Genomic DNA, 72,089 nt, shown 5'->3' on the forward strand with positions numbered 1-72,089 from the left:
ATGCATGGCACAGACTTAAACCATTCCCCGTTAAAGAAATCACGCCTGTAAGTGCAGTTACTGTGGTGTGTATATGAAAAAGAAAACTGGAAATGGAAGAGATTAAAGACTTTATGTATAATTACATGCAAAATTTATTGTCAAAATTATTTTTTATGCAGTTAAAAATTTCGATTGACAAGAATATCCCCCGTCCTTAACTATCTCTTCATTCGCACTGAACTTGTCGCCCTCTCCTACAAATTGCGCAATGCGATCTGACTAAATATTGACAAAAGGAATGTCGTCGAGCTATAGCAAGAAAAGTGATAAACTCCCAAATGAATCTGACAGCTTTTGAACACAGCACAATGGAACTCAACCCATTTATTGAATTAAGGCCCTATATTTTGCCAAGTTGTGGTATTATCATATCCAAAACGACAGTAAAAGCGACTGCATCTGACTGTCTGATTGCGGCTTCCGCATTGTCAAAAAATATTCAAATGTGTGTGAATTCCTAAAGGACCAAATTGCTGAGGTCATCGGTCCTTAGACTTACACACTACTTACACTAACTTACCGTACTGTCCGTAGACGCTCGCTGCAGCTCTGAAACCTGCCAACTCATTTGCACTAATATTATCCGTAATACTCCTCTCTGTGAACTGCTCTGGTACTGTACCGTCTGCGAGTGAGATCAGTTGCTTGCCCACTGGCCAGATAAAGACAGTCTTACTACAGGCACGCGAGAACAACAAGCACTTCTAATGTTCAACTGCTCTTAGAGCTTCTTAATTTTCCCACTCTGTTTACAGAGTGACAAATATACAGCTCGCAGATTCGCGCTGGTACACCTGCTCGATAGTCAGTCGGAGCCTAAGTGCCTCTCTATTGAGCACAAGATGGCGCATACAAAAACCCATCCTCTTCACTCACCGAGAAGGCTGAGACCCTTGCTCTTTATACAAAAACAAACAGCTCCACTATTAGAAAAGAACAGCAGACGGATCGCAATTTCCTGTCCAGCCACAGGGCTCGTCTCTAAACCCCCTTCCGACTTAGAGTCATACAGCCTTCCACCAACCCGTACTAGTCCACGTAGAAGCTCAGTGGAAATTTTCAGCAAAACTCCCACTCCTCCGTAATTTTTCAAAAGAGACAATGGCTGTTGGCTTTTTCATATGTAAGGTTTGGCTGTTGGACTGCGGCTGGGCTGGAGCCATTTCGCCACAACAGGCTTCGCTTCCCACTCCACCTTCCACAAACTCGCAACAGCCCGAGCCCGTACAAACGTGTACTGCTAAGAGATGGCTTTCAGGCGGCAGGCCTGCGTCTCCCACTGTGCCATTGACTCCGGAACATGGGTGCCCCAAACGACACCACCCTGAGGCAGCCATGCAGAAACGTTGTTCCGTCACTGCCACGCATCGCGGAGTGAGCCACTAGTTTACAATGCTCCATCCTCGATTCCTATGGTTTCCCAGCAAAAACATTGTGCTGTATTCTGACTGCCAACTATCCACTGAGTGTGCTGTACAGGTGACGTCATCCTCGTTGACTGTATATATCAGTGTTCTAAATAACTTGTACTCGATCTTTTACCACAATTAAAACACAAGTGTTGTCCTAATTACATCATGTAAGACGTCCATAAAATCCGACGCCTTACAATAGATACATATTGGAATTCGAGAACATAGCTTATTTGTAGCTGTGAAATTACTGGCTGTAGTAAGAATTAGAATTTTCCAATGTGCATTTAAATTATAAGTTAAAAATTATGGTGGATGTACTTAAAATTACATCAAACAAAAATAAATAGTTGTTTGCTGTGTGTAAATGTGTATAAAATGGTAAAGATTTTGTACAAGAATATTTTTTTTCGTATTATCTACCCCACCAAAATTATAAGTTTCCTATTTATGATGATCTTCGTTCATGGAAAGTGGGTAGTTGGATGACACTGAAAAACAGTTGAAAGTAGGTAGATGAGATCATGGCAACCCTCGTTTCACACCTGTAGGGAAGAATGGAGTATGTCCTTTCTCGCTTAGCTATCCAACTGCTTATCAGTTAATGCGTTATCATATTGCTACCTGGTATTGGTAACTCGAATGTGGGCTATCGAGATCCTGTCACATTTCTCGATAAATACCATGGTGTTTTGAAAAGGGTGCTGACCAAAAATGATGATTTTGAGATGTTTACTGGTACTGCCCTCATACTACACGGTGAAGTTGACTGATGAGTGTACCTTGCTCAAAGATATGGAGGTAAGTACACCCACACAACTTTATGCCTCCCCACAACATAACACCTAAACCATCAAAACAATCATGTCCAAAATGTTCTTGGGGGCATTACTTGTTCCTGCCGGCCGGAGTGGCCGAGCGGTTCTAGGCGCTCCAGCCCGGAACCGCACTGCTGCTACGGTCGCAGGTTCGAATCCCGCCTCGGGCATGGATGTGTGTGAAGTCCTTCGGTTTAAGTAGTTCTCAGTCTAGGGGACTGATGATCTCAGATGTTGAGTCCCATAGTGCTCAGGGCCATTTGAACAATTACTTGTTCCCACCTTTCGCCATATGAGGATAGTCCAGCGCTGTTGAACATGATCGTTTCTTTTGGTGGACGAGGTGTTATGGTGCGGGAAGCATAATGTTTCATGGGTGTACTGACCTCCAGATCTTTGAACACGGCACACTCAGCAGTCACCACTACTGTGAAACTGTACTGCTTCCCCATGTGCGTCTTTTCAGGGGTCCTTTCGGCCTTGACTTCATTTTTCTAGATGACAATGCCACAAGAAACTATGCAGGCGCAGGAGCTATGAGAACGAGAGGGTATTCGGTGAATGGACTGACCTGCCCGTTCTCCCGACAGGAACCTCATCAAGCACTTGTGTCATTCGTTGGAGAGACGTATTGCAAATCGTCCACACTTGCCAACGACCGTCCAGAATTTCTCATACGCGTTGGTGGAAGAATGGAATGCCCTACCACACGATCTCTTTACCAACCTTGTGGTCCCATGCTGACGGGAGTACGTTGCAAAGCATGCATTGCCGTCTGTGATGATCATACACCACATTAAGAACCATGTTCCGCCTTTTGTAATGTCCAGAGGACCATAAAAAATCTTAGTTGAATTATCATAGGCAAATTATCATATTGCTACCTGGTACTGGCAACTCGACTGTGGGCTATCGAGATCCTGATACTTTTATCGATTGTTAATTATTGTCTTTGAATGCCTATTTCTTTCAGTTACCTTCTGTACTATACTGTAACAATTCTTTCTAAGTATAGTCCAAGTTTCATGGAGCTATGTATTTTGGCAGAGACCCAGCCTCATGTAAAAGAAAGATATCAGCCAGTTCATGCGTTGACTACGAGGGTGGGCCGGAACCCTGTGCACCGCAACCAAAAAATTTTTAGTTTGATAAAAATATAATAAAATAAATTGTTCTCACTTGTTGTGATCGAGAAGTAATGAACTATTAAAACACGGAGATGGAAGTCAAAATTTCTGACCTCTAAAACATATCTGTTCGTTTCAGATGCCTTTGTGCAAAGGCATCCAAGCAACACACGCCCCCATTCTTTGCCTTTCTTTGGCCAAGTCCAAGGCACTCCTGAGAATAACAGTCACACTATGTACTTTGAATGGAATCCGTCTTTTCTGCTTGCTTTCATGTTTCCTTACAAGTGACACGCTATAATCCACCCACTCCATTCGTCAACAATTGTTTTAAAATATCTGCTTGCCAACATTCAGCAATAATAAAGAATAATACGAGATACAAGGAAGCCGATGGTTACAGACTACTTCAATAGTTATGTTTTTAAACATAACAGAGGTGTGGTTTAAGATTTCAGTGAAATTATTTTCGCGTAATCTGGATTATTATCGATTTGTCTGCTGAGGCAATGGCTTTGAAGAATAGAGGACTTAATTTATAAACAGAAGGGGTGTTACCGCATTAATAGCTAGTACAAAGAAGAGCACCTACTGAATGGATGCGTGAAACAAAAGCTCTTTGCCGGGGAAATTTTCTCAGTTTGCAAACGGACACGTGTAGAAAGTTTAAACACAATAGTGAATATTGCTTCTATACATACTTTGGAATTCGAATAGTCTCCTAGTCGCTATGGATAACTTCGTCATGCGTTTGTCATCATTACTGGTGGATATTACAAACACCGACAACAGTGAAAAGCATGGTCAGCCGTAAAATAAGGAACCTAAGAATGTGTCTTCTGAGATAGGGAAGTCTCAATGTATGCTTACAATACCGATACATTTTACTTTATCACAGCACAAATCATTATGATACAGACAGTGTTCATAAAAGATTGTAAATGAAAGGGAATCATTTCAAAAAAAAATATGGAGACCCCCAGAAAACATATACTACATTCAGCCATAGAAATTTTGGAAAGTCGGTGCCCATGACCCAGATATGGAGGAGCAAGCGAAATAAAACTTCACTTGGTGAGAGGGTATGTGGTTTTATTGGAGTGGGTCAAATTTAAAGGGAACTTGGTAACAAAAGCCTACTTAGCAGTAAGATTTTGACTCTCACTGGCCTTGATGCTTGCCATGATTTGGTTGGAAAGAGAAAAAGCCGTTTTATAGTCTTCTGAGACAAGCTGATCATTGATGTCCTGGATACTGGCATGGGGATACAATTGATATCCGAGGTGGTCTCCCACGTGTGGTACAGATCTAGGGATCCTGCTGCCCACGTGAGTAGCTCTACGTCACGTTGACAGTTTATAAAGGAAGTGCCGTGTGCGAACGAGCATCTTTCTGTTGAAAACTGTCACCACGACGCTGTCATAAAGCGATAACACATTAGGACGCAGGATATCTGTGATGTACCGACGTACCGTCAGAGTTACCTCAGTCACTACCAGCGGTGACCTGACGTCATACCCAATGACTGTCTCCACCCCAGCATCAGGAGTAACACTGCTGTTCCTCTGTAAAACATTGGAAGAATGGCACCTCTCCCCAGACATCCTCCGTACTCACCGACGACGATCAACTGGGGTATCACAGAACTGCGATTCATCGCTGAACACAATGCGACGCCATTCGTTAGCAGTCCATGCTTACCAGTAACAGCACCACTCCAAAGGCAGCCATTTAATTTGTGGTGTTAACGGTAGCCTTCACATGGGGCAGTAAGTCCCTAGTACGACTGTTGTTATTCTCTGACCAATAGTGCGGGTTGAATGTTGCAGGTAGTCCACTGTCTGTTCTTACCTGGCAGGTGCAGATCTGGAAGGGTTACGACGACGTTGGTGCACAGTATCCGTGTGGTGGGCACTCTTCGTCGACTGGAACCTCGACTATGAATATGCCTATTCTCACTTCCAATGGCCGGCCGCGGTGGTCTCGCGGTTCTAGGCGCGCAGTCCGGAACCGCGTGACCGCTACGGTCGCAGGTTCGAATCCTGCCTCGGGCATGGATGTGTGTCATGTCCTTATGTTAGTTAGGTTTAAGTAGTTCTAAGTTCTAGGGGTTTGATGACCACAGCTGTTAAGTCCCATAGTGCTCAGAGCCAACCACTTCCAATGCAGTCCAATGTCGTACCACTGTCACATCAGATCCCCCACAAATCTGGTCACTGCACGTTTCTAGAAGGCGGCCAACTGGAGAAGCATATTGGCGTGCCTTTCACACTCTGTTAGGTGCTAGCAACGCTCCCTCACAGGTGTATGTGGAATCTAAGCGTCCCTCACAGTGATCGTTCAGCACCTGACGTTGTTCACGTACCTTATGTACACTACTAGGGCTGATAATAACACTAAATGCGAATGACACTAATGCGCTATGGTGACAGTTCTAACCGTCACAGAGAACTGCAACTATAATCATTTACTTACCCACCGACGCTGTGTACTTGCACAAAGTTACATTGACATCCGATCATGTCTTCTGAGTGCTTCACTTTTTTGTCAGACACTATATCATATTTTACGGACTATAAGAAGCACTTTTTTCTTCGAAAAATTGCTTTCAAAATTCAGGTGCATCTTATAAACGAAATTAACACACAAATGTGCAGTGTTTGATTTAAAATTCCCGCCAGTCTTAAAAATGCCCATATATTGGATGTCGCAGGAAGCCTGTCTCTAGCTGGCAAATTTGGATTCAACTGAGAGCACCAGTGCACCGATGCAACGAACATGATTGTGAGGATTTACAATCATGTTAATACTGTCGCCTCCCGCCCCGCCACCACAAACTCAGAACACTGTCTAGCCTCTGAAGTGTCATTGCAGTCAACGATGCCAGTGAACTTGAACTGAAAGTGATTTGTGTTATAGGTAACTATAACATTTTTGTTAGTAGCTGGTTTCGTAACGGAAAAAAGAAAGGTATTCATATGATGCGGGCTATAAATTGAAAGTAATAGCATATGCAGAAGAACATGGAAACACAGCATTTGAGTGGCATTTCGGCTCTCCACGAACAGAAATAACCATTCGCTATTGGCGAGCTTGTAAAGAAGGACTGAAAAAAATGAGGAAGACTCAATGTGCAGAGTACCGCATGCAAAATAGCCAGAACTAGAAGATGACAATGTTCAGGAATTTTAAAGGTCGATTCGGTCTTATTAGCTAAGAACTTTTTTGACATGGCTTTGCAATCTAATAATAAAAATGGTAAAAATGTTATTTTTTTAAATTTCTTAAAACTTAAGGTGCATCCTATAGTCGGTAGCGTCGTATAGTCCGTAAAATACTTTGTATGAAAGTGAATGTCTGTGTGTGTTTTCCACATCTCCTCCTAAACCACTGAACCGCTTTCAACCAAACTTCATGCACATGTTCCTTGCTGTCAGGCAAGAATCGTTGTGGGGATAAGAACCACCTACCTATTGTTGTGACTTGGCAAGACAGCCAAGCCACTATGACAGGAAGCCGAAAGGCACGCGTTTAAGCTCACGCAGGCTGGCGTGAGGTCTGGAACAGTTAAAGGAGTTGAGTCTAGTAAAAAAAGTACGGAGCTTCTGGAATACTTAACTTAAATCTATAATTGGTGAACATCGCTCTTGTCGGTACTGTTTTATAGCATCAATAGTGACTGGTAATGGCGCCTTGCTAGGTCGTAGCAAATGACGTAGCTGAAGGCTATGCTAACTATCGTCTCGGCAAATGAGAGCGTAATTTGTCAGTGAACCATCGCTAGCAAAGTCGGCTGTACAACTGAGGCGAGTGCTAGGAAGTCTCTCTAGACCTGCCGTGTGGCGGCGCTCGGTCTGCAATCACTGATAGTGGCGACACGCGGGTCCGACGTATACTACCGGACCGCGGCCGATTTAAAGGCTACCACCTAGCAAGTGTGGTGTCTGGCGGTGACACCACACCTATCATAGTTTATGTTGTGTTGGCAGAAGAGCCAACACCGTGTTACTAGTGGAGGCCGAAATGCACACGTTTTAGCTCACACAAGCGGGCGTGAGGAGGGAAGGACTATACTGACGTGAGGTCTGGAACACGACAAGGAATTAGAATTCAGAAAGCGGACGTGATTACTTTGATACTTAACTTTAATCCATTAATGATGAACGTCGCCCTTGACGGTACATGATTCACAATATTATCTGTTCAGAATACATTATTGAGGAATGTGGCGCCTTTCTAGGTCGTAGCAAATGACGTAGCTGAAGGCTATGCTAAACTGTCGCCTCTGCAAATGAGAGCGTATGTAGACAGTGAACCATCGCAGGCAAAGTCGGCTGTACAACTGGGGCGAGTGCTAGGGAGTCTCTCTAGACTAGACCTGCCGTATGGCGGCGCTCGGTCTGCAATCACTGATAGTGGCGACACGCGGGTCCGACGTATACTAGCGGACCGCGGCCGATTTAAAGGCTACCACCTAGCAAGTGTGGTGTCTGGCGGTGAAACCACAGTTTAGCAGATATGACATAATAAGTGAGATGCGTGATAAACTGCCGCAGCTTTCATGAAGCTTAAATTTATTACTTCTTTGCTTCTAATTCTGCTCGCAACATACTTCGCAAACAATATCCAGATACGCCGCTGAATGTAACTACACTAATATATCAATGTACGACAGATAGTTCAAGAGATAAGATGTCAAACACTGAGATGCATGAAAAAATGCCTCATAATGCATGGAACTTTAATACATTTATACTTCACTACTAACACACTCTTGTAGTCGGGTGAGCTTACAGAAATCACTGACATCTGGCAGGGCTTTTGACAGATTCAACTGCGAAGCGCAAACTACTGTTGGCGAAAACAATAGCCGTCTACAGATCTATGAAGAGACGTTGCCATAGACACATTTATAAACTCGCGTTGTGGACACGCAAAGAAGCTGCACCCAGTGTACAGAAACTGTGCAAGATAGGTACTCATGCGTTTGTGCGTTATTCATATTTCTTTCTACGACTGTTTCATAATCTCAAATCTGTTTTCATAATCTGTTTCAAAAAGAATAAAAAGAATATACGTATTACAAAATATTATTTTGTCCAAACTTTCGATCGTTGCGCCTCGGCTCGGCTACTGGAGAAACGAATACATAGTCTAGTTTATATTAACAGCCGCTAGATGTAAGTTGTCTTGTGTTTTGCTTGGTAACCGTCATATGTTTAAAATGGCTACTCCGCAGCAGAAATCATTTTGTGTTCTCGAGTTTGCTAAGTGCAATTCCGTGATTACAGTGCAAACACGTTTCAGGTTGAGGTACCAAATTGATCCTCCGAATGGGTGGAACATTCGCAGATGTTATCGACAGTTTCTAGATACAGGATGTGTACCTAAAGGAAAGAGTCCTGGTGTAGTGGGACGAAATTAAACGTCACCCATCCACCAAGTCAGCCCAGTTTGCAGGTGACTATAAGTTTAATTTAGTTTTTGTTTATGTGTTTTCTTATTATTTGTAATAAATGTGAATTATCTAAAAGTTTTGTATTTTTTTTATGTGTTTCATGTACGGAGAGATCGGCGCAACGAACGGGGACAGCATCTTCGTTGCCGCGACCAGAGAGGAAATTGCTGGCCGCTATACGTCGCGGGTCGACAGCCAAGGAGCAACAGAAGATCCTGGAACCGAGTTGTTGCGTCGTGTTTCTAAAAAAAATTAAAAATGAATTTTTATACTCTTTTTGTACAACAATGACGTCATAATGATCTTAACCTTATTGAAAAGTTAGTCACTGTCTGTCAACGCTCAAGTTCACATCTGTATGTGTAGGAAGCTAATAAAATAGTGTATGCTACTAAAGTTTAAACACGTCTCTTGAAGATTTATTTATGAAGAGTTATGTGAACGGATTAATAATATATCTGACAAGATTATTGATTCAGACAGCGTTGGCCGAAACTTTGAATCTAAAAAGTTTATTTAATGTGTGATTCTGATATCGATTAGATCAAGATAACGTGTGTCAATATAATTTTCTGAGGAGAAACAAACGAAATTTAAATTCGAAAAAGTTACGAAAACCAATTGGCCCAAGTGATGTAATTCTCTGCACACGACTCAACTGATGTTTTACAGTTTCGTTCAAGAACCATTCTATGACAATTTAAAAAGAATATGAATCATTTTTGAAGTGGGTTGTAACTGACGTAGGTGACGAAGTCTGCACATGGTCATATATCAAACGCAAACCTTAATACGTCGTTACACCGCACTGGCCGCCCTCGTGATCCTGAAGAAAATGTTCCACGAATTCAAACTGCTTTCCAACGTAGTTCTTCGAAATGAATTCGTGCCAGTCAGGAGTTACAACTGCCTTCAACAATTTGGCGTGTTTTGAGACGTCAGTTCGTTATGAAGGCGTACAAGTTACAGCTGTTACAAGCTCTGTGTCCTGTTGACAAACGGAAACGTGTGGCATTTTGTAACGAGAGTCTTGTTGCTATTGACAATGATAACACTTTCGTACAAGGCATCGTGTTCAGTTCGAAAATGGCTCTGAGCACTATGGGACTTAACTTCTGAGGCCATCAGTCTCCTAGAACTTAGAACTATTTAAACCTAACTAACCTAAGGACATCACACACACCCATGCCCGAGACAGGATTCGAACCTGTGACCGTAGCGGTCGCGCTGTTCCAAACTGAAGCGCCTAGAACCGCTCGACCACACCGGCCGGCCATCGTGTTCAGTGATGAAGCGACTTTCCATGTTAGTGGTCAGGTAAACAAACACAATGTTCGAATTTGTGGCCTACAGAACCCACATGTAGCCACTGAAGCCGACCGAGCGGTTCTAGGCGCTTCAGTCTGGAACCGCGTGACCGATGCTGTCGCAGGTTCGAATCCTGCCTCAGGCATACATGTGTGTGATGTCCTTAGGTTAGTTAGGTTTAAGTAGTAGTAAGTACTAAGGCACTGATGACCTCAGATGTTAAATCCCATAGTGCTCAGAGCCATTTAAACCATTTAGCCATTGAACATGTACGAGATTCGCCCGAAGTCAATGTATTTTGTGCGATATCCCAATCATCTGACACTTCCTGGCAGATTAAAACTGTGTGCCGGACCGACACTCGAACTCGGGACCTTTGCCTTCCACGAGAAAGTGCTCTACCAACTGAGCTACCCAAGCACGACTCACGCCCCGTCCTCACAGCTTTACTTCTGCCAGTGCCTCCCGAATTAGAGTCTCGGTCCGGCACACAGTTTTAATCTGCCACGAAGTTTCATATCAGCGCACACTCCACTGCAGAGTGAATATCTCATTCTGGAAACATCCCCCAGGGTGTGGCTAAGCCATGTCTCCGCAATATTCTTTCTGTCAGGAGTGCTAGTTCTACAAGGTTCGCAGGAGAGCTTCTGTAAAGTTTGGAAGGTAGGAGACGAGGTACTGGCAGAAGTAAAGCTGAAAGGACGGGGTGGAAACATCCCAATCACCTGTTTACGGCCCATTTTTGATGGGAACACGGTTAACAGACAGCAGTATCTCGCTATGTTACAAAACTGGTTTTTTTCCGAGGCTGCATGAAGACAACTTCATTTTTCAACAAGACGGGGCACCCCCTCGGTGGAATCGCCAAGCGCGTGAATATCTGAAAGAAACACTACCGAACCGTTGGATTGGTCGTCAAGGAGCTGGTGACTTAGCATGTCTCAGCTGGGCTCCACGGTCACCGGATTTGACACCCTCTGACTTCCTCCTATGGGGTTTCGTTAAAGACAACGTTTATGTGCCACGACTCCCACAGAACCCGGAAGAGAAAATGTCCAAATTTGGTTGAAATCTTATGGGCCTTAACTGCTAAGGTCATGAGTCCCTTCCGGCCGGGGTGGCCAAGCGGTTCTAGGCGCTACAGTCTGGAACCGCGCGACCGCTACGGTAGCAGGTTCGAATCCTGCCTCGGGCATGGATGTGTGTGATGTCCTTAGGTTAGTTGGGTTTAAGTAGTTCTAAGTTCTAGGGGACTGATGACCTCAGAAGTTAAGTCCCATAGTGCTCAGAGCCATTTGAACCATCAGTCCCTAAGCTTACACACTTCTTAAGCTAAATTATCCTAAGGACAAACACACACACCCATGCCCGAGGGAGAACTCGAACCTCCGCCGGGACCAGCCGCACAGTCCACGACTACAGCGCCTGAGACCGCTCGGCTAATCCCGCGCGGCACCTGGAAGAGTTAAAGAACCGAATCCGTACTGCCAGAACATCAGTGACGAAGGACATGCTTCCCCAAGTTGGGAGGAATTCGAGTATCGATGTGACATTGGTCGTGTCGCTGACAGAGGACATGTTGAACATCTGTAATCTGACCCTGAGAGGTTCGTAAATGTGTGTGTTAAGTTTCATATTCGTGTGTCTTAAAGTTTAATAAATATATGCATTCGAAATACATATATTCTTTTTGAAACACCCTGTGTATTAAAATGAAATTTTTTCGATATTATACTACAAACACAACACATTTTTTGTTTTGCTTTCTAATAGAAAACTGTCAAAATGAATACATGGGCAATGCCACGTCTGTCAGTTAATATATGCCAAGCAGCAGATGATAACGATGCTACTGACGGTGCTGATGATAATGATGATTTGTAATTATTATGGGAAAAAAGAAAGCATCGTCTCTCTTAACATCGGGTTTCGCACAGCGTCTCATATTTATCGTCTTGTTCAGAAAGAACTGCACGTGGCTCCCACGCGCGGGAGATTTGCATGTTGCTGTCAGCTCATAACTCTGAGGCAGCCTTATTTGTTATTTAGGGGTACGCTGTTCGCAGCGTTTACCCTAGGTCGCTTGTCTCGTTTCTCTTCATTGTGCAGGGCTGCCGTACTGTCGCTTTCCATTATGCTGATGGCAGGAAAGTGGCCGATAAAGCAGAGGCGAACTTAACGAGAAACAACTGTGTTCACGCTACGAAAAGCAGACTAATGTTTGTTTCTGCTCGATTACACCTCAGTTTCCGCGTGTTACGGTCACATTGTTGCTGTATAGCTGATGGAAAACTCGTGTCTTCAAAGCGACTTGTCATGATTTACTTCTCACAGATGAAGCCCACGTCGCGATTAGTAAGTTTATTACTTATTTATCTCGAAGCTTCTCTACGCAGAGCGACATGCGGATAGCGATTTGCGGTAGTATAGCGTACTCAAGGTATAAAAGGACACTGCATTGACCGAGCTGTCGTGTGTTCTCAGGTGATTCATGTGAAACGGATTTCGAAGTTAGTATAGCGGTACGATGGGATTAACATACTTTGAACGCTGAATCGTAATTGGAAGTAGACGCATGGGGCATTCCATTTCGTTGGGGAGTTCGAAATTCCGAGATCCACAGTGTCAGGAGTGCGCCGAGAGGGCCGGCCTCGGTGGCCGAGCGGTTCTAGGCGCTACAGTCTGGAACCGCGCGACCGCTACGGTCGCAGGTTCGAATCCTGCCTCGGGCATGGATGTTTGTGATGTCCTTAGGTTAGTTAGGTTTAAGTAGTTCTAAGTTCTAGGGGACTAATGTCCACAGCAGTTAAGTCCCATAGTGCTCAGAGCCATTTTTTGTGCCGAGAGTACCACGTTTTAGGCATTACCTCTCACCACGAACAATGCAGTGGCCAACGGCCTTCATTTAGTGACCTAGAGTAGCGACGAATGCGTAGAGTTGTCAGTGCTAACAGACAAGCAACACTGCGTGGAATAACCGCAGAAATCAATGTGGACGTACGATGAACTATTCGTTAGGACAGTGCGGCAAAATTTAGCGTTAATGGGCTGTAGCAGGAAACGACCGATGTATGCCTGCAACGCCTCTCCTGTGATCGTGACCACTTAGATTGGACCGTAGCCGACTGGAGATCCATCATGAGCTGGTCAGTTGGCAAGATCTGACGGTATGGTTCGACTGTGGCGCAATCCCCACAAAGCCATGGATCCACGTTGTCAACAACGCACTGTGCAGGCTGGTGATGGCTCCATAATGGTGTGGTCTGTGTGTACGCAGAATGGACTGGGTCCTCTGGTCCAGCTGAATATCTTGGAGGCCACTTGCAGCAATTCATGGACTTCATGTCCCAGACAACGATGGAATTCTTATGGATGACAATGCGCCATGTCGCTGGGTCCCAGTTGTTCGCCATTGGTTTGGAGAACATTCTAGACAGTTCGAGAGAATGATTTGGCCACACAGATCGCCCGACATGAGTCTCATCGAACATATATTGGACGTAGAGAGATCAGTTCGTGCACAAAATCCTGCATTGGTGACACTTTGGCAGTTATAGACGGCTGTAGAGGCAGCATGGCTCAGTACTCCTGCATGGGACTTCCAACGACTTGTTGAGTCCATGCAACGTCGAGTTGCATCACTTTTGTAACCTGAGTGTATACTGCCCATGCGCCTGCAGTCACTTCGAATCCTGGACGAGGAAGAAATTTTTATCTCTAGCCTTCAGTCGGCAATGGGAGGAAAAATGATAGGATATAGTTCTCATCACCAGATTCTGAGGCAGTGTCCTATGTTGAGCTCGAAACTCCTCTACAATCTATCATTGTGATATTTCGATCCCAAGGCATTTGCAGACATTATGCTCGGCGGGTCCCTTGTAAGGTGTCCGTTCGATTCCTCTCACAATTTTCAATTAAGATAGCAAGGTTGCATAGATCCTTAAATGAAGAGAGAACAGAATCAAGATGAGAAAGAGAAATGTGATTTATGAATCACCTGGATATATTGGGTTTTCTGGAGAAACTGTAAATATTTTTAGAAGTGGTAGTATAGAATAATTCGAACAAAAAATTCCACATAATATGTTTTCCAATTATTATTGAGTACAGAGATACAGCTGATAAATATAATCCAAATTAATACTCACAGCAAATGTTAAACAAAGGCAAATATTTATGTGCAAAGTTGATCTTCATTACCTTCCGCCTCCGACTTCCATGCACTTTTTCGAGGAGCCTTCTCTGTAAATTAGTAATGTGGCACGACAGGCAATTAGCTGATCTTCATCTACACACATCAAAAAAAGTTTTGCATCACCTCGATTCCGAGAGTTCTTGAACCTGTACAGAAAATTGGAATAGAGATAAACATAAACGTCATTTCCGCCCTTTTTATTGCTCATGAAAACTACACATTGCATGCTTTACCACCATACAGCGAGACCTTCAGAGGTTGTGGTCCAGATGCCTGTACACACTGGTACCTCTAATACCCAGTAGCACGTCCTCTTGCATTGATGCATGCCTGTATTCTTCATGGCATACTATCCACAAGTTCATGAAGGCACTGTTGGTTCAGGTTGTCCCACTCCTCAACGGCGATTCGGCTTAGATCCCTCAGAGTGGTTGGAGGATCACGTTCTCCATAAACAGCCATTTTCAATCTATCCCAGGCATGTTTGGTGGGGTTCATGTCTGGAGAACATGCTGGCCGCTCTAGTCGAGCGATGTCGTTATCCTGAAAGAAGTCATTCATAAGATGTGCACGATGGAAGCGCCAATTGTCGTCCATGAAGACGAATGCCTCGCCAATATACTGCCGATGTTGTTGCACTATCGGTTGGAGGATGGCATTCACGTATCGTACAGCCGTTACGGTGCATTCCATCTGTACTGCGCTGCATGGTGTCGTTGTCGCAAAGGTGGATCTCGCCATGGGGGTCGGGAGTGGAGTTGCGCATCATGCAGCCTATGAAAACAATTTGAGTCGTAACACGACGTTCTGTGGCTGCACGAATAGCATTATTCAACATGGTGGTGTTGCTGTCAGGGTTCCTCCCTCGTCCGCAGCTCGTGCGGTAGCGTTCTCGCTTCCCACGCCCGGGGTCCCGGGTGCGATTCCCGGCGGGGTCACGGATTTTCTCTGCCTCGTGATGACTGGGTGTTGTGTGATGTCCTTAGGTTAGTTAGGTTTAAGTAGTTCTAAGTTCTAGGGGACTGATGACCATAGATGTTAAGTCCCATAGTGCTCAGAGCCATTTGAACCATTTTTGGTTCCTCCGAGCCATAATTCGTTGGTAGCGGTCATCCACCGCATCCCTTGGGCTGCCTGAGCGAGGCATGTCATCGTCAGTTCCTGTCTCTGCATCTCCTCCATGTCCGAACAACATCGCTTTGGTTCACACCGAGACGCTTGGACATTTCCCTTGTTGAGAGCCCTTCCTGGCACAAAATAACAATGCGGACGCGATCGAACCGCGGTATTGATCGTCTAGGTGTGGTTGAACTACAGACAACACGAGCCATGTACCCATGCCGGCTAGAATGACTGGAACGGATCGGCTGTCAGACCCCCTCCGTCTAATAGGCACCGGTCATGCATGGTTGTTTACATATTTGGGCGGGTTTAGTGACGTCCCTGAACAGTCAAATTGACTGTGTCTGTGATACAATATCCACAGTCAAAGTCTACCTTCGGGAGTTTTGAGAACTGGGGTGATGAAAAACTTTTTTTGATGTCTGTACATATACATTCAGCAAGTCACAATGCGGTGCGTGGCGGAGGGTACCTTCTATCACCATTAGTCATTTCCTTTCCTGTTCCACTCGCAAATGTAGCGAGAGAAAACCGACTGTCTATATGCCTCCATATGAGGCCTAATTTCTAGTATCGTATCTTCGTGGTCCTTACGCCCAATGTATGTTGGCAGCAGTAGTATCGTTCTGCAGTCAGCTCCAGATGCTGGTTCTCTAAATTTTCTGAATAGTATTCCTCAAAACGAATGTCACCTTCCCTCGAGGGACACCCATTTGAATTCCCAAGGCACCTGCATAACACTTGCGTGTTGTCTGAACCTACCAGTAACAAATCTAGCAGCCCGCTTCTGAATCTCTCCAATGTCTTCCTTTAATCTGTCCTGATACGGATCCAAAACACTCAAGCAATACTCAAGAACAGATCGCCCAAGTGTACAACATGCGGTCTTCTTCTCCCAGTAAACCGAAGTCGACCATTCGCCTTCTCTATCACAATCCTCATATGCTCGCACCATTTCACATCGCTTCGTAACCTTTCGCCTAGTTATCTAAACGACTCGACTGCGTCATCAGGCCACTACTAATGCTGTATCCGAACATAATAGGCTGTTGTTCCTACACATGTGCTGTGATTGAGACATACACCTTACTGAAAACGAGTTTCCAGCGCTACTGAAAGAGTTTCCTTTGGCTCCGAGGATGGATATGTTCTTTCAGTATGATGTGGCCCCTGCACATTTGAATCAGGTGAAAAGTGCCCTCAGTTTGCGAAGTAGTCTCTTAGACCACAACATTTTGAGCGATCGATGGAATCATCTCTGAACTGCGATTCTGCGTGGTCTGATAAAGACGAAAAAAGTGTTCTGGCCGACATTTTCTCAGCAGTGGCAATAGGTGTAAGGGTGTCAAATCTGGAGGACAAGATAATTAAGTGTTCCTGTTGCCAAAGAGTCTCGTAGGCGACTGGATTGTCCTGGTCTTCGGTGTTCTTACTCTTCTTTTCATGTATTAATTCATGAAACTAGTGTATTCTTCATAGATTACTGCTACAGTGCTGCAAGGTAATCAACAAGAAAAATGCCTTTTCTTAACCGGAAATTGTTTTCCCAGCGGATTACATGGATCCCATCCTTTTCCAGTACTAGGCTAGAGGCTCCTTCCTCCAGCTATGATCGCTATTCAGCTTGTGTTATGAAGTGGTGGATCCTCGAGTCACCCAGAGTAAGAAATCGGGGAACAAAAAAATAAGTTCGAGTGTGTATAAAACGGTAGTGCTGAGAAGTATCTTCATATTTTCGCGGCATATTGACTGATCCAGTAGCCAGACTGGCGGCGTCGCCGTGGGTACTCTCTCGTCTCCCCTAGTGACAGCTTAGTTAATGAATGCCTTCGAGAAGAAAACACTGGAATCTGCTTGTTTAAACCTGCAGTATTTTGGAGATATACGTTGTTGCCCCATGATGAATATAAATTACATGAATTTTTAATCCATTTAAATTCCATTCAAGGAAATATTCAATTTACGGTGAAAATCTATCAGGAAGGCAACATTACTGGACATGGTGGTTCGTCGCAAAAATTGTGGTATCTTGCAATGCGCAGTTTCTCGTAAACCGACCCATACGGAATTGTATTTACACGCAACCGCCCTTCCCAGACAACGGGTGTTCTTAGAACTTTGGTTCACAAGGCACATATCATTGCTGACAAGACCGGTCTGCAGGGTAGCTTTTACCCTTAAAAGTTTTTGAAGCAGAAAGGGTACTCACCACAATCGATACGCTGGGGGCTATCGATAAAATCGGAGATGGACTTAAAAATTATGAAAATGAAGTTGGAGCCTTAATCCCATGACTTTTCTGCCATATGCGAGAAGCCTGTCGTCAAAAATTGGTCGGATCCACACCAAGCATAAAACTGAAATGACCTTTCGCCTTCCACAAATGACAACAGCACTTCTGACTTCCGTCAGGAACGACCTTACACTCCTCAAGACTGGAGTTTACAGGATTCCCTGGAAATAAATGTCGTGTGGCCAGGGCCTCCCCTCGGGTACACCGTTCGCCGGGTGCAAGTCGTTCGATCTGACGCCACTTTGGCGACTTGTGCGTCGATAGGGACGAAATGGTGATGATTAGGACACCACAACGCCCATTCCCTGAGCGGAGAAAATCTCCGACCCAGCCGGGAATCGAACCCGGGCCCTTATGATTGATATTCCGTTGCGCTAACCACTTTCTTTTTTTTTTCGTTATGGTCCGTTGTATTTCGCCGTAGCGGACGTCACAGGACAGCCGTTGTAGTTAGTTGTTGATCTTTTCACTCAGTTTTTTTTTATTACGGAGGCCAGCCAGCTCTCTAACCAAACACGCTGAGCTACAGTGCCGGCATCCACTCAGCTACCGGGAGCGGACAGGATTCCCTGTGATGCGACATTACATACATCGAGCAGACGGCGTGTATAGTCCATGAGAGACGCACGGAACTCCGAAAATACAAGCGGTTCTGACAGCCAGATAAATCAGCTTATATCGAAACTGGCCAGATTATGTTGTACAACTTTGACGAAGTTTTCTAACATCGACTTCATCATTCTGGGCGGTGAAAGAAGTGTAGGAAATGCGCTTGGTATATGACTTAACAGAGATAGCGGTTTCAACCTGGTCTAATCATGGAATCCGGCGTTTTCTTTGATCAGCTCACAAAGATGTCACTACACTGCAGCTCTTACCCAGCACGGATCTGGCGTCTAATCACAGATTCTTTCCCTCTGAACAACATCTCTGGCCACTGAAATTTTTTGACAGTATGCGCAATGGTGCGGCTATCTCTTTAAAAGAACGACTCGCTCAGGAGATGACAAGTGGTGTACGGCCGAAATATCATCTGAAGAAATGTATGTGTGTCAGTAGGCTCGAAGCCTAATAGATCAGTGCTGATAAATTTGTTTTTCTGCTTGTTTTTAGCAGGCATCCAACAAATTTGGAATCCGTCTTGGACAAAGCATTCACACAGTTAAATCTTCATGTAACACGAATCACTGTGTCTCGTGTGATACGCCTGTGGTGTTGTACACATTTCGTGGGTGGTCACGCAAATCCCGTATAGCGCACTTTCTCTGTGTTTTCATCTGTGAACGATGATCTTCATGATCAAGTACGGCCCCGATTGAATTTATCCGATAGTTTCCCAACTGTAGGAAAAATAAATAGACCTCTAATAAATCTTCATCAATTTGAATAAATTTGTGTTAACTAATAAATGCCTAAAAACAAATAATTTTATAACAATATGATATTCCATGTCGCAAACTGAACTAGACAACACAACACGATTATTTCAAAATGTAGTGTAGATAAAATTATTCTGCAGATAAAGCTCACATTGGACTCACTCGTGCCAAAATAACAAAAACAAAATTTTATTGATATGAACGTCACCTTTAAAATCATCACCATATCCAACAATATAAAGATGTATGTAAATGCAGGCTTCCGCGACCATTGTCACAGTCAACAAAATTCTTCTGGGTCTGTGACCGCAGTGTCAATGTGTAAAACTTCCGGCGTTTCAGCCACTATTGCAAGTGCGCTAGCTCAGGGTGATTTTTTTGCTGAACGAGAAAAGTTTGGTTTTTATATACTGGTGGAAGAGCTGTCATCAAACTCTTAATAGGCTGCTGAGGATAGGAGGAGGTGTGTTAGACGTCCTTTATTAGTGTTTTCTTTATTTCTTACCTTCGTGATTAAGATGAGAGAGGCAACACATGTAGCCAAGCGACCCGCCAACATGAACAGAGGGGACAGGTACAGACTTTCAGCGTCCAGGTTTCCTGCTGTAACAGCACTAACGCTATGGAACGGCAACTCACGTGAAGCAACACACACAGGGAGCGGGAGACCACAGCGGCCGCAGGTACAGAGTACTGGCACGCTTCAGCCGGTAAACAGTAAAGCTCTACGTCGCAACTGCCGCCCGCTTCCCATTCGCCAGTTTCCACCAGTGGCAAGCAAGTAAGCAAACGCCGATGAAGAACGTCTGTTCCATCAATGAAAAGAAATAATGATAACACCAAAAAGGACGTCTAAAACCCCTCCTCCTCATGAAAATTTGTCCGGAATGGGACTCGATCCCGCATTTACAGCCTGACAAGAGCGGTCGCATTAACTGCACCGGCCATCCGAGCATGCTTGCCATCCGACCCAAATTCCCAGCCTATTTACACCATTGAAGTAGCGCCAGCTAACTGCAAACCCCTTACTCGCAGTTCAAAAATGGTTCAAATGGCTCTGAGCACTATGCGACTTAACTTCTGAGGTCATCAGTCGCCTAGAACTTAGAACTATTTAAACCTAACTAACCTAAGGACATCACACACATCCATGCCCGAGGCAGGATTCGAACCTGCGACCGTAGCGGTCGCTCGGTTCCAGACTGTAGCGCCTAGAACCGCACGGCCACTCCGGCCGGCTACTCGCAGTTCCTGATTCCCGTAAGAGATCAGGAGTAATGTGCAGCCCAACACACATACGCACATATATGATGTGAATTTTGAAAAATAAGCTTCACACGAAAAAATGTGTAGAATTCAAATTTGGTTATTTTCGAGGGGGACATCTGCTTGTGCTAAAATTAGCCCGCCACCCCAGCCAGCCCCTGGGGGTGGGGTGGGAGGCAACTTTAGTTTCAAATGGGAACCCCAATTTTTTATTGCAGAATCAGATTCTACATAAAATACTATGTACTTTTTGTCTTAAACGTTTGCTTTGACTCTTGGTAGGTGGCGCTGTAATTCAAGAAAATCCATGTTCTCATTTTTGCGTGGAAAATTAGGTTCACGAGTCTGCTTTTTTTAGTTAATGAGTTCACTCGTTAGTAACTAGGATGTTTGGTTAATTAGTTAGCTAGTCAAATGATTTGTTTGATAATTAAAAGTTGTGTGGCCTCATGACCACGAAACGAACAAAACTTATCCGAATCTGCGGAAAAAATTAATATTTGGGTCAACATGTGTAAAATTCTATTTCCCCTCTCTCAAACCCTACCCTATGGGGTGAGAGCGACCGTTTTAGTTTCAGCGAATCAAAACTTACGAAGTAAATAAGTATTTTTTATTTATCCGTAACCATTTTCCACGCAAAATGAGAACATGCATTTTCTTGAATTACAGCGCCACCTACCAAGAATCAAAACAAATGTTATAGACAAAATATACGTAGTTTTTTATGTAGAATGTGATTCTGCAATAAAAAAGGAGGGTTCCCATTTGAAATTTTAAAGTTGCCTCCCGCCCCGCCCCCAGGGGGCTGCCTGGAGTGGCGGGTAATTTTAGCACCCGCAGATGTCCCCCAAGAAAATAATCAACTTTGGTGGATTCTACACATTTTTTCATGTGAAGCTTATTTTTCGAGTTATTCTGGTTTGTCAGCTTATATATATATAAAGTGCAAATATTTCTGTTGTTGACTGAGGACGGCGTACGTCAGTACGCTAGATTTCCACACTCCTAAACATCCCTAGGTCCATTGTTTGCGATGTGATAGTGAAATGGAAACGTGAAGGGACACGTACAGCACAAAAGCGTACAGGCCGACCTCGTCTCTTGAATGACAGAGACCGCAGACAGTTGAAGAGGGTCGTAATGTGTAATAGGCAGACATCTATCCAGACCATCACACAGGAATTCCAAACTACATCAGGATCCACTGCAAGTACTCTGACAGTTAAACGGGAGATGAGAAAACTTGGATTTCATGGTCGAGCGGCTGCTCAAAGCCACACATCACGCCGGTAAATGCCAAACGACGCCTCTCTTGGTGTAAGAAGCATACACACTGGACGACTGAACAGTGGAAAAACGTCGTGTGGAGTGACGAATCACGGTACACAATGTGGCGATCCGATGGTAGGGTGAGGGTATGGTGAATACCCGGTGAATGTCATCTGTCAGCGTGTGTAGTGCCAACAGTAAAATTCAGAGGCAGTGGTGTTATGTTGTGGTCGTGTTTTTCATGGATGGAGTTTGCACCCCTAGTTGTTTTGCGTGGTACTATCACAGCACAGGCCTACATTGATGTTTGAAGCACCTTCTTGTTTCCCCCTGTTGAAGAGCAATTCGGGAATGGAGATTACATCTTTCAACACTATCGAGCACCTGTTCATAATACACGGCCTGTGGCGGAGTGGTTACACTACAGTAACATCCCTGTAATGGACTGCCCTGCATAGAGTCTTGACCTGAATCCTATAGATCACCTTTGGGATGTTTTGGAACGCCGACTTCGGCCAGGTCTCACCTATCAACAACGGTACCTATCCTCAGCGCGGCAGTCCGTGAAGAATGGACCGCCATTCCCTAAGAAACCTTCCAGCTCCTGATTGAACGTATGCCTGCGAGAGTGGAAGCTGTAATCAAGGCTAAGGTTGGGCCAACACCATATTGAATTGCAGCATTACTGATGGAGGGCGCCACGAACTTATTTGTCGTTTTCATCCAGGTGTCCGGATACTTTTTGATCACATAGTGTATATTCAGCAAGTCTAATGCGATGTATTTATTTATAATACTTAAAATGTTTTTTATTCATAAATGTTTTATCCATAATGCGCTATATTTGTTTCTATTGCACTTTCTTTAAGCCAATTAAATAAACTGGTTGTCACAGCATTATTGGAAGCCTTTTATTATTCAACTACCTTTAATATCTGCCTCTATAAACTGGTATTTTACAAGCTCTTGTTCTTTTTCCTTTACTACGTGTTGTTGATCTCCTATATGTTGGTTAATCTAGTGTTTTAATCTTTATCGGTAATTTTTAGTAGTATTTTTGAAACACGAGATAGTTATGTCGAACGTAAATTGAACAATTATTAACTTTTCTGAAAATTGTTTTACTTTGTCATTTAAGCTGATAACAATCCATTATCATTGCAGATACATTAGCTAGGTCATTTGTTATTTCACTCCATCTCCTGTATTCTAGATTATTTTTCCAGTAATATTCTAGTCCCTTGTTGTTGTGCATATTGAGTTCAACAGTATTGACGAAAGATAGAAAAGACACCAGCTTTGTGCAAATTTATCTAGGAATCGGTATTAACTCGTTAGCCAAATTGAGATGTGATACCTTTTGTTCGGAAGAAAACGCCCAAGCTTGGATTAGCTGGGTATTCCGAGATCCACAGCGTGCTGACTGTTTGCTAGCAAACGAGAGCGCACAAAAGCTCACCATTCAGCCCTCTAGACCATTCATACTTCGCACACACAAGCGCGTCAGTGGCACGTGATGAATAATCCGCCCCTGCGACCACTTTTTATTCTTGATACACGTTTCAGATGGTTCAATCTCTGTTAAATAATGCCCACAATGGATGCCCGTCGATGCAAACTGAAGGCTGTTTCGAATATCGAGATAGCAGCCACAACTGCCCACAGAGCTTTACAATGGTGCTCTACAGTGCCATATACAAATATCCATTTCTTTTCGTTTCTAATGATCTCACATTGGGCACATGAGACTGTAATGAAAAAATGAAAGTCAGTGAGAAGCCACATTGTATCTTGGCGCAATGATCAGCGAGATGTAGGAGCAAAGACAATGACAGTAAGTTAGTTTTGTCTTCTTTTTAAAAAAAATATCTAACGGAGTCAAGTATTTGCATGTCCTGAGCCACAGTATGAGAAAAGCAAGTCTTGCCTTATTTCCACCAGTATCTTAACATTATTATTCATTTATTTTCATCTCACACTATATACTGAACAGGATCATATCTAGTACGAAGGGAGATAAAACAAAGGCGGCTGCATAGTTTACAATATGATCTTGTCGTAGTGCTCAGCTGGAAGACTAGTCTGCTTCAGCTCTGCATTATAACAACCCCAGTCCCTCCGCTCAATAACCACAATGATAATAAAATGAACACAATTAGTTTCAACATTTCTGTCAGCATCAGCTAACATAACATGTATAATGTTCTAAGTAGGAAAACGGAGTTGTAGATAGTCCGTTCCTAAACTGATTGTAGCAGTATTTAGGATTCGATAATTATACTCATCTTAATTTCTTGTAAATATTGTTGGCTTCGCTTATTGTCCTGTAAAATTCGGAGTATGATTCCTTCAGAGGCCCTAGTTTTGAGACGTTTACGACAAGAAAATAAACCAGTTATAGTGTCAAATGATTATAGTTAATCTGACGGTGTTCAGAGAGCTGCAGTTCAGGCCATATACACTGCAGGACGCTGAAACATAGTAAATGTTTTTTAATGGGTGCACTCGCGAAGTATTTTGCAAAAATAATAGTTCCACTTTCTGCCGCCAGATGTAAATATGGAAGTGTAAGCAGTCAGAATATGAAATGTTTCCTATTTTGGCGTCAGTTTGCTGTTCGTCGCTTGGAGACGCGCGTTGATTTCCTTTCCTAAAGGGTTAAGAAGTATGAAGTTTTCCAAACTGGACGCAATGGCTACTGAGAAGAAAGATGTGCTTCCTTCTCAGAATTTCTGTAACGCTGTCTTATAAACTCTTTGGACCGACGAGGTGTGCTATCTTTGTATTATTATGCCTTCCAGAAAAGTCTCTGTTCTGGGTTGGAGGAGGACGGGCGTGGGAGGTCAAGTCTGACTGGCTTCCATGTTAAATAATGTGAAATTTTGTACTGTGCAACGTGTACAGTAAACTCAGGCTATATCAAAAATGTCAATGTTTGTATTACATCAGTGAGAGCATTATTTGATTGGAAAAATCTTCATTTTTAACTAGTTTCATTTATTACACAAATGAAGACGACCATGTTATTGTCCAAGTTTAATTGGTGAATGTACTAGGTGTTTATAATTAAACTGAAGGTATTCCGGGTGCTGCAGTGCCTGCTGTATGCATCGCTGGACGGTGAAACATCGTAGTTGTGGTCATTAATCGGTGCGCTCGCGGAGTATGCTGAAAAGTAATAGTTCCTCTTTTTGCCACCAGGTGAAAATATTGCGCTGCAAGCAGTCAGAATGTGGTGTTGGTGCACGAAAAGGGGAGGCTCAATCAGTTACATGATGACGGTGGTTCTGGCACGTTTGTTTCGGATACCGGCTCTAGTTACAAGACATGTCCAGCATGGTCTCCCGTCTTAATGCATGCCGCTTCCGCGACACAAACGGTCGACAGTTGCTCGCAGCATATCCGGTGTAATCAGAGGAATATGTCATCTTATGCCATTCTTCAGATCAGGAAGGACCCAGATACATCCCTGAAAACGATCTTTCAGTTATCCCCACCACCAGAAGTCACATGGATTTAGGTCGGTGAATCTGGAAGGCTACACATCTTGAAATTGCCTTGAGATGATGCTGTCGTTACTAAACGCAAATCCATACCTGGCAAGCGCCATATGATGTCGCCCCATCTTGCATGAAAACAGTGGCGTGGACACAGGTGCGTTCTTGCAAAGCTAGACTTACATGTTGCTCAAGGAGGTCCTTATAACGTGCAGATGCCCTTGTACTCCTAACAGGTCCACGAGGAGTCATCCACTCGCAGAAAAACGGACCGAGAGTGAAGGAGCTTGTGAAACCACACCACGTAGTCACAAAAGCTGGGTGCAGTGGATGTCCCTGCACAACATGTGACGAAGTAGAACCCCATATGCGGCAGTCTTCTGCATTCGCGACACCTTGCGAAGTTAAATGTGCCTCATCCATCCAAAGAATATTCCCCGGCCACATGGCACTCATTCTCATGTGTGCAAAACGAAAGGCCAAGTCACGGGGTTGTAGTCTATCGTGGGTCTTCATTTGGTGCAGATTATGAATCTTGTAGGTATACCAGTACAACATGCTCCGTAAAAGCTTTTGACCTGTTGAACAGGGGACAGACTATTCCCGTGACACAGTTCGAGAACTTGCTGCAGAATTTGAGTCATGTGCTGCACAGCCGGCTATAGCTACAGCATAAACAACTGCCATGGGAATGAGCCACCTCCCTCTCTCTGCTGCACGACCTAATTCACCTATTTCTTCAAATTTCTTGATCATATTCTTTATCCCATTTACTGACATGGGGCCTCTTCGCAGCCGTTTCTGTCGGCGACCGAGCGAGGTGGCGCAGTGGTTAGCACACTGGACTTGCATTCGGGAGGACGACGGTTCAATCCCGTCTCCAGCCATCCTGATGTAGGTTTTCCGTGATTTCCCTAAATCGTTTCAGGCAAATGCCGGGATGGTTCCTTTGAAAGGGCATGGCCGATTTCCTTCCCCATTCTTCCCTAACTCGAGCTTGCGCTCTGTCTCTAATGACCTCGTTGTCGACGGGACGTTAAACACTAACCTCCTCCTCCTCCTCTGTCGGCGATATGACCGCAACACAGCGCTGTCGTTCTGAGAATAAAGCAATAATCAGAATGCAAACATATACTATGTCGAAAAGAAAACTAAATATTTCGTAATTTTTGGTAAAGAAAATTTGTGATTTTAGTAATGTTCAATATACAGGGTGGTTCATTGATAGTGACTGAGCCAAATATCTCACGAAATAAGCACCAAACGAAAAAACTACAAAGCACTAAACTCGTCTAGCTTGAAGGGGGAAATCATATGGCGCTATGGTTGGCCCGCTAGATGGCGTTGCCATAGGTCAAACGGATATCAACTGCGTTTTTTAAAATAGGAACCCCCATTTTTATTACATATCCGTGTAGTACGTAAAGAAATATGAATGTTTTAGTTGGACCACTTTTTTCGCTTTGTGATGGACGACGCTGTAATAGCCACAACCGTATAAGTACGTGGTATCACGTAACATTCCGCCAGTGCGGACGGTATTTGCTTCGTGATACATTACCAGTGTTAAAATGGACCGTTTACCAATTGCGGAAAAGGTCGATATCTTGTTGATGTATGGCTATTGTGATCAAAATGCCCAACGGGCGTGTATTATGTATGCTGCTCTGTATCCTGGACGACATCATCCAAATGTCCGGACCGTTCGCCGGATAGTTACGTTATTTAAGGAAACAGGAAGTGTTCAGACACATGTGAAACGTCAACCACGACCTGCAACAAATGATGATGCCCAAGTAGGTGTTTTAGTTGCTGTCGCGGCTAATCCGCACATCAGTAGCAGAAAAATTGCGCGAGAATCGGGAAGCTCAAAAATGTTGGTGTTGAGAATGCTACATCAACATCGATTGCACCTGTACCATATTTCTATGCACCAGGAATTGCATGGCGACGAATTCGAACGTCATGTACAGTTCTGCCACTGGGCGCAAGAGAAATTACGGGACGATGACATTTTTTGCACGCGTTCTATTTAGCGACGAAGCGTCATTCACCAACAGCGGTAATGTAAACCGGCATAATATGCACTATTGGGCAACGGAAAATCCACGATGGCTGCGACAAGTGGAACATCAGCGACCTTGTCGGGTTAATGTATGGTGCGGCATTCTGGGAGGAAGGATAATTGGCCCCTATTTTATCGATGGCAGTCTAAAAAAAATGGTTCAAATGGCTCTGAGCACTATGGGACTTAGCTTCTGAGGTTATCAGTCCCCTAGTGCTTAGAACTACTTAAACCTAACTAACCAAAGGACATCACACACATCCATGCCCGAGGCAGGATTCGAACCTGCGACCGTAGAGGTCGCGCGGTTCCAGACTGTAGCGCCTAGAACCGCTCGGCCACTCTGACGGACGATGGTAGTCTAAATGGTGCAATGTATGCTCATTTCCTACGCAATGTTCTACCGATGTTACTACAAGATGTTTCACTGCATGACAGAATGGCGATGTGCCTCCAGCATGATGGATGTCCGGCACATAGCTCGCGTGCGGTTGAAGCGGTATTGAACAGCATATTTCATGACAGGTGGATTGGTCGTCGAAGCACCATACCATGGCCCGCACGGTCACCGGATCTGACGTCCCCGGATTTCTTTCTGTGGGGAAGGTTGAAGGATATTTGCTATCGTGACCCACCGACAACGCCTGACAACATGTGTCAGCGCATTGTCAATGCATGTGCGAACATTACGATAGGCGAACTACTTGCTGTTGAGAGAAATGTCATTACACGTATTGCCAAATGCATTGAGGTTGACGGACATTATTTTGAGCATTTATTGCATAAATGTGATATTTACAGGTAATCACGCTGTAACAGCATACGTTCTCAGAAATGATCAGTTCACAAAGGTATCTCATTGGAACAACCGAAATAAAATGTTCAAACGTACCTTTTCTGTATTTTAATTTAAAAAACCTACCTGTTACCAACTGTTCGTCTAAAATTGTGAGCCATATGTTTGTGACTATTACAGCGCCATCTATCACAAAGCGAAAAAAGTGGTCCAACTAAAACATTCATATTTCTTTACTTACTACACGAATATGTAATAAAAAATGGGGGTTCCTATTTAAAAAACGCAGTTGATATCCGTTTGACCTATGGCAGCGCCATCTAGCGGGCCAACCATAGCGTCATCTGGTTTCCCCCTTCAAGCTAGACGAGTTTCGTTCTTTGTAGTTTTTTTGTTTGACGCTTATTTCGTGAGATATTAGGCCCGGTCACGATCAGTGGACCACCCTTTATAATTATCTTTCAGTCACTGACGAAAGAAGCCAACCCAATTTCATAGGATAATTAATGTTTACAGAAGTGACATAAAAATGAAGTAAATGGCTTTTCAAAATATAAAAGAAAAAATAGAAGAGGATAATTGATATTTCAAATAATAGTCGCCAAACAATATAAGAATCCCGAAAACTTCCACAACGAAAATAAGATAGGCAATTTTCAAAGAAATGACATCAAAATATGAATGGTATCAATCGGTTCGTTAAACACAGAAGTGTCGTCGACTATGGTTGATCAGGTGGCACAATGGTACAGATTAGTTTCAATATGCTACTCAATCCTGAACATGTGCCGGTATTTCCGCACAGCCACTGCAACCTATATTTACTTAAACCTGTTTACTGTAGTCAAATCTTGATCCCCGTCAACAATCCCCTCCCCCAACATACACAAGTACATACTTTCCTCCATTCCCAGTTTAACTATTTCTTGATGTATGCGCCATGTCAACCAGTCTCTTCATTTAGTCAATGTGTACCATAAATTTCTGTTTTCCTTGATTTACCTGTATAACTATATTTCAAGCGTTTCTGTGCATTTCTTGTCTATGCCGTTTATTGTCCTCATTTCACTTCTACACTAGGCTACTTTTAGAAGAGATTTTCTAACACTTAAACTTATAATATAGTCGATGTTAACACATTTATCTTTTCATAAATGCTTTTCTTGTTACTGCCGGCCGGTATTTTATATCCTCTCTACTTCGCGGATCGACAGCTAATTTGCTGTCCAAGTAGCAAAGCAGCACGTCGATTACTATTACTGTCCCATTTCATAACTTAATTCCCTTAGTACCACCTGATTTAATTCAACTGCTTTCCATTACCCTGGTTTTCTTTTGTCGGTGTTCATATTATAATCTCTTTTCGGTACCCCATCCATTTCGTTATTACCTTCATATCACGAAACCATCCCTCCCGCCGGAGGATCGAGTCCTCACTTGGGCATGGGTGTGTGTGTTGTTCTTAGCATAAGTTAGTTTAACTATTGTGTAAGTCTAGGGACCGATGACCTCGGCAGTTTGGTCCCTTAGGATTTCACACACATTTGAACATTTTTGAAGCCATACTGACACTACGATAAACAGATTTCTTCTTCGGGGGCTTGCAGAAACAAAAACAAGTGACGCAAAGAAAGCACAGGGTATAAAGTATACACTACAACGAGGCTCGGCAAGTTTAGTTAATTACCTGAGCTACAAAAGCTAAAAGTTAGATGTAGCATACAGGCTACGTTAGGAATGAGGCGGTTAACAACGAGACGTTTCTCATGTCAGTATCAAATTTTAATTTTTTTCATGCGACCAATAAATAAAAAATAATGTTATTTTTTAACAAACAATATGGCTCAGTTTATGTTACTTAACATTTCCAATTGACAACAAATATGGAAGTGAAATAAGGGTATAACACCCTAGTTGCACGATTACAAATCTTTAGAGCCATGTACTCTGCATGACCACCGACCTTCTATCGATATAAACCCGTCCAGGAGATAGCAGCGTCACCTAGCGAGGAGACTCCTAGTCAGACACATGCACGGTGCACGTAGTGTGAATGAGCGCGCTGTCCGTGTGCAGAATGGGGAAGGCATGCGAGTTTGACCACGGCAGATTGTGCTATTCTAGAGGCTCGCCACGAGCATTTCAGAAACTGCACGATTTGTCGGGTGTTCAAGGAGTGCTTTGATGAGTGTCTTCAGCACGTGGCGAAACCAAGGTGAAACCATGTCCAGACGTCGTGGAGTTGGGCAGTCACCCCTCATTACAGATGACAGACGTCATAGGCTGAGCGGACTGGAAAACAGGACAGGTGGCAAATTGTTGCGGAACTGACATCAGATTAATGCTCCGGAGAGTAAAAGTGTGGCTGAAATCACAATGTACCGAAATGCATGTGCCAATTCTAACATTCTGCGTGGTGTCTGTTTGTTCTGTATCGTGTCTCCCTACCACTTTCGCGCAACGACGCTCTGAGCGTGTTTTTTAGGGAATTGACTAGTTTGAACCTGGGACCTGTTGCTGGTAAGGAGACGTCAGACCACACATGACATGTAGAATTCAGAACAGTTCAGTGAGACTAGCGATGATATAACCAAATACTTAATGATTTCAGCGTCAGCTCCATTGCACTCCCTGTAAAAGAATCTTAATACTAACTAAATTTAGTGGAAGGGGTTCAAGGCTTTTCTATTTTTAGTTAGCTGGTAAAATAACGTCGAAAAAGCAGTTAAGTTTACCATTGGAAATTTTATTCTACTCACAAAACATCGTTTATAAATTACACTATTGATAAAAGGAAATGTTTTAATACAGAATGGTAAAAACCAACTGCGTTCAACAAAAATGTGAACGAATATTCCCTGAGTGGGTTTCCAAGTTATACAATGGATCGAAGAATGACCTATGCCATATCACACCTATAATCTAGGTTTAAATTAAGTTTCACAAAAGAGAAAACTATCAAAATGGTCTACAGTGACCCTCAATTATCTTTAATTACTTATCTAATTTGTCGTAAATTACAGTGGCTGATGTGGCTTCTCAATAACTATTTATAACAGAAAAATCATCGCGTTTCAGATTTTTACTTCAAGTGCCAAATGTAAACACCATGAGCTTTAATTGACGATCGACACTAGTATTACGCAAAAAGGGGGTGTAACAGATGAGACTTCTGCAGTTCTCAGTGAAGCTTTATGCGCTGTTATGCGGCATCACGTGCGTTCATTACCTTGTCGGTGTTCGTCAGGGGGCGGCGGGCAGCACAGCTCCGCTCACCTCGCCGTATCTGAAACAACTCTCTCCTAACTTCTCCTTTCTACAATTTACAGAAGTTGGTTTCAAAAAAGTATCTGGTTGTGTTTTCATCTGACCAATCAGGGTCTCAATGTTAACCTTAAGCTACGCCTACAAAAATTCTGTCTATCCAATGAGAAACGTTATATTTTTACGTGGTGGAGCAATGTCTTTTAAAGTTTGCAACGTAACAGAGACGCGAAAAACTCTCACGCTAAAACTTGCAGCAGGTGTGGTCCTTTTAGCGTTATCGTAAGATCTATACTATTCTTCTGGAGGGCTCTATCTTTTAACATGGACTGGGGGTTGGTCCTAACGTAACAGAGACGCGAAAAAGTCTCACGCTAAAACATGCGGCTGGGGTGGCCCTTTTTGTGTTATCGTAAGATCTATACTGTTCTTCTGGAAGACTCTAACTTTTAACATGGGCTGGGGGGTGGTCCTGACGTAACAGAGACGCGAAAAAGTCTCACGCTAAAACTTGCGGGTGGTGTGGTCCTAGCGGTTAGCTGGCGACGTGGGTGTCCGTCCGTCCCTTATCGTAGGGCCTTCCAGCTTAACACGGTTCTGCTCTCGGCTTCTGTTCTCGTTTCTCCCCTCGGAACTGCGTCTGTCACACGGTGGGAAGGTATGACATGCATTAGGCATTCTTGTGTTAGTCTGTGGTATTCCATTTGCTCACTCGTTACTCGTATTACTTTGTTTAATTTAATGTCACGATTTATTCTGAGCTATGTGACATACTACTGGATTTGCTTATCATGTCAGGGTTTTCATGGAAGGTGTTGGATTTGCCTGACACCTTACACAATGTTAGCATCACGAGATCGGCAACTACGACTGAAATGGATACATGAGCAGCCACTGGACGTTGGGGCAGTGACAGAGCGATGAGTGGTCTGATGATCCCGGTACTTTCTTCATCATACCGATGAATGGCGCGAATCTGTCGCTTTCCAAGGGAACAGCTAAAAAGCTTCTTGACAACTGTACTGCGGAACGGGGACAAACTGGCGGCGGCTCCATTACGCTCTGGAAACATTCACGTGGGTATCCATAGCTCCAGCGGAGGTCGTGCAAGGCACCATGACGGTCAAGGAGTATCGTATACTATTTACAAACCACGTACACCACTTCATGATGACCATGTTTCCCGACGCCAGTGACGCTTTTCAACAAAATAATGCGCCAAGTCACAAAGCCATGAGTGTGGTGGAGTGGAACGCAGTGGCGAGTTCCAATTGATGTGCTGGCTCTCCAACCCACCAGATCTGAACACGATCAAACATATCTGGAACGGGATTGAACGTGGCGTCACAGCTCATCACCCCCCTCCCAGGAATTTACGGGAATTAGGTGACTTGTGTGTGCAGATGTGGTTCCAGCTCCCTCCAGCGATCTACCAAAACCTCATTACTTCCATACCACGACGCGTCGCCGCTGTTATCCGCGCCAGAGGTGGACATACCGACTATTAGGTACGTGGTCATAATGTTCCGGCTGATCACTGCATATTAGTTGACAGTGCCAAAGTACGTTACCTCTATGAAACAAATGTTTTCGGAAAACTAGAAAAAATCGTCACTCAGTTGTTATTTTGTTTTTGTGGTTATTCTTTATTTACTCCAATTTTCTTTTATATTCTGGATTCATATTTATACTTCCCATAAACCCCACCTCAACATTTTTATATAAAATAAATATTTTATATTAAAAAGGAAAAATCCTTCCAAATGTTCTGCAAAATTATATTTTTTTCTCACGAATCGGCTTTCTGGTTCTCAGACTGTCTTCAGCTGACAACTGAATGTCGCAACACCGACCGAAAATTCAGTAAATGTTATAAATATATTACTTTGAACATAACGACTTTCAGAACTGTAACCTGGCCACAATGGTTTCTGTAAATGTTTTGGTGTTAAAATGGGGGCACAATTGAATAATGACGTGGTATTTCATAATATTTATTCCTGTTACAAAATTATTAGTGACCAGTAGAAAGAGACATACTGATTAGTTTTTTTAACGTTACCGTCAACTTTATATTAAAAAAGCATATCTTTATGAGATCACTACTTTTTACGTCAAATACTGATCTGCTCTTCAGCCTCATCAGGTAGCTCTCCGACAGTTCAGCTCCAGACTGCTATTAGAAGACATTCTTGGAGAATAAAACGTTTTTAATGTCGATTCAGCCAGATCCATAGTAGCCATATAAAATGACTATTACATCTTTCATTTTTTTCTGGTTTTACCATATGTATCTCTGCTGGTTTTACTCCCACCCAGGACACATCCTTCTTGCAAATACTTTTACCAAGTCCTATATCAGTGTTACTGCTTCGTTCCACTTGAACAGTAATAGTGATCTTACCTTTCGTTAATATCCTTTTTGAAGGCCTGAACTGAAAATGCCTGCAGAGCGTGGTTTCATGGTATGTTTAAGAGACGTCTTCCAGTCAGCAACATGTACATCTGATCCAAGTTTGCAGCTAGTTCCAAAGTTTCAAATAATGTCATAATAATCACTGAGGTTGTAGATAGTACATTTGAACATATTTTCTTTTCAATACGGCCAACCAGCTGTTACTCAATTATGTTTATTTGCGCCAGAATCAAACTTGATAGATATACCAGTATGAAAAATACGAAATACAAAACGTTAAACAAAATAAAGTCGCATTTACCTCACAAGAGAAATCAATACAATGTTTAAAATGCATTATAAATACAACTGGACAAGTGTTCTGAAATAAAGGGTTTTGGTAATATGTCTTTTTCAGAGCATTAAATATTCACTGAATATAACGGTTGCATGTCACGTATTCTTGTCGGAATTTAACGTCTACTGGAACTGCTGCCATCTGATATAACGGAGTGTGAAACTCAAACTTCGGAGTTATTTTTATAACAGAAATAGCAGCTACTGGAACTTGTATTATATTCTGCACTGTACAGCTCGAAGCGCGCTCTTTCGTCGTATGACAAAGTCAATTTTGGAAAAAATGGTTGCAGTAGGTTTTGGAAATGGGCGGTTCATATGTTTTTGTTGTGATCTTCACTCCAGATGCTGATTTGATAGATCTCGCCATGCTAGTCTATTCTGTGCAAACCTCTTCATCTCTGAATAACTACTGTAACTTACATCAATTCAAATTTGCTTATTGTATTGGTGTCTAAGCCTCCCTCTATAATTTTTATCCCCCACGTTTGACTCCTTTACCAAATTAACTATTGATACTTCAGGATGTGTCCTATAAATCAAGTTCTCCTTCTAATCAACTTATGACATGAATTTATTTTTTCTCCAATTCTATTCATAACCTCATCATTAATTATTTATGTATCCATCTATCATTCAGCATTCTTTTATAACACCGCATTTCAAAAGCTTCTGTTCACTTCTCACCTGAACTGCTTATCGTCAAAGTTTCATTTCTTTACATGGCTACACTCCATACAAATACTTTCAGAAAAGACTTCCTAACACTTAAATTATATTGCATGATAACAAATTCTGTTTTTTTTTCAGAAGTGTTTGTCTTGATATTGCCAGTCTGTCTTTTACATACGCTCTGCTTCGGCCACCAGCAAATACCCAAACGCATCTACTACTTTTAGTGCCTCATTTCCTAATCCAGTTACCTCAGCATCGTCTGATTAAATTCGAACACATTGTATTACCCTTGTTTTACTTTTGTTCATGTTCATCTTATAATTTCTTTTTGAGACACTACGTATTCCTTTCAACTACTCTTCCAAGTTCTTTGATGTTTCTGATAGAACTCCAGTGTCATCGGCAAGCCATAAAGTTTTGTCTCTTCTCCCTGAACTTTTATTCCACAATCATACTTCCGCACGGTTATCTCTTCTAAGGATCTGAATTATTCTGATAGTATGTTGCCTATTCCAGAGGCATTGTTTCCACTTAGATCTTTCAAATCTCTTTCTTCTCGTTGTATCATATCTCCCATATCATCTTCATTTGCTGTCTCTTCTCTTTCTACAATGTTGCCCATGTTTTCTTTGTATGGACCCTCATATACTTCCTTCCACCTTTCAGATTTCTTGCTTTCTTAGCACTGGCTTTCTGTCTCAGCTCTTGATATTCCTACAGCTGTTTCCCTTTCCTCTAAAGGTCCACTTAATTTTCCTATTTTTGATCTAGCCCTGCACGTTTGTACATGCCTTACATTTGTCCTGTAGCCATTCCTGCTTAGGCATTTCTGAGTATCTCATTTTATTTTTTAGAAGTCTGTTTTCTCTTTCTCTTGCTCTATTTTTATATTTTATCGTTTCGTCAACCAAATTCAGTATCTCCTGTGTTATCCAAGGATTTCTACTACGCCTTTTTTTTACCTGTGTGATCGTCTGCTGCCTTCCCTATTTCATCTCTCAAACTCATGGGTTAGTCTTCCGTTTTACTTATTTCCTGTGTTTCATTCAATAGTTACCTACATTTAATTAACTCTTAATAACTTCTGCTTCCTTCAAAGAATCCAGGTCCGCTGCTGGCCGCTGTGGACGAGCGGTTCTAAGCGCTTCAGTCCGGAACCGCGCTGCTGCTACGGTCACAGGTTCGAATCCTGCCTTGGGCATGGATGTGTGTGATGCCCTTAGGTTAGTTAGGTTTAAGTAGTTCTAACTCTAGAGGACTGATGACCTCAGATGTTAAGTCCCATAGTGCTCAGAGTCATTTGAACCATTTGAACCAGGTCCGCTCTCCTGAATTTCCTGTCTTTCTGCTATTTCTTCTGCATTTCATAACCAATAAATTGTAGTCAGAGTCCACATCTGCTACTGAAAATGACTTACAGTTTAAAAACTGTCTGGAACTTGCCAGTGTCCCCAGGTCTCTTTTACATATATGATCTTCTTTCATTATTCTTAAACCAAGAGGCAGCGATGATTAAATTATGGACTGGGTAAAATTTTACCCGGCAACTTTAACTTTCATTTTTTTCAATTTCAGCTTCATCCGCAGAGCTAGTCAGTATACAGACTTGTACTACTGCGGTGGGAGTTGGCTTCGTGTCTTTATGACTATGGTAACGTGTTCGTTGTAGCTTACCCTCATTCCAGCTTTCTTATTCATTACTGGGCCTACTCCTGCATTACCCCTACTGGATTCCGTGTTGATAAAGATGTACCGACCGGACCTGAAGTCTTGTTCTTCCTGCTACTGCGCTTCGCTAATTTCCACTATATCTAATTTCAACCTAACCATCTCTCTTTCTAAATTCTCTAACCTACCTACCCGATTAAGGGATCTGATATTTCATGCCCCAATCCGCAGAATGTCAATTTTGTTTTTCCTGCAGATGACTTCCTCCCGAGTGATCCCCAAATGGAGTTCCGAAGGAGGACTATTTTCCCTTCTGAATATGTTATCCAAGAGGATTATCATTAACCCATAAAGTAGACCTGTATGCTCTAGGGAAATAAACAACTACTGTAATTTCCCCTTGCTATCAGCCATTCACAGTACCAGCTGAGCTAAGCCACGTTGGCTTACAAGGCCAGATCAGTCAGTCACCCAGGGCGTTGTCCCTGCAGCTACAGAAAAGGCTGCTGCCCGTCTTCAGGAACCACGATTTAGTATGTCTTCTCCAAAGATACCCCTCTGCCGTGGTTGCTCATACGACCCGTATCGTTGAGGCTTGCAAGCCATATTACCTCAGCCAATCCATGTTTCATTGGGGAAAATGGAACAAAACCGTCTATTTCTTCAACAATTCAAATTTTTATTTTTATTTTTAAAATTTGTTAATTATCAATCGAATTGCAAGTGAGCGAAATTGTCTCAGCTTTTTAACAACTAGCAGGACGAAATGGCCGAGCTGTTCTAGGCGCTACAGTCTGGAGCCGCGCGATCGCTACGGTCGCAGGTTCGAATCCTGCCTCGGACATGGATGTGTGTGATGTCCTTATGTTAGTTCTAAGTTCTAGGGAACTGATGACCTCAGAAGTTAAGTCCCATAGTGCTCAGAGCCATTTGAACCATTTTTTTCAGTAATTAATTTTTTTAAATTCTTCTTATTTGTCAGTTGACTGTTAAATGAAGGAGATCATCTGTCTTTAACAGTTCAATGTATCAATTTGTTATGATTTTATCAATGTCAACTAAATGAAAATTTAACAAAATCATCTGTCACTTTAATATTTTAAAAGTAATGAAACAAAAAAAAAACAAAATTGTCTGACTGATTTTCCATCTGAGTTCAGATTTTTTTTCTTTTTTACACTGCATCTTGTTTTTGTTGTTACAAACTCCCAACAGTATTTCTGTTTTCCTCTCTTAATCCAACCAATCATTCCTCCGAGTTAAATGCGTTATTCTTCTGCGATCATGTCGTCGATGAAAATAAAACAAGTAAATTTTTCTATCTGTTCTGGAATTTTAAGTTTCCTCCCTTCGGGCAGTCGGTATTTGGCTTTAGGAACTGACTGATTTTGTTTTGCAGTGCTGTTTCCAGAGTTCTACTGAGACCATAAAGGCTACCATAGTGGCCGTAGGGCCTTCGAAGTGCGCACCGTTCTCAGCCTCAGCAGTGATTTCCCACTTCAGTCTGTGTCTTCCTTACTTCCGCAGAACTATTTCGTGTTACCCTATCCATTGCTTCTTAAATAAAATGTTAAACATAGTTTTGAAATTCTTTTTGTGTTCTTTGTTTCTACATATTACCAAATATTCCTCTTCTTCACGTGTTTGTAGTCCTCCAGTTGGTTCTTCCGCATTTTATTTACGACTTGGTGAAAACAAGCAAACACAAAACGAAATTATTCACCTGAGCAGGAAACAAAACCTCCTCAGGGAAGATTAGATTGTTAATACCGATTTTCTTGCCATCATTCCTTTTCATAAAAGCAACCCCATGGATATTATTCTATATTTACTGATACCCTGCGCATATAAATCGATGACCTAGTGTGTCGATAAGGTTACATTTTGTACACTTATTGTTATCGCTTAGACTAATTGAATGTATTTTATAACGGTGGCTGAAACGTTTTCGAAACTGACAGAAAATACTTTTCTACTGCAAGGACTGCGTACAGCAATCCGAAAAATAGTGCCAGGACGGGCCTTTCAAACGAAGGAGATGGTATGACCAGAGCTCAGATAATCCTTGCACTGCAAAAATTGCTACAAAATGTTTATATGTTTCACATAACAGGATTGACGAGTGAAGTAATATGAAAAGCAGAGATTAAGATTGCATTGGTGAGACCGACAGTCACCTTTTATAACAAATAATAACCATTCGTAAAGATCGGGCTATTACGAAACATTAAATACTGCATCACATCATTCCGTGCGAGGCACAGTGTGAAACGTCTAGTTTGGTTCGATTCCCAGATAAAGATAGAGAGCGTGTACGGCATAGTTGGCTGCGAAACCCCCTTTCCCTAGGGTGAGTGGCAGTTGTGTGTTAAGTGTATCTGTTGAGCCTTGCTGAAATTATGGTCGTGTGAACGGCGTGATATGTTTCCGTTTTATGATGAAGATAGAAGAGAGAGGTTGGTACACTAAGCCGGCACGTAGTCTAGTTGAATAGCTCTAAAGGAGTCACATAGTTTAATGTAGTCATCCCATGGAAAGATCACCATCAATAGTGTCACACGCTTTCACTTCACGAGACACTGCGGAGAGGTTCGAAATTCATTCCAGGACATTCGCGCGAAGTCGGGTGCTGGGGAACTTAACGCCACAGTCTCTCCTTCCTTTATCGGCCAAATTCTGGAGGTTAAAATTGCAATCAGAAGTCCATAGGAGGAGAGAGGCGTCGCCCCAGATCGATTCTCTAGTATAGGTGATGGCGATGACATGCAGACACGACCGAAAGGCTAGTCTGAAGTTATACGGGCTATATGGTCCCATTTACACTAGATGCTACACTTAGTACTATGTCCGTCTGACTTCTGACTGTGCTATGAATGATCACACAAATGAGAACATATAACGCTTATATCGTCTCTCTCTCTCTCTCTCTCTCTCTCTCTCTCTCTCTATCTCTCTCTCTCTCTCTATCTCTCACTCACTCACTCTCTCTCGGCATCACGTATCGGTTTTTTTACGTTTAGAATCGTGTGGTTAAAATATCTGTAAGTCGTGACGTCATGTATATTTCGCACACTCGTAGTAGAAGCTAAAATATACACTAACTATCATCAGTTTTGCTACGTAGACAAATAGTTCTGAGTAAAGTTGCTAAGTTCGGTTGTAACAATTTACTTATGCTGTCAACGAACACGGCTAGCTCAGAAAGACTGTAGTAGTTAATGCGTGATAAATAAATATTGTTACATAGAGAGACGTGATATAATCACCAACGTAGTTTCACTATTATTCTCAATGTTACGTTAATTCTTTGTTAAACACTGACCTTTTATATTGTTAGTTATTATTTGAATAATATTTACGGCAGTGAAAACAAGATTTTTACCAGCCATCTATTTACTCATAAGCAAGCCTGAGCCTCAAATTGTTAATTTATTGTCTTTGCGTTAGTCATGAATATTTAACGAAAACTTTTATGCAAAAAGATATTTAAAGCATTTTTTCCTGTTTACTTGTGGGTGAAGCACGAAAATCATGTGATTATTTATATTTCACGTAATGGTTGCCAATGCGCCATTACGACAATGAATGGCAGATGGCCAATGATACAACTTGAATTCTAGCAACAATTAATTACTTCCACTTAATTATATTCACTTGGTAGGAGATATGTGAAATGAGAGTAAATGAACAAATGCTTCTTATATATGTATTGTGAAAAAACTTGTATACAGCTAACAAAATCATGCGTTCAGAAGAAACCTCGTTAAAAAGCGTCTAATATGGTCGAGAGCTAACACCGGAGTGATCAGTTTATTGGCCCAAGTGTTTGTACCATAATTATAAAAATTCCATAACGTAATATATCTTTGTTATTCTTAGTATTTGTTACACGGAAATATATTTATTATTAATTTTCATGTTCAAAACACATAATGGAATAACGTTTTCTCATTCCAAAGTAATATTGCAACACTGTTGGCACATTTACATACATAAAGATGCATATTTCTATTCGTTATTGACGTAATTCGCTTATGATTATCATAATATTTTACTATGGTTTGTAGAAGACTTTCCAGGAAACGGTACACTCTGTATAGTTTCACTGTTTGTGTAGTCTATAAATGTGTGCTAGTCACTAAAGTGTGGAGTGTGGGTTATTTTAGGTTTTTTATGAAGCGAATTTGGGAGTTCTTGGTCTACTGAATTTATAAGATTATATGGCGGAAAATTTGAACTGCTAAATGCTGTGCAACACGGATATAGGCAGTTGGTGTCTGGTGGCTGTTGCCTGGAACACGTAGCGCCGCTCTCATGATGGAATTGTCGATACTTACACGGCATCATTATCGATGTATACGCTGGATACGGTGCTTCATCAGTCAGCTTAATAACTCACAATGCACAAGTTAAAAATTTCAGAACCCGAACTAAACACGCCAATACATCACGTGAAATTACAAAAATCTGCAGAACAGGCAAGGACAAAACAATACTTTCAAAGCTGTTGGAATAACATCAGTAATTCTTTCTATGAAACACTGCGGAACGCCAAATATTTTGTGTCACTTTTTTATAAAATTATGAATAAAATGCGTTATGGATTAGAATTAAATAAAGTATTTGCGGCGAGCATTCGCTTCACAACTACTTGAATGGAGTGCACTTGAAAAACTGCACTACGGCTATGATATCGCAGGAAATGCTTCTGACGTGCCTATGATGGGCTTCTTATCTCTTGTCGTTGTTGTGGCCTTCAGTCCAGAGACTGGTTTGATGCAGCTCTCCGTGCTACTCTATCCTGTGCAAGCTGCTTCTTCTCCCAGTACGTACTGCAGCCTACGGCCTTTTGAATCTGCTTAGTGTATTCATCTCTTGGTCTCCCTCTACAATTTTTACCCTGCATGTTGCCCTCCAATACTAAATTGGTGGTCCCTTGATGACTCAGAACATGTCCTACCAACCCGATCCCTTCTTCTAGTCGAGTTGTGCCACAAACTCCTCTTCATCCCAATTCTACTCAATACCTCCTCATTAGTTATGTGAACTACCCATCTAATCTTCAGCATTCTTCTGTAGCACCACATTTCGAAAGCTTCTATTCTCTTCTTGTCCAAACTATTTATCGCCCATGTTTCACTTCCATACATGGCCACACTCCACACAAATACTTTCAGAAACGACTTCCTGATACTTAAATCTACACTCGATGTTAACAAATTTCTCTTCTTCAGGAACGCTTTCCTTGCCATTGCCAGTTTACATTTTATATCCTCTCTACTTCGACCATCATCAGTTATTTTGCTCCCCAAATAGCAAAACTCCTTTACTACTGAAGTGTCTCATTTCCTAATCTAATTCCCTCAGCATCACCCGACCTAATTCGACTACATTCCATTATCCTCGTTTTGCTTTTGTTGATGTTCATCTTATATCCTCCTTTCAAGACACTGTCCATTCCTTTCAACTGCTCTTCCAAGTCCTTTGCTGTCTCTGACAGGATTACAATGTCATCGGCGAATCTTAAAGTTTTAATTTCTTCTCCATGGATTTTAATTCCTACTACGAATTTATCTTTTGTTTCCTTTACTGCTTGCTCAATATACAGATTGAATAACATCGGGGAGAGGCTACAACCCTGTCTCATCCCCTTCCCAACCACTGCTTCCCTTTCATGCCCCTCGACTCTTATAACTGCCATCTGGTTTCTGCACAAATTGTAAATAGCCTTTCGCTCCCTGTGTGTTACCCCTGACACCTTCAGAATTTGAAAGAGAGTATTCGAGTCAACATTGTCAAAAGCTTTCTCTAAGTCTACAATTGCTAGAAATGTAGGTTAGCTTTTTCTTAATCTAGCTTCTAAGATAAGCCAGTATTGCCTCACGTGTTCCAATATTTTTACGGAATCCAAACTGATCCCCCCCCCCCCCCCCCCAAAGTTGGCCTCTACCAGTTTTTCCATTCGTCTGTAAAGAGTTCGTGTTATTATTTTGCAGCCGTGACTTATTAAACTGATAGTCAGGTAATTTTCACTACTGTGAACACCTGCTTCCTTTAGGATTGAAATTATTATATTCTTCTTGAAGTCTAAGGGTATTTCGCCTGCCTCATACATCTTGCTCACCAGATGGTAGAGTTTTGTCAGGACTGCCTCTCCTAAGGCTGTCAGTAGTTCTAATGGAATGTTGTCTAATCCCGGGCCTTGTTTCGACTTAGGTCTTTCAATGCTCTGTCAAACTCTTCATGCAGTATCATATCTCCCATTTCATCTTCATCTACATCCTCTTCCATTTCCATAATATTGTTCTCATCACCCTTGTATAGACCCTCTATATACTCCTTCCACCTTTCTGCTTTCCCTTCTTTGCATAGAACTGGGTTTGCATCTGAGCTCTTGATATTCATACAAGTGGTTCTCTTTCCTCCAAAGATCTGTTTAATTTTCCTGTAGGCAGTATCTATCTTACCCCTAGTGAGATAAGCCTCTACATCCTTTCATTTGTCCTCTAGCCATCCCTGCTTAGCCATTTTTCACTTCCTGTCGATCTCATTATTTAAACGTTTGTATTCCTTTTTGCCTGCTTCATTTACTGCATTTTTATATTTTCTCCTTTCATCAATTAAATTCAATATCTCTTCTGTTACCCAAGGTTTTCTATTAGCCCTCGTCTATTTACCTACTTGATCCTCTGCTGCCTTCACTACTTCACCCCTCAGAGCTACCCATTCTTCTTCTATTGTATTTCTTTCCCCCATTCTTGTCAATTGTTCCCTTATGGTCTCCCTGAAACTCTGTATAACCTCTGGTTTAGTCATTTTATCCAGGTCCCATCTCCTTAAATTCCCACCTTTTTGCAGGTTTTTTCAGTTTTAATCTACAGTTCATAACCAATAGACTGTGGTCAGAGTCCACATCTGCCCTGGAAATGTCTTACAATTTAAAACCTGGTACCTAAATCTCTGTCTTACCGTTATATAATCTATCTGATAACTTCTAGTATCTCCAGGCTTCTTCCATGTATACCACCTTCTTTCATGATTCTTGAACCAAGTGTTAGCTATGATTAAGTTATGTTCTGTGCAAAATTCTACCAGGCGGCTTCCTCTTTCATATCTTCCCCCCAATCCATATTCACCTACTACGTTTCTTCTCTCCCTTTTCCTACTATCGAATTTCAGTCACGCATGACTATTAAATTTTCGCCTCCCTTCACTACCTGAATAATTTCTTTTATCTCATGATACATTTCATCAATATCTTCGTCATCTACGGAGCTAGTTGGCGTATGAACTTGTACTACTGTGGTAGGCGTGGGCTTCGTATCTATCTTGGCCACAATAATGCGTTCACTTTGCTGTTTGTAGTAGCTTACCCGCATTCCTATGTTCCTATTCATTATTAACCCTACTGCTGCATTACCCCTATGTGATTTTGTATTTATAACCCTGTATTCACCTGACCAGAAGTCTTGTTCCTCCTGCCACCGAACTTCACTAATTCCCACAATAACTAACTTTAACCTATCCATTTCCATTTTTAAATTTTCTAACCTACCTTCCCGATTAATGGATCTGACATTCCACGCTCCGATCCGTAGAACGCCAGTTTTCTTATTCCTGATAACAACGATCTCCTGAGTAGTCCCCGCCCGGAGATCCGAATGGGGGACTATTTTACTTCCGGAATATTTTACCCAAGAGGACGCCATCCTCATTTAACCATACAGTAAAACTGCATGCCCTGTAGTTTCGCCTTGCTTTCAGCCGTTCCCAGTACCAGCACAGCAAGGCTGTTTTGGTTAGTGTTACAAGGCCAGCCGACCAGAGTGGCCGAGCGGTTGTAGGCGCTACAGTCTGGAGCCGCGCGACCGCTACGGTCGCAGGTTCGAATCCTGCCTTGGGCATGGATATGTGTGATGTCCTTCGGTTAGTTAAGTTTAAGTAGTTCTAAGTTCTAGGGGATTGATGACCTCAGAAGTTAAGTCCCATAGTGCTCAGAGCCATTTGAACCTTTTTTTACAAGGCCAGATCAGTCAATCATCCAGACTGTTGCCCCTGCAACTACTGAAAAGGCTGCTGCCCCTCTTCAGGAACCACACGTTTGTCTGGCCTCTCAACAGATACCCCTCCGTTGTGGTTGCACCTACGGTACGGCTATCTGTATCGCTGAGGCGCACAAGCCTCCCCACCAGCGGCAAGGTCCATGGTTCGTGTATCTCGCAAAATTACCATGACGAGAAAAATGAAATTCGAGCTCACACGGTGACTCACCGACAGTCGTTCTTTCATTCTACATCCACGACTATGGTCGCCACCTTACAATCTGTATTATACGGTACTTTGTGTCGGTCTCGTAAACTGACATACGGCCGGGAGAGCGGTGAGCTGACCACATGCTCCACCATATACGCATCCAGTGTCGTCTATGGGTTAGGATGACACGGCGGCCGTTCGGTACCGTTGGGTCTCCATGGCCTGTTCGGGGGGAGTTTAGTTTTTAGTATGGTACTTCGTGTACCACTATCACTATCACTCCCACCCCTCCCCCTCCCCCCTCGCCATTTTTTTCTATACCAATCGCGTATGGCACACAGGCACATCGACTATAGGTAAGCTTTCATGTAGGGAGAAGCATTATGTTGGTTGACTCTTCTATGAACATACACTCTAACGGTAAATTACACTGTGATTCACTACGGCTCTCCTGTACCGTCTGCCAATAGCGATGGATGAGCGTATCTGCCACGTTTTCGTGTCTGCTAAGCTAACCAGTAAGTAGACGCGCTCTTCTTTGTGTCTTCCCTATTTCGACTATCCTCTCTTTTAAGAATGCCCGACTGGGAAGAAATTCCCAGTTATCAGTCGGTGTTCTTGTAAATCTACAGGGAGTGGACAAAAATATGCAAACACTATAAACACACCAAATTACCATGCCTAATACGGTGTAGGAAAACTGTTGGCTTTCAGAACGAACTACATTCGTCTCGGAATGAATAAATAGAGATTCTGTATGGTTTTCAAGGGAATCGTATACAATACTTCCTGCAAAGCACAGGCAAGTTCAAGTAACAAAGATAGAGATGGATAGAGATCTCACACCCTTCTCTCCAAAGCAGACCAATGTTCGGTAATGTTGAGATCTGGTGACTGTGGTGGCCAGGAGAGATACAACAATTCATCCTCGTGGTCACGAGACCAGTCCTGGACGATTGAAACTGTATGAACAGGGGCCTTGTCTTCCTGGAACACGGCATCGCCTTTGGGGAACAAACATTGTGTTATGGGATGTACCTGGGCATCCAAAATGGTCGCATATCGCCTGCCAGTAATGCGATCTTGCAGACGTACCATGGGGCCCATGGAATACCACAATGTGGCCGCCCATATCATCACCGAACCTCCGCCACGTTATGGAGCTCCATCGCGTCAGGGTTCGCGAGGGCGACATTCAGTACTGTAGTGACTTTTGGAGCTGTCGTCCTGTTCTTTTTCGTCACAATCCTCTTCAATGATCTTCTGCCACGTCAAAAAGTGCACTGCGACTGGTGAGGTGTATGAGACTATGAATCACGATGACTGATTACGGCACCTGATGGCCATAGATGGAACTGGACAGTGGCGCTGTGACCCATGGAAATCATGTGGTGTCACCGCCAGACACCACACTTGCTAGGTGGTAGCCTTTAAATCGGCCGCGGTCCGTTAGTATAAGTCGGACCCGCGTGTAGCCACTATTAGTGATTGCAGACCGAGCGCCGCCACACGGCAGGTCTAGTCTAGAGAGACTCCCTAGCACTCGCCCCAGTTGTACAGCCGACTTTGCTAACGATGGTACACTGACTACAGACGCTCTCATTTGCAGAGACGACAGTTTAGCATAGCCTTCAGCTACGTCATTTGCTACGACCTAGTAAGGCGCCATATTCAGTTACTATGTCTTCTGAACAGATAATATTGTGACTCATGTACCGTCAAGAGCAACGTTCATCATTAATGGATTAAAGTTAAGTATCAAACTAATTACGTCCACTTTCTGAATACTAATTCCTTGTCATGTTCCAGATCTCACGTCAGTATAGTCCTTCCCTCCTCACGCCAGCTTGCGTGAGCTAAAACGCGTGCATTTCGGCCTCCACTAGTAACACGGTGTTGGCTATTCTGCCAACACAACAAATCATACACTGGACAGTAACGCTACCAAGTTTGGTACACGTACGGTAATTAGTTTCCGTGTTATAACGTGTTAAATAGGGAAAGTCTAATTATAATCACTCGGTAAAGTTCTGACGCACCGCAAGGGAAAGTTATAGACTCATTACCGCTACAACGTAAAGCGTGTTTCTAAAAGAATGACTTGATTTCAAAACTCGATATTTATTGATAAAAAAACTACAAACATGAGATAATTTGCAAGATACTCAAATCTCAACGTTTTGCCTATGCTACTACAAACGCTCTGTGTGTCCACGAGCAGCAGTCGCACGAACAACAGCTAGACGGTAGCTAAATTCATCATCAACTTTATATACTGTATCTGCTTTTACAGAAGTTGTGGAGGCTGTTATTCCGTTTTTCACTTCTTCTATGTCACAAGTTAAATGGAAGATGGACTCAGTTTCCTTCACATATCACCACAAGAAAAAATTGATGGTATCAAGCTGGCGATCTTAGAGGCCAAGAATGAGGGCAGTTTCTCTGAGCCCCGTGCGCCCTCTCCAGCTTTGAGGCAGAGTGTTATTGTTGAAGTCATCGGACTGCCTCTGAAGTTGTGGAAAAAGCTAATTCTGCAGCATTTGAAGACAGCTCATTCCAGTCACTGTGTTTTCCTCTAAAAGGAAGTGCGTGGACGACCTGGACTCTTATCTTTGCACAAGCATTCTTTCCCTTAAAACTGGTTATACCAACGACGAATATTTTTGGGCACAGGCAGATCATTGCCAAAACGTCGACGAAAAGCACGCTGGATCGAAATCACTGACTCACTCTTTGCAAATTCCAGTACACAAATGTTTTTTATCTGACTAAAAACTGAGAAAACGCATTGCCTGACATCTAACGGCGACTTCGCGGAACACTAGACCATGTCCCTTTCAACAACACACGTTCCATTATATTACCGTCCAGAATCAGGTCACATTCTGTATGTAAATGATGTAGAGCAGTCATCATCAAACAGCGTCCAAGTACTGGTGCGGCCACCGGTTCTCATCCGCATTTTGTTACGATATGCGTCTGGCAACTGCAACAGTCGAATCCCAAGACGACAACTGGCGTTAAGAGTTTCATAAGAGTGCAGTTTTCGTTCTCAGAAACAATCAAAATACAGAAACAGTAATATTTTAAGATGTGCTTAATTTTAATTGACGCCAGTGAATTCGACCGTGAGCTAAATAAAGTTCGTCGCTTACCTCACGGGCAGAAGGGTTAGTAACGCACCCAGTGCTGCGAGAAGTGGCAATGTTTCATTTTTAGTTATGTAACTAGTCAATCACATATTCCATGAATCATTCGAGCGATTCTATTACCGAAATGATGCGGAACGAGTCAGTATACTAGATATGTGTTAGTGTTAACATTAATGAGCACGTTTTTTAGGCCTACGCGTGTAACTACACGTTGAAACTAGGTTATTTTTACATACTTACAGTTTTGAAATAAAAGTTCTTTCATGTAATAAGAGTTGTGTAGCAGAAAGATTTTTAAGTCACATTTAAAAATTACTTTGCCACCAGTCCGACATTTTTATTATTGGATAAATGATCAAAAATTTTTGTTGCTTCATATTGAACTTCTTTCTAAGCGACTGACAGCTTTAACAATGGGTAATAAAGGTAATTTTTGCTCTAGAGTTTTGGTGTGTGACGATGCAGTTAAAACACTTCGAAGAGGTACTTTCAGGACGACCACGGGTGAACTCCATATGTTATTCTTACTTCTCGCTTTTGCATAATGAGTACGTTCTTCCTAAGTGATGAGTTACCTAGGATAAAGATTCGTTAAGACATTGAGTGGAAATATGCAAAATACGTCAGGTGGTTAATTCGTTTGGTTCCAAGACTAACAGATATACGAAGAGCAGAAATAATTGAACTGAACTGTTTGTCTCACAATACTGACTGCTGAAGGGCGTGTGGGGCTCGTACTGATCAGCTAGTATGATATAAATTTTGACGCGGATGCAATGTGGATTCATTAACGCTCCTTATAAAAACTGTCATCTCCAAATGCGGTATACAGGGTGTATCAAAAAGAATCATCCGATAAAAAAAATCATAACTATTACGTTATCTGATATATGTGCGTAAAGAACGTACAGTTGGAAAAAGCAAACTCTCGAGTTTTGCATGATTCCCGCTAAGTAGCAGCAGTGTGCGCCCACCTCAGATCTGGTAAAAATTGTATCGGGGCAACAGAAAGCGTTTTGCGTTCTGCGTTTTGCGCAGTGCGGGTCAGTACTAACTGTTCAGCGTGACTTTCGTACTAGTTATAGTGTGGATCCTGCTACAGCACAGGGCATTACACGATGGCTTGATCAATTCGGAGAACAGATTGTTTTTGTAAAGGCAAATCACCGGGTCGTCCCCGACTGTCTGACACAGACGTCGAACGCATGCGGCATACCACCAATACCGCATTGACATTTGCTGTGCATCTCAAGGGGGTCATATTGAACACCTATTGGAAGGTATGGAAAAAAACCTTTTGAGTTTCCCGTTCATCAAAAAACAAAATTCACTGTATATGTTCATTAGTTTCAGAAATATAGACGTACCAAATCGAATGATTTTTTTGATACACCCTGAATATTTGTAGCAAGGCATGTGAAATTAAATATAGGCCTTTGTAATACAATGCAATGAGTAGAAGAGAAATGACATTCAAAACAGTTAGTAAACATTTTCAGTCATATCTGATATTGTATAATGCATTTGAATGTTAAGTACATTTACCGTTATTAATCAGTTAATCATCTTCTGACACTGACAACACACCAAAACTTCGTCAGGCAATTACAGTATTACGCCTTTGGGATCACTGAGGATGGCAGAAAATGGAAACAGAGAACAGAAAGCAAAAAGTGTGGCTAATGGTGCCAACATTTAACGACCAGTACTTGAGGACAAGCAGCCAATAGTCCTTACTGTAGATAGTCTGTTGGGGACTCATAACCTTCTATCGTAACGCTCGAAACTTGTAGTGAAATGCGAATAAAAACCGTTACTGTTCGATTACACGACTGCCGAACAATCACATTCATTAACTGTCTTAGCCGGCCGGTATGGCCGTGCGGTTCTAGGCGCTTCAGTCTGGAACCGCGTGACCGCTACGGTCGCAGGTTCGAATCCTGCCTCGGGCATTGATGTATGTGATGTCCTTAGGTTAGTTAGGTTTCAGTAGTTCTAAGTTCTAGGGGACTGATGACCACAGATGTCAAGTCCCATAGTGCTCAGAGCCATTTGAACCATTAACTGTCTTGAACGAACGATTTGAAATGCATTGACAACAGAAAACTACTCGTAGCAGCCAGGTTGATATTTTTTCGAAGATTTCTCAGAGGCTAACCTAACCTAACCGCACCAATCCAAATCCTAGCCTAAGTGTAGTCCGCTCACTGAGGATGTAAAGGAACTGGACAAAAATATGGAAACACCGCGGAAAACGCATGCTTGAACATAAATGCAGATGTTAGCTAAGCCTGCGGGTGACTGCTTTGTATTTGACAGTAAAAGGCAACAGCTCATTGTGCTCAATACGTTGCAGGTGTGATTCGTAATTAGTTAAATGTTCTGTGTAGTCGTAAGAGCATTACGTCGGAGCTAAGCGAATCCTAAAGTGGGCAAACTGTTGGTGCTCGTATTGTGGGTGCTTCCGTAACCAAAGTAGCCAGATGTTTCAAGAAGCACCGTATCAAAGATTTACACCGTGGACAGGGAAAGCGGAAAAACATAACTCACCAAGTCACAACGCAGACGGATGTAATTAACATTTTACAATGCTACAAACGGCACTGATTACGTATTTCTTTATATGTTCAGACGTGCTAACAAAACTAACGTGGTTCCATTATAAAAAAACGTAGGTTTGTGTTAAAAAACATACTTCCGTGCATTTTTTATGGTTTGTATTAACCAATTACACTAGCCCCTCTCCTCACGTTCGGTCTGTGGAATCGGTTTTGATGTGGTTTACGAAATATATCCAGCGGTAACGTTAGGTGACTCACCCTGTATATCCTTTGAATAATTAACTGACTGTGAATTTAAATTGGTAAATCTGGACGTCAGCAATGCTGCGTCATGGCCCTGAAAAGTCATTCTGAATAAACTGAAAATTCTAACCTCAATTATGTCACCGGATAACGCGTGTATATCTGCTCCTACAAGAAATTTTTGTGGCACAGCCCAGTGCAATGCTGGCCACTAGATTTTGTTATGTATAAAAAAACTGATTTTTCTTTACGAAAATTGGCGTGACTATGGATAGGAGAAATTAGTTAAAACTTTAAATTCAGATGAATTACTGTCAAAAGTTACCTTTATAAGAAAGATTATTATTGGAAAATTATTGAAAATTATTTACATGTGACTTTGATATAACAATAGTACAAAATGAGTTGTTGCAAATTACATATGCGCGCGGCAATAAATAATAATAATTTTTGCTTTTACCTTATACTACATCGCTCAGGCATCACCATCGTTCTCCACGACCAGCCTTGGTAATTCCATACAGGACCCAAGTGCTCTCTGTGAACTATATAACTAGACAACTACTCTGAAAGAGCGACCTGACCCAACCGCCCGACTGCCAGCTACTATTACTACTGTTGCCGACACTGCACTGTGGTCTGCAATTCTATTGTAGCTTACATATCGCAGGCAGCGCGTGAGCAATTCATCGAAGTTACATTTGCTCGAGTGCGCTAGCAATAAATTCCTTAGTCATTGACCTCTTACAACGTGCTGATCTGAAGCGCAGCATATGAAGAGAGGTAGTCAAATGGTTCAAATGGCTCTGAGCACTATGGGACTTAACAACTGTGGTCATCAGTCCCCTAGAACTTAGAACTATTTAAACCTAACTAACCTAAGGACATCACACACATCCATGCCCGAGGCAGGATTCGAACCTGCGACCGTAGCAGTCGCGCGGTTCCGGACTGAGCGCCTGAACCGCTAGACCACCGCGGCCGGCAGAGGTAGTCAGCATATATACTAACATTCTTCGTTCTGCTGTGCAGAATGCAATCCTGCGCTTTCAGACTCTTCTGAACACTGATGAGCGCCAAATAAAACCTCTTTTGTAGCAGTAATGGGGCCGGTATGTTATGGTATGACGTACTGTAGCAGCACATTAAAAGTGTTTCGATTGAATTTATTCTGCATTATTTCTCTTTCCCATATCCTTGACATTAATGTTACCAAGTTTTGTACTTGTACGGTGATTAGTTTACGTGCTATAACGTGTTAAATAGTGAGAGCTTAGTTATATCAACCCGGTACTTTTACGTCTAAAGATTGTAAGTACGCTGTTTAGGTTTTTATGTTGGTAACATCACGTAGCGCTCTGTGTGAAAATCACTGGCTGTGCTGTGTGCAGTCTGTGGCTGGTTGGCATTGTTGGAGTATTCGCTATTGTAGTGTTGGGCAGTTAGATGTGAACAGCGCGTAGCGTTGCGCAGTTGGAGGTGAGCTGCCAGCAGTGGTGGATGTGGGGAGTGAGATGGCGGAGTTTTGCGAGCGGATGATCTGGACGTGTGTCCATCAGAGAGAGTAAATTTGTATGACTGGATGTATTGAGGTAAATACATTGGTTGTTCTCTATCAAAATCTTTCATTTGCTAACTATGCCTATAAATAGTTAGTCCGCAGATCGTGGTCGTGCGGCAGCGTTTTCGCTTCCGACGCCCGGGTTTCCGGGTTCGATTCCCGGCGGGGTCAGGGATTTTCTCTGCCTCGTGATGACTGGGTGTTGTGTGATGTCTTTAGGTTAGTTAGGTTTAAGTAGTTCTAAGTTCTATGGGACTGATGACCACAGATGTTACGTCCCATAGTGCTCAGAGCCATTTGAACCTATCAATAGTTAGTGCCTTCAGTAGTTAGTATCTTTTATTTAGCTGGCAGTATTGGCGCTCGCTGTATTGCAGTAGTTCGAGTAACGAAGATTTTTGTGAGGTGAGTGATTTATGAAAGGTATAGGTTATTGTTAGTCAGGGCCATTTTTTGTAGAGATTATTGAAAGTCAGATTGGGTTGCGCTAAAAATATTGTGTGTCAGTTTAGTGATGATCAGAATAAGTAAAAAGAGAAATGTCAGAGTACGTTCAGTTCTGTTCAGCTGTTTGAAAATCAAATAACGTAAACGGTTTATCAGCACAGTAATTCATAAATTTTTCTAAGGAGAAAGTTTCAAGATTTCTCTCCGTTGATGTTTGGTCTGTGGTGCGCCCGTACAAAGCCCCAATTTTGACATAGTCCAATTTTTTTCACAGTCCAATCTAGCCTCTGTCACGAATGATGATGATGATGAAATGATGACAACACAAACACCCAGCCCCAAGGCAGAGAAAATTCCCAACACAGCCGGGAATCGAATGCGGGACCCCGTGATCCAGAGGCAGTAACTCTAGCCACTAGACCACGAGCTGCGGCCTTATGTCCGTTAAGAATGACATATTCTGTTTGCTAGGCATTCTTCTAAACAATCACAAAGCTGGTCTGATATACCATACTTTCTTATTTTCGTTAGGTGACACTACAGAATCATATCGAACGTTTTCCGGAAGTCAACAAACAAGGCTTCAACCTCAACAATACTCAAAATTCCTCAAGAGACTGACGACAGCGGTACAGTGGGGACCTAAAGCTGTGTCCATCTGTTCGACGATGTTGGAACTGACTTGCCCGTTTTTTTCCAATCACTTGAAACTCTCCGTTCCTACAGCTCCGTACGATAGACGTAGCTAGATGAGGAGTGAACTGAACAGAGGGGATATTTTAGCTGAGCTGTAGGTACTCTCCACCTGAGATGTGGAAGCAGACGCAGACGTGCAGTAAGCAGCTGCTAGCGAGGCGGCGATGAAGTACGGCACTGGGGCCGTTGCCAGAAGCATTAACGCCCGCAAGCGGCCACATCCTGTTCCCACATCATCCCCCTCCCCCTCCACTCCCCTTCCCCAACATCCACCGCTTCTCCATGTCCCGACACGGGCGTACACAGGACACCTAGAAACTCCAGTTCCTGCTTCTCGGCTGCTAGTTCCTAGGTCTCGCTTCCCGAGCAGGTGGAGATTTCCGCGGCGGGCCATAATCGCGGGCCAGTTCTGCGGATATCTCTGATGGATCTGGCCCGCCGATCTGGGGTCGGTCGTTTACACTAAAGGCGGGTGCACGCTAGGTCAACGAATGCTAAGGAACAACAACCAACTGCTTCGCTGACCGAAATTTGCTTAGTGGGTGCAGACGGTCAGAGCCGATCGGAGCCAATAATTCTCTATTATTTCAACCTCGAACAGCGCGTGGAAGAAACGATCACCTATATCTTTCCATGCCACCTCTGTTTTCCCTTATTTTATTACACTACTGGCCATTAAAATTGCTACACCAAGAAGAAATGCAGATGATAAACGGGTATTCATTGGACAAATATATTATACTACAACTGACATGTGATTGCATTTTCACGCAATGTGGGTGCATAGATTCTGAGAAATCAGTACCCAGAGCAACCACCTCTGGCCGTAATAATGGCCTTGATACGCCTGAGCAAACAGAACTTGGATGGCGTGTACAGGTACAGTTGCCCATGCAGCTTCAGCACATTACCACATTCATCAAGAGTAGTGACTGGCGTATTGTGACGAGCCAGTTGCTCGGCCACCATTGACCAGACGTCTCAATTGGTGAGTGATCTGGATAATGTGCTGGCCAGGGCAGCAGTCGAACATTTTCTGTATCCAGAAAGGCCCGTACAGGACTTGCAACATGCGGTCATGCATTATCCTGCTGAAATGTAGGGTTTCGCAGGGATCGAATGAAGGGTAGAGCCACGGGTCGTAACACATCTGAAATGTAACGTCCACAGTTCAAAGTGCCGTCAATGCGAACAAGAGGTGACCGAGACGTGTAACCAATGGCACCCCATACCATGACGCCGGGTAATACGGCAGCATGGCGATGACGAATACATGCTTCCAATGTGCGTTCACCGCGATGTCGCCAATCACGGATGCGACCATGATGATGCTGTAAACAGAACCTGGATTCATTCGAAAAAAATGAAGTTTTGCCATTCGTGCACCCAGGGTCGTCATTGAGTACACCATCGCAGGCGCTCCTGTCTGTGATTCAGCGTCAAGGGTAACCGCAGCCATGGTCTCCGAGCTGATAGTCCACGCTGCTGCAAACGTCGTCGAACTGTTCGTGCAGATGGTTGTTGTCTTGCAAACGTCCCCATCTGTTGACTCAGGGATCGAGACGTGCCTGCACGATCCGCTACAGCCATGCGGATATGATGCCTGTCATCTCGAGTGCTAGTGATACGAGGCCGTTGGGGTCCAGCACGGCGTTCCGTATTACCCTCCTGATCCCACCGATTCCATATTCTGCTAACAGTCATTGGATCTCGACCAACGAGAACAGCAACGTCGCGATACGTTAAACCTCAATCGCGATAGGCTACAATCCGACCTTTATCAAAGTCGGAAACGTGATGCTACGCATTTCTCCTCCTTACACGAGGCATCACAACAACCCTTCACCAGGCAACGCCGGTCAACTGCTGTTTGTGTATGAGAAATCGGTTGGAAACTTTCCTTATGTCAGCACGTTGTAGGTGTCGCCACCGGCGTCAACCTTGTGTGAATGCTCTGAAAAGCTAATCATTTGCATATCACAGCATCTTCTTCCTTTCGGTTAAATTTCGCGTCTATAGCACGTCATCTTCGTGGTGTAGCAATTTTAATGGCCAGTACTGTATAATGATCGTTTCTCCCTACGTACATTGGCGTCAACGAATTATTTTCGCATCCGGAAGAGAAAACTGGTGACTGAAATTTAGTGATAAGATCCCATCGCAACGAGAAACGTCTTCGTTTTACTGATGTCCACCTCAAATCCTGTATCATGTCCGTGACACTCTCTCTCCTACTTCGCGATAATACTAAACGTGCTGCCCTTCTTTGAACTTTATCGATGTACTCTCTCAGTCCCATCTGGTAAGGATCCGACACCTCGCAGCATTACAAAAGACGATGACCAAGCGTAGTGTAGGCAGTCTCTTTAGTAGATCTGTTGCATCTTCCAAGTGTTCTACCGATAAATCGCAGTCTTTGGTTCGTCTTCCCCACAACGTTTTCTTTTGTTCTTTCCAATTTAAATTGTTGGTAATTGTAATTCCTAGGTATACAACAACGAGATGCTGACGTCGGGCAAAGGCCGTACGGATAGCAGATTCCAGCTGCACTAAATTGTCTGAAGCAGACCGGCCCCGACGGAAGCCACACTGGGATGGAGCGAGGAGACCCAACACAAACGCTGCCCCACCATACGTTCAAGCAATTTGCACAAAACGTTGATGAGGGTAATGGGACGATAGCTGTCCACCGCCAGTGGGTCTGCACCAGGCTTCAAGATGGGGACAGTAAGACCCTCTCGCCATTGCGACGGGAACACGCCCTTGCTCCAAATGCGGTTAAAGATGGTGAGGATGTGTCTCTGGCAGTCCCTGGAGAGATGCTTGAGCATCTGCGCGTGGATGCAGTCTGGTCCTGGTGCTGTATCAGGGCAATCGGCGAGGGCAGCGAGGAATTCCCTCTCGCTGAAAGGAGCATTGTATTTTTCTGAATGACGCGTGTGGAATGATTACGGCGTCTGCTCGGCTCGCTCCTTTAGAGAGCGAAAGGTGGGGGGATAAGTTGCAGTTGCAGAGCTCTTAGCAAAGTGCGCAGCAAGGTGTTCAGGAATGGCGGCAGCGTCCGTGCAGACAGCGCCGTCCAAGGAGATCCCAGAGACACCCATTGGGGTCTGGTATCCATAAATCCGCCGGATCCGGGACCACACGAGCGAGGGGGAGACACGGGAGCCCAGGGATGAGACATACCTCTCCCAGCACTCCTGCTTACGTCGTGCAATAAGACGACGGGCCAAGGCACGGAGCCTCTTAAAGGCGATGAGGGTCTCTAGAGACAGGTGCCGCCTATGACGCTGGAGAGCCCGCCTACGGTCGCGAATAGCCTCAGCAATCTCTGGCGACCACCAGGGCACAGCCTTCCTCCGAGGGAGTCCAGAAGAGCGGGGGATGGCAGCCTCGGCCGCCGAAATGAGCGACGTGGTTAAGACATGGACCACCTCGTCAATGTCACCCTGTGGGGGAGACTCAATTGTTGTAGCGGAAGTAAAAGCCGGCCAGTCAGCCCTGTGGATAGCCCAGCGGGGCAGGCGCCCAGAAGAATGACACTGGGGCAGTGACAAATAGATGGGAAAATGGTCACTACCACACAGGTCAGGATGCACTCTCCAGTGGAGGGATGGGACAAGTCCGGGGCTGCAAAGAGAGAGATCGATGGCTGAGAACGAGCCATGGGCCACACTGAAATGTGTGGGAGCACCGGTGTTCAAGAGGCTAAGGTCGAGCTGAGCCAACAAATGCTCCACGGCACAACCGCGGTCATCGGAGACAGTCCCACCCCATAGAGGGTTGTGGGCATTGAAATCGCCCAGTAACAAGAAAGGTGGCGGCAATTCGGCTATCAGTGCAGCCAGGACATGCAGCGCGACATCACCATCCAGTGGAGGGTAAAGACTGCAGACGGTAAAAGCCTGCGGCGTCCACACCCTAACAGTGACGGCCTCTAAAGCTGTTTGTAGAGGGACAGCCTCGCTGTGAAGAGAGTTAAGGACATAGAGGCAGACGCCACCAGACACCCTTTCATAAACTGGTCGGTTCTTATAATAATCCCGATAGCCAAGGAGGGCGGGGGTGCGCATTGCTGGAAACCAAGTTTCCTGTAGAGCAATGCAGAGGAAAGGATGAGGCTGATAAGTTGGCGGAGCTCAGCTAGATGGCGGAAGAAACCGCTGCAGTTCCACTGGAGGATGGTGTTGTCCATGGCTGAGAAAGGCGTGACGGGACTGGGAAGGCAGATTATGCCGCTGGGTCACCTACTGCCTCCGATTGAGCACCTGTGCTAGTGCTATCCATGGCGTCTGAGGGACCGGCGAGATCGAGGTCCTCAGCGGACGCCAGAATCTCCACCTCCTCCTCAGATGCAGAGCTTGTAGGAAGCGGTGGGATGGGTGCCACCGCAATGTCGTTAGCCTTGGGGACCTTCTTCTGCTTCTCTCGCTGTGCCTTCGGCAGTTCAGGCTGGGAGAGCGTCACTGGGTCAGTCTCAGGGACAGACGACGACCGTGTGTCCCTATGACTAGGGACCGGCGGTTCTTTGAGCCACTTGCGGCTGTCGGCGTTGGTACCGGTCGGAACTTGCGAAGGAAGGTCCCCAAGGGACCCCTTCCTGGCGAGAGGAGCCGAAGAAGTCTTACGCTTCTCTGGCTGGGAAGGGGGAACTGATGTCCCCGATGGGTGGGGGGGGCGTCGCTCCTGAAGTAGATGGAGCAGGAGCAACAGGGAGTGGAGTGCCCCCCCACCATCAAGGGGGCAGGTGTGGTTCTCTGGCTCTGAGAGCTAACGGTGTGTGGCACAGCTATAGGAACTGTAACAGGAGCGACAGTGGCGGCATAAGTGGACGTCACTCGTACTGGATGCAGTCGTTCAAACTTATGCTTAGCCTCAGTGTAGGTCAGCCTATCCAGGGTCTTGTATTCCATTACTTTCCGCTCCTTCTAGAGAATCTTACTGTCCGGCGAGCAAGGGGGATGGTGCTCCCCGCAGTTGACACAGATGGGGGGCGGGGCACATGGAATATCAGGATAGAACGGTCGACCACAATCACGACAAATGAGGCTGGAAGCACAGCGAGAAGACATATGGCCGAACTTCCAACACTTGAAGCACCGCATCGGGGGAGGTATATAGGGCTTGACATCACAACAGTATACCATCACCTTGACCTTCTCAGGTAACGTGTCACCCTCGAAGGCCAAGATGAAGGCACCGGTTGCAACTCGGTGATCCCTCGGACCCCGGTGGACGCGCCGGTCGAAATGGACCCTTCGTCGCTCTAAGTTGGCGCGCAGCTCGTCATCGGACTGTAAAAGGAGATCGCGGTGAAAAATAAGTCCCTGGACCATATTTAAGCTTTTATGTGGGGTGATAGTAACAGAAACATCCTCCAGCTTCGTACAAGCGAGCAAGGCTCGTGACTGGGCAGAGGATGCTGTTTTTATTAAGACTGACCCTGACTGCATCTTGGACAAGCCCTCCACCTCCCCGAAATTGTCCTCTAAATGTTTGACAAAGAACTGAGGCTTCACAGACACAAACGATTCTCCGTCAGCTCTGGTACAGACGAGATAACGGGGCGAATACCTGTCGCTCTCATTCATTGCCTTTCGTTCCTCCCATGGTGTGGTGAGGGAGGGAACGATTTGGGGTCATAAACGTTACCTTTAAAATGGGCCCTCGAACGCTTAGAGACTGCTGGTGGCTGGCCACCAGCAAGAGAAGATGTGCTACGCTTCATTGCGTGTCATCCACCCTGATGCCACCTACCCCGACCAAGGGCCCTCCCCACGGGCGCCACCCAGCCACAGCAAGGGCCACCTGGCAGGATGGCCATTGCCGGGAGTCCCAATGCCCCAGGGAGATGGGCATCTACTCCTTGGCACACGTGGGGAGTTAACGGCGCAGGCATCAGTAGAGCGATCCCTGTGTTGTCAGGGGGCTACAACCAACAGGGTACATGGTGGCCCCACCACAACGGGCTGGCTACCGTGCTGGATGTTAGGTGACATGTGGTCCATGGTCGCCGTCAGTGCAGAAAGTGGCCCTGCACATTGCTTGGCAGAAAGTGCATGCAGGACCGTATCCATGCCCAAGAGATGTAGAGCGGGCAGGACTGCAACGCAACGACGAATAAGCAGGCGAAAGTTCTCAACGCAAGATGGACACAATGCACCAAGTAAGGCGCCCTTCCCCAATCGGCTCGCTCTTCGGAAAAATTTTGAGATATGGAGGTCAAACCCGACAGGGGACCATGACGTAAGGCCAAAACGTTTGAGACTCCTTTTAGTCGCCTCTTACGACAGGCAGGAATACCGCGGGCCTATTCTTACCCCCGAACCCACAGGGGGGAAAAGGCACATGTTCTAGCAGCACAGGTAGAGTATCCCGTATGAAGTGTAGGTGGAAGAACATGGGGCCCAATCAAGACATCACCAACAATGCCTGCCAAACGTTCATAGAAAATCTGTGTTGATGACGTGATTGCACAATTGCGTGCGGATTCTCGTCAGCCCACACATGATGATTGCGAAAATTGACAATTTGATCACGTTGGAATGAAGCCTCATCCGTAAAGAGAACGTTTGCACTGAAATGAGGATTGACACATTGTTGATGAACCATTCACAGAAATGTACCCGTGAAAGCCAATCAGCTGCTGATAGCGCCTGCACACGCTGTACATGGTACGGAAACAACAGGTTCTCCCGTAGCACTCTCCATACAGTGACGTGGTCAACGATACCTTGTACAGCAGCAACTTCTCTGACACTGACATTAGGGTTATCGTCAACTGCACGAAGAATTGCCTCGTCCATTGCAGGTGTCCTCGTCGTTCTAGGTCTTCCCCAGTCGCGAGTCATAGGCTGGAATGTTCCGTGCTCCCTAAGACGCCGATCAATTTCTTCGAACGTCTTCCTGTCGGGACACCTTCCTTCTGGAAATCTGTCTCGATACAAACGTACCGCGCCACCGCTATTGCCCCGTGCTAATCCATACATCAAATGGGCATCTGCCAACTCCGCATTTGTAAACATTGCACTGACTGCAAAACCACGTTCGTGATGAACACTAACCTGTTGATGTTACGTACTGATGTGCTTGATGCTAGTACTGTAGAGCAATGAGTCGCGTGTCAACACAAGCACCGAAGTCAACATTACCTTCCATCAATTGGGCCAACTGGCGATGAATCGAGGAAGTACAGTACATACTGACGAAACTGAAAGGAGCTCTAACATGGAAATTAAGCGTTTCCGGACACATGTCCACATAACATCTTTTCTTTATTTGTGTGTGAAGAATGTTTCCTGAAAGTTTGGCCGTACTTTTTTGTAACACCCTGTATAACACATCTCGAGAAAAAATTCTCAAAGAACATGCTTTTTTCGGGCCAAAGATAGTAAACCTCCCCTTAACATGCAGTCCCTGGCCTTTGGTTCTAGCTCTCAGATCTGCCAACAGGCCAGATTCCTTCGCGTGTGGGTGCAAATCCGCGAGTTTTCGTGATTTGTCCTCGAGCCCAGGACTGCCTTGCACGTACGATGGGCCAGATACCACGTGCGACGGATTTCAGGAGTTGCCATTGTGTCTCTCCACAAGTGCTTTGTGCAATGTGACTTTTTGTAGCCATTTTATTTATTGTAGTATATTTTCACATTTTGAAAGTATTTTGTTTATTCGATAGAAAGTATGGACGATGCTAGGAAGAGAACTACGGCAGTTGCTGGCTGTTTGACCCTTATAAAATTATAGTAATTCGTAGTAACTGTACAATAATGAACACAACACAGTTATCGCCAACAGGCTACATTAATGAACGTAGTACAAGAAACACTTTATTGGTGCTCAGTATATTGTTGTTTTTTACTACCCATACCACCCCCCCATCTTTCAAGAGACCTACACCTTTCTGATATTATTTCAGAAATTGTAGAACGTATTTTTAAATCTTTCGCTGCAAATACAATAAAATGCGTATTTTTGTCACCAAATACGTTTCGTTTTATCGAAATGAAGCATCATCAGTGGTCTGGATCGAAACATTTTTACAAGCTGTCTTTCTTTCTGGATTTAAAAATAGTTCGTTACAGAAGATACTGATGTTACTTACGATATATTGTGTCTAATTTTCGTTAACGTCAGGAAACTGCGTCTGGTTGCATTTTGATGAGATATTCCCTCTTTTGGCAATGTTGCTTGTTTTTATAACACTTTGGTCCACAGTTGGAATACTGTCTAGAAATGTTTCAACCGTCTCTTTGTACGCCATATTTTTTACATTCTTGTTTGTGTAACGTTCATGCCTCAGTTTTCACAAACAAGGTATTTCACTGTACAGTTGTGTAAGTCTTTCAATGTGGCAATTTTTTCTATACTTGCAGCAACTAAAACTTGCTGTAATCTGAAAACCGCACATTCATCAGTGGCGAATTTCGAGTATCACCTACATTTCTCTTGTTGCCATGTTAAAATTTGCTTCTTTTGCCAGAACAAAGCGGAGTTTGCACTCTGTCGCCTAGCTAACATCCTAATAAAGTTGCAAACAAATATAATTTATTCACTTGGCTTGTTGCAAAGCCGCACTCACTCTCCTGTCACCAGCTACCGATGGCTCTTAAGAAATTACATTATTCCATTATTCCATTGAAAAAGTCTGCAGTTACTCGTATATCCCGGTAGATGAGAAAGTTCCGCTTGTCTACCATGTAGCCGGCCGAAGTGGCCGTGCGGTTAAAGACGCTGCAGTCTGGAACCGCAAGACCGCTACGGTCGCAGGTTCGAATCCTGCCTCGGGCATGGATGTTTGTGATGTCCTTAGGTTAGTTAGGTTTAACTAGTTCTAAGTTCTAGGGGACTAATGACCTCAGCAGTTGAGTCCCATAGTGCTCAGAGCCATTTGTCTACCATGTGGTGAAATACTCTTCTCTTCGTGTACTGTCATTTTCCAAAATCTCGTTTCGACATCTCAAACGCTTTCTGAGATATGAGGGATGTTACGAGTATTTAAAAAATGGTTCAAATGACTCTGAGCACTATGGGACTTCTGAGGCCATCAGTCCCCTAGAACTTAGAACTGTAGCGCCTAGAACCGTTCGGACACCCCGGCCGGCTACGAGTATTTCATTCTAGCTTTATTGCTGGCGTGCGCAATCGCAAATGAATCTGATACAAAACTTGAATTTTCTCGAGATCGTTTATAGATAGAGATATCTTTCCAAGTCAAAGGAAAAATTCAGTATGTTAGCTAAATTTGGTACACATGTGAATCAAACGCAAATTCTTAGTGACCCCTATTTTTCGTTGCGAACTTTGCAAGAAGGCTGTTTAGGTTTTTATGTTGGTAACGCCACGTAGCGCTCTATATGAAAATCACTGACTGTGCTATGTGCAGTCTATGGCTGGTTTGCATTGTTGCAATTTGCTTTTGTAGTGTTGGGCAGTTGGCTGTTAACAGCGCGTAGCGTTGCGCAGTTGGAGGTGAGCCGTCAGCAGTGGTGGATGTGGGGAGTGAGATGGCGGAGTTTTGCGAGCGGATGATCTGGACGTGTGTCCATCAGAGAGAGTAAATTTGTAAGACTGGATGTCATGAACTGATATATATATTATGACTTTTGAACGCTATTAAGGCAAATACATTGTTTGTTCTCCATCAAAATCTTTCATTTGCTAACTATGCCTATCAGTAGTTAGAATCTTTTATTTAGCTGGCAGTATTGGCGATCGCTATATTGCAGTAGTTCGAGTAACGAAGATTTTTGTGCGGTAAGTGATTCATAAAAGGTATAGGTTATTGTTCGTCGGGGCCATTCTTTTGTAGGGATTATTGAAAGTCAAATTGCATTGCGCTAAAAATAGTGTTGTGTGTCAGTTTAGTGATGATCAGAATAAGTAGAGAGAGAAATGTCTGGGTACGTTCAGTTTTGCTCAGCTGTTTGAAAATCAAATAATGTAAGAGGTTTATCAGCACAGTAATTCATAAATTTTGCTTATAAGCAAAATATCACAATAAATAGCGAAGTGATAGGTACTTCATTGTGAAGCTGACATACAAAACTGTAACTGATGTAAAAACCATTTTTATTACCTAATAGTTTCTTTAAAATAGTTTGAAAAAGATTGCAGGATAGCCGAGGTGAACGCGCCGTTTTGACGACGTAGCACATTAGCCGCCGTCTCGCCCGTCGCAGAAATCCACCCGTGTGTGTAACTGCTGAGAGGCCGAGTCGGCAGTTCGCAGAACTGCAGGTAGCACTGTGAAGGTCTTGTCTCCATGGACAGGAGAGGACTGAAAGTATTCGAGAATCCTCCTGACATATCCGTCAAACGACGTAGAAATCCGCTCGTGTATAAAATTCCTTCCAGGCACGCAGTGCATTGACAGAGTATGCTAGACAGGTCGAAGCAACAAAGGGAAGTCAGACACAGGCTCACATGTTTGTCCGTATGATACATCCACCTGCAAACTGAAGAGTGAACAGGCCAGTACCCACTCTGTCTACCCCATTACGGCACAACGAGCACTTACAAGTTGTTTCACAAAGTTAGCCTGACCCTTCCGCAGCGTGCTTTTTGAATCAGTAGCGACGCGTGACGCAGTCATTTACATCTACATTCATAATATGCAAATCACTATGCATAGCAAAGGGTACGTTCCATTGTACCAGCTACTAGAGCTTTTTACCCGTTTCATTCATGTATGGAGGGCGGGGAGAATGTTTCCGTGCATGTTGTAATTAATCTAATTTTGTCCTCACGATCCTTATGGGAACGATATGTAGTGGTTTAGAGTATATGATGGTGGTTTGACAAGTCCGACAAAAAAAAGACAAGAAGAAATAATGACGATTGAGGGACATACACTTTCTCCAGCGATCCACCAGCTTTTTCATCCCACCGGAAAAATAGTTTCTGTCATACTCTGCAAAATATCCCTTGAGCACAACTATCACATCCTCATTTGATGAAAAGTTCTTTCCAGTAAGCCAAAGTTTCAAGTTAGGGTACACGAAGAAGTCACTTGTTATCGCTGACGTGTGGGATGGTGGATTATCCTGTTGAAAGAGCACTTTTTTGCCTGCAAACCTTGCCCTTTTTCCAGCCAACGCAACTTTCAAACTACCTAACAATGAAGCATAATAGGGTCGAGTTATGGTTCCGTCTTTTTCCAAGTAATCTGTGAAGATTATTCCTTGCAAATCCCAAAAAACAGTGGCCATCACCTTACAAAATGACAAAATGGCAAGCTGACAAAACGGTCTTTGCCTCCTTCGATGCACTTTCAATAGCCTTTGTCCGTTGTTTCCACGGCCGTGTAATGACTGATCCAGATTTCACCAACAGTAACAAGTCGGTGCAAAAATGTTTGGGATCGCGATTAAATGTGGCCAGACACTGTGCTGAAATGTGGCAGATGCGCTTTTGGTCAACGGTGAGCAATCGCGGAATCCGCCTTGCACGCAGTTTCTTCATAGCCTGTTTTGTTCGGTGAACTTGCATTACCATAACATGGCATTTATCAGTGGTTTACTCTGGTCGGCTCGAGCGCGCTTCATCTTAGGTGCTTGTCCGACCACGTTTAAATTCATAAATCCAAAAGAAAATGGTTTTTAATGACGGCACAGAGGCCGCGTGAACTTCATCAATTTCTGTTTCGATTTGATCGGACAGTCCTACCCTTCAAATGAAAATGTTTAATTCCATCACGAAACACAGTTTTTTTTTTTCATTTTCAATCGCAGTCGACACGCTCACCAGTTCAGACGGGTATCAATAAATGAACTGGATGCTGTGCATCGTTGAAGTTGTTTATACGATCCTTGGAATAATCAAGCTTACCAGCCATGAAGGCGCAACAAAAATGTTCCATTCTTTAAATTAACCAGACTTATCAAACCACACAGGTGTTTCTAGAGTCATCATTAAATGCCAGTTCCGGACACTTTGGACACTTTGTACGTAGACTTTCTCGGCACAGTTAACGTCTACCTTCAAGCGTCTGCAAGTTCTTTCTCTGAGACATTCTCCCGAAAGGTCAACCGGCCGGTGTGGCCGAGCGGTTCTAGGTGCTTCAGTCTGGAACCGCGCGATCGCTACGGTCACAGGTTCGAATCTTGCCTCGGGCATGGATGTGTGTTATGTCTTTAGGTTAGCTAGGTTTAAGTACGAGGGCAGTTCAATAAGTAATGCAACACATTTTTTTTCTCGGCCAATTTTGGTTGAAAAAACCGCAAATTTCTTGTGGAATATTTTCAAACATTCCCGCTTCGTCTCGTATTGTTTCATTGACTTCCGACAGGTGGCAGCGCTGTACGGAGCTGTTAAAATGGCGTCTGTAACGGATGTGCGTTTCTCTTGGCGGAAAATCAGGGCATCTCAGATATTCATAGGCGCTTGCAGAATGTCTACGGTGATCTGGCAGTGGACAAAAGCACGGTGAGTCGTTGGGCAAAGCGTGTGTCATCATCGCCGCAAGGTCAAGCAAGACTGTCTGATCTCCCGCGTGTGGGCCGGCTGTGCACAGCTGTGACTCCTGCAATGGCGGAGCGTGCGAACACACTCGTTCGAGATGATCGAAGGATCACCATCAAACAACTCAGTGCTCAACTTGACATCTCTGTTGGTAGTGCTGTCACAATTGTTCACCAGTTGGGATATTCAAAGGTTTGTTCCCGCTGAGTCCCTCGTTGTCTAACCGAACACCGTAAAGAGCAAAGGAGAACCATCTGTGCAGAATTGCTTGCTCGTCATGTGGCTGAGGGTGACAATTTCTTGTCAAAGATTGTTACAGGCGATGAAACATGGGTTCATCACTTTGAACCTGAAACAAAACGGCAATAAATGGAGTGGCGCCACACCCATTCCTCTACCAAGAAAAAGTTTAAAGCCATACCATCAGCCGGTAAAGTCATGGTTACAGTCATCTGGGACGCTGAAGGGGTTATTCTGTTCGATGTCCTTCCCCATGGTCAAACGATCAACTCTGAAGTGTATTGTGCTACTCTTCAGAAATTGAAGAAACGACTTCAGCGTGTTCGTAGGCACAAAAATCTGAATGAACTTCTCCCTCTTCATGACAACGCAAGACCTCACACAAGTCTTCGCACCCGAGAGGAGCTCACAAAACTTCAGTGGACTGTTCTTCCTCATGCACCCTACAGCCCCGATCTCGCACCGTCGGATTTCCATATGTTTGGCCCAATGAAGGACGCAATCCGTGGGAGGCACTACGCTGATGATGAAGAAGTTATTGATGCAGTACGACGTTGGCTCCGACATCGACCAGTGGAATGGTACCGTGCAGGCATACAGGCCCTCATTTCAAGGTGGCGTAAGGCCGTAGCACTGAATGGAGGTTACGTTGAAAAATAGTGTTGTGCAGCTAAAAGATTGGGGAATAACCTGGTGTATTTCAATGCTGAATAAAACAACCCCTGTTTCAGAAAAAAAATGTGTTGCATTACTTATTGAACTGCACTCGTGGTTCTAAGTTCTAGGGGACTGATGACCTCAGATGTGTTAAGTCCCATAGTGCTCAGAGCCATTTGAACCTCAGATGTTAAGTCCCATAGTGCTCAGAGCCATTTGAACTGTTTCGAAAGGTCAAACAAACATGTGACCATTCGTGCTGCTCTTCTCCTCTGCATATGTTCAATATCCTCTGTTAATCCTATTTGGTACGGGTACCACACACTTGACCAGTATTCTAGGATGGATCGAACTACTGATTTTTATGCGATCTTCTTTGCAGACTGGTTGTATTTCCCTAGTACCTACAAACCTGCCTGCTTTACCACGACTGAGTCTATGTGACAGTCCCCTTTCATGTCCCTAAAAAGTGTTACAGCCAAGTATGTGAATGAGTTTACTGACTCCAGCTGTGCGTCACTGATATTATAGTCGTATGATGCTACGTCTTTTCGTTGTGTATAGTGCACAATTTTATATTTCTGAACATTAAAGCAAGTTGCCAATTTGTACACCATTTTGAAATCTTATCAAGATCTGCCTGAATATTTGGGCCGCTTCTTTCAGGCTGTAGTTCATTACAGGTAACTACATCATCTGCGAAAAGTCTGAGGTTATTGTTAATATCGACTGCGAGGTCATTAATACACAACATGATCAGCAAGGGACCCAACACACTTCCTTGGGCGATGACTGTTCACCCACCATAATCTGCTGCGTCGTCTCTACCAAAAAATCCTCATGGTTAGGGACTGTTTATCTTCGACTAAACGCTTTAATACACTCCTGGAAATGGAAAAAAGAACACATTGACACCGGTGTGTCAGACCCACCATACTTGCTCCGGACACTGCGAGAGGGCTGTACAAGCAATGATCACACGCACGGCACAGCGGACACACCAGGAACCGCGGTGTTGGCCGTCGAATGGCGCTAGCTGCGCAGCATTTGTGCACCGCCGCCGTCAGTGTCAGCCAGTTTGCCGTGGCATACGGAGCTCCATCGCAGTCTTTAACACTGGTAGCATGCCGCGACAGCGTGGACGTGAACCGTATGTGCAGTTGACGGACTTTGAGCGAGGGCGTATAGTGGGCATGCGGGAGGCCGGGTGGACGTACCGCCGAATTGCTCAACACGTGGGGCGTGAGGTCTCCACAGTACATCGATGTTGTCGCCAGTGGTCGGCGGAAGGTGCACGTGACCGTCGACCTGGGACCGGACCGCAGCGACGCACGGATGCACGCCAAGACCGTAGGATCCTACGCAGTGCCGTAGGGGACCGCACCGCCACTTCCCAGCAAATTAGGGACACTGTTGCTCCTGGGGTATCGGCGAGGACCATTTGCAACCGTCTCCATGAAGCTGGGCTACGGTCCCGCACACCGTTAGGCCGTCTTCCGCTCACGCCCCAACATCGTGCAGCCCTCCTCCAGTGGTGTCGCGACAGGCGTGAATGGAGGGACGAATGGAGACGTGTCGTCTTCAGCGATGAGAGTCGCTTCTGCCTTGGTGCCAATGATGGTCGTATGCGTGTTTGGCGCCGTGCAGGTGAGCGCCACAATCAGGACTGCATACGACCGAGGCACACAGGGCCAACACCCGGCATCGTGGTGTGGGGAGCGATCTCCTACACTGGCCGTACACCACTGGTGATCGTCGAGGGGACACTGAATAGTGCACGGTACATCCAAACCGTCATCGAACCCATCGTTCTACCATTCCTAGACCGGCAAGGGAACTTGCTGTTCCAACAGGACAATGCACGTCCGCATGTATCCCGTGCCACCCAACGTGCTCTAGAAGGTGTAAGTCAACTACCCTGGCCAGCATGATCTCCGGATCTGTCCCCCATTGAGCATGTTTGGGACTGGATGAAGCGTCGTCTCACGCGGTCTGTACGTCCAGCACGAACGCTGGTCCAACTGAGGCGCCAGGTGGAAATGGCATGGCAAGCCGTTCCACAGGACTACATCCAGCATCTCTACGATCGTCTCCATGGGAGAATAGCAGCCTGCATTGCTGCGAAAGGTGGATATACACTGTACTAGTGCCGACATTGTGCATGCTCTGTTGCCTGTGTCTATGTGCCTGTGGTTCTGTCAGTGTGATCATGTGATGTATCTGACCCCAGGAATGTGTCAATAAAGTTTACCCTTCCTGGGACAATGAATTCACGGTGTTCTTATTTCAATTTCCAGGAGTGTACTATACAGAATACAGATATTAGTAACTCATATAAATCGCGGAAGGAACGAACACGAACAGCATCTAAATAAACCACTGAACACTGCACAGCACTACTAGACGGAAAACTAATTCTTACACGGAATCCATTGAGTGCAAGGTCACAAAAGGCCAATGATGTTTATAGCATTCGCTGCACAGCAGGGGGCGGGATTGGAGGCATCCAGTAGTCAGCACAGCACGAGGCTACGGAGCGTAGATGAACTCCTTAGTCGACGAGTAACAGTGCTACAGTGCTAGTGATGTTGATAGAAAGCAGAGCAATGTCAACGATACACAAAGCAAACATTGCATTATGTCTATTATACAACAACAGTTGCTGAAGTTGACATTTCGTCAGAAAGGAACCCAAGGTATTCCGCAAAGTGAGAAAGAAGTGGCAGATGAAATGTTAGCGTTTCTGTGTGGAATGTGTGGTGTCGTATACACTAGACTGTGCGGATAATGTGCATGAGGAGTACAATGATGACGATACGTGCTTAAAAAATGAAAATGATATTGAAACAGGTGACGAGCCTCGAAGTCCATCATGCTTGTGGCACAAGGAGCCATAAATCCAGTATCCAGTGGAATGTATTAAAGGGCAGTCGTTGCCGACTGAGCGGGTACCAAATGTAGTCACATACAAGGAACATCGTCCGCAGCGTAGTAAAAGAAGAATTATGAAAAGATTTCGAATATGCCCGCAGCAATACGACCCTGCACTGCGTACCAAAAACTATAAATATTCAAGGGGATAAAAGGCGCACTTGTTACGAAATCTGGTGTTAGCCCGTTTAAGGATGCCCGATACAATTTACAGGGTGTTGTAATGCGTCAAATGGTCTTCAGCCCGAAAAAAGCGAATCGGTTTGTAAGTAGGCTGTTTAGGTTTTTATGTTGGTAACGCCATGTAGCGCTCTATATGAAAAAATCACTGACTGTGCTGTGTGCAGTCTGTGGCTGGTTTGCATTTTGCAATTTGCTATTGTAGTGTTGGGCAGTTGGCTGTTAACAGTGCGTAGCGTTGGATGTGAGTCGCCAGCAGTGGTGGATGTGGGGAGAGAGATGGTGGAGTTTTGAGAGCGGATGATCTGGACATGTGTCCATCAGAGAGAGTAAATTTGTAAGACTGGATGTCACGAACTGATATATATATTATGACTTTTGAACACTATTGAGGTAAATGCATTTGCTAACTATGCCCATCAGTAGTTAGTGCCTTCAGTAGTTAGAATCTTTTACTTAACTGGCAGTATTGGCGCCCACTGTATTGCAGTACTTCGAGTAACGAAGATTTTTGTGAGGTAAGTGATTCATGAAAGGTATAGTTATTGTTAGCCACGGCCATTCTTTTGTAGAGATTATTGAAAGTCAGATTGCATTGTGCTAAAAATCAGTTTAGTGAATGTCTGGGTACGTTCAGTTTTGCTCAGCTGTTTGAAAATCAAATAACATAAGGAGTTTACCAGCACAGTAATTCATAAATTTTTCTTAGGGGACGTTTCATATGGCGACCCTGCCAGGGTCTTCTGATTTTTTCTTGTAGTTTGTGTAATTAGTGTAGCTATTGTTTAGTGCTAGTGTATAATTATAGAGAGAACTTCCTTTGTAGTTGTAGTTTTTCATTGTTGTACAGTAAAACAGTTGTGGCATGCATGTAGAATTGCACCAAGTATTTCGCAGCTGCACTTGCAATTAACAAGATATTATTTTCAGTGCTTTGCTAATGGGTTTTCTTGTTTTTGCTCTTCAAATTGTGCTTTTCTTGTTATCGTGTGAAATATGTGATAATTATGGCGTGTGAAAAACGTAACACTAGGCTCCAAACTAAACTGAGAAATGATAGTGACGACGATTGTAGCTTATCAGCACCACCGTGTAATGAATTAACAGACATTCAACGTAGTAATTTGGTACTTGTGCATAGGGAAATGGAGCTGGTGGCAAATGATGGTGTAGACAGTGAAACAGTTAGTGAAAAGGGAAGCATTATCGATCGATCAGTCGACAACAGTTCGCCTCAGGAATCCGATAGGACAGGACACAATATTGCAAATACTGTAGATTCAGGTTTTGGGTCCTCACCGTTTTCTCAAATAAATCAAGACCCATTTTCTGCTTGTCAAAATGTGAATGTTGCTGGTGCAAATGCACTGCCGAAAAGCATAGATGAACACATTCCAGACACTAGTACATTATTATTGCAATTAATGCAACAAATGAAACAAAATCAGAGACAAACACAGCAACAGTTAGACATAATGGAACAAAATCTTCGAAAGTTAGACACAATGGAACAACACCAGAGACAAACAGAGCAACAGCTTCAAAAGTTAGACACCACGCTTGAACAAAAAGGTGAAGGTCTAACTGCTGAGTTACTTAAAATCGAGTCGAAATGTCAAAAAGTCTGTAATGACGTAAAAACAAAAATTTGTGAGCATTTCCAACTTATTTTTTCGCGTCATGAAAACGCATTGCAGAATCACGAAGAAGCCATAAAAGAACTGCAAACTATTGTTCATGAAAATCACGACACCTTGCAAGCTAAAATTGACTCAGTTGCATCTACCGATTCGGTTATGCAACATGCAAAAACTCAGGAAAACTTAAAGGACACAGTAGATGCGATTTCAACACAAATGGACACACTGAAACTTTGTTGTGAAAAACACACTGAGGAAATAAGTTCATTATCGGAGAAAGTAGCCAAACTTTCGGATTAGTTCACTAACTTATCTACAAAGGTGGATGATGATCTGAATGACACAAGACCTGTAGCCTTCACTGACACAGAAGAGTATGAACAAATTAGGAAATTCAAACAAAATCAGAATCAAATTAATACGCAACACCAAAGAGAAATCTGGGAAGTACAAGATCAGTTGACACAGGTAATACAAGAATTACATATTTCAGAGGACACTCGCGCTCCAATACGGGAAGAGGGACATAGAAATACGGAACAGCCACAAAATAATAACACAGGGCACTTCGGAAATTACGAAAGAAATTGGCAAGGTACACCGAATTTTGAGATGGAACCGCCGAAAAGAAGTAACAATAACCAATATGCCACTTGCCGA

The sequence above is a fragment of the Schistocerca serialis genome, chromosome 4, assembly GCF_023864345.2.
Source record: "Schistocerca serialis cubense isolate TAMUIC-IGC-003099 chromosome 4, iqSchSeri2.2, whole genome shotgun sequence".
In the NCBI taxonomy this organism is placed as follows: Eukaryota; Metazoa; Arthropoda; class Insecta; order Orthoptera; family Acrididae; genus Schistocerca; species Schistocerca serialis.